Source organism: Pholcus phalangioides, unplaced genomic scaffold, assembly GCF_987345545.1.
Source record: "Pholcus phalangioides strain wild (caught in Gottingen) unplaced genomic scaffold, Ppha-v1.0 ptg000013l_1, whole genome shotgun sequence".
NCBI classification, from domain to species: Eukaryota; Metazoa; Arthropoda; class Arachnida; order Araneae; family Pholcidae; genus Pholcus; species Pholcus phalangioides.
Window position 1 is genome coordinate 34,952,076 of NW_028301606.1, and position 60,948 is coordinate 35,013,023.

The 60,948-nt window shown below is 34.0% G+C and overlaps 1 long non-coding RNA gene across 1 annotated transcript; it reads left to right on the top strand.

Annotated features, from left to right (window-relative positions):
* Positions 1 to 27,905: 27,905 nt before the first annotated feature.
* On the top strand, positions 27,906 to 38,604 carry LOC149078988 (uncharacterized). The gene is made up of 3 exons (XR_016193826.1): positions 27,906 to 27,996; positions 30,346 to 30,458; positions 38,452 to 38,604. It is a non-coding gene; the product is annotated as an uncharacterized LOC149078988 (long non-coding RNA).
* Positions 38,605 to 60,948: the final 22,344 nt, after the last annotated feature.

Sequence of the window (60,948 nt, forward strand, 5' to 3'; positions counted from 1 at the left end):
TTTTCTGCACTCAAAAACCAATACCCCTTAAAGGAGAAAATATCTCAAGCAATTCCCAAGAAAATACTTTTTAGAAAATGGCTTTTCTTTGGTGATAAAAATACCAAAGAAAAACAAAACTTGTTTCATTGAATTTCACGGAGCTATTACGTTACTGCAATAACCATAATGTCGACGTGCTTCCAGGCAATAGCATTGTTTTACAACCCTCATAGAAATTCAGTCTTTCTGCTCAGAATGTGCGACATTAAAATTCGCAATAATGTATGTTTACTAGCGTATATAGACAATATAGGAAGAAAAGAAAGCAATATGCAAAGAAAACATTTACACTTTTTTTTTATAGGATATAAAACTCTTCTGAAAAATGAAAATAAACTTAATATTTATTTTATTTTTACAAGAGTGTAAATGTGCTAAAAAAAAATGAACATTGCCTAGACGAGAAGATGAAATTTGAAACGATATTATTAACAGCGGCTTTCTGGTTATAAACATCTTCCTTTTAAATGGATGGAGACAATTTTACGAGATGTGTCTCGTGAGGTTGAAATTTGAGCTGATATAAGTATTTCCTCGTAAACTGAGAACTCGTTTTGACTTTCAGGTTTATTTCTAAATATTGTGTAACACAATTTTGGTTATACAAATTCCTGAGAAAATTATTATTTTTTTTTTTTGCAAAATTAAAAAAATAATTTACATTAAATGAGGGACCCATTTTTCTTCTGCTCCAACATATTTGGTTTTTTCCCAAAATTGATCATTTTTGTCATACCAAGGTCATTTTCTGCAGACAAGGGCTGGTACAACAGAAGCGATGACATAACCACAGAAAAACAATTGCTACCGAAGGAAGTCCCACACAGACGGGTTAACGCACTAACGTCTGGGTGCGTATAGGAAAAGCTGCCGTTCGGAATCGGCAATAAATTGGAGGTCCCGGTCTAATTCTCAAATATCTGCCATGAATCGATTTTAATATCCCCTTAGTGATTATTGAATCGGTTAGCAAAACCAAAATTCTCTTAGGATCTAAGAATATTATCTAATGCGATACCATGTTTTCCGGCCACTTCAAATAAAGTATCTCTTGGAAATGGATTATCAATACGCAGTCAATCAACCGTTTTAAGCAGGGACACGAGTATCGATTGGTAAGGGGCAATTCTAGGTTATGGTGTCGCAGAGTATTTTTCTCTAATGGGGTTGTTAATAAATGGAATAGCTTACCCCCGCGGGTATTCAATTCTAATAAAACTGACACGTTTAAAAAGAAATACGATAAACATATTCGGGTAAATCGAGAAGCTATCCATACTTAGAAGAAGACAACCATAAATATTTTTACGGAAATGGTATAATATTTTATCATGTACATATAATTTTAATTTTGTATAATTGCATTTTTAATTGTGAGTTGGTTGCTACATTCTAGGAATATATGACATCCATATTTCTCATCTTTTTTTTCAGCCACCTCGTTGGACATTTTGGCTGTTGTGGCCTTTTATTTCTATTTGTATTTAAATCATGTCTATATCAAACATACAGTTCAATAAATGCACACATAGAAAGAGAAATTGCATAACAATCGAAAATGTTGCCATGTTGACATGGAATCCTTTTCTGAATTGCTTTAATTTTCGCTTATGAATTTTGTTCTTTTAATATGTTTCGGATCTTTTGATTGATTTATTTATTTGGAACGATAGATAAACAATGGATGATTTGCATATAGCAAGTGTGGCTTTACATTGTTGAAATTTTCAATTGCCAATGCATTCAAGTCGCTATATTTATATTGCAACCGCAGATGATGGCTGTAAACTTGTTATTTATTACCACTGATTTCTATATAAAATATATTTTTATATAATTTTTGATGTTCATTGATTTACACTGATTTTCTTCCGAATTCCACAAATGATGATCCACCAAAAATGAATCAGACCAATTTCAGTCAACAGTTATTTAAATAAAGGACGTTCAAAGTTAAATACAGGACTAAACAGAAACATAAGAATAGTTAGTAAAAGTAAAGTAAGTAAACTGAGAAAGAAGTATGAGAAAAATAACAGATGTGTGTAAAAATAAATAGAAAACGAATTGGCTGAGTCTAGAACTAAGCAGGTAAAAAAAAAAGTTATATATGAAACTATAAGTAGGAAGAAATTTCCTCGAATGTTTTCAACTCAGTAAAGTCTCAGTTCGCTATCATCCGTGTATGTTTTGAAAAACAATGCAATTTTAATGATTCATTTTTGGCTTCAAGGGGGCCAATCTTCACCATTTCTTTATGTGAGCCATTTAAAATGAGTATTTTATCACGCATAGAATACTCATTAATGCAATCAATTATTTCGATCATAAATCAATATAGCCATATCAGGCATCATTTACACCGAATAATAAGTTAAACAATATAAGTTAAAATAATATTTTAGTAACATAAAAAAAAATCCGCTATTGAATCACAGAAATAAATAGTTTGTATTCAAAGATGGTTTTGAGCAGAAAATTCGAAAGAGTTATTTTGAAAAAGGTGAGCGTTTCTCAAATCATTTACGAAATTCATTTTTATTTTGTTTATATTTTTGTGTAAATATTCGACGGAAACATAGTCTCTCGAGTTCATTTCCATATTCACTGATAAAATTCCACTCAGGCAACGTGACGCCGAAAATTCGGCGGTAAAGGATATTAAAATCGAGCGTCGATGCAGATAGGCGTATATCATTACTGAAACAGATATTTTGTGTGTATTTTGCTCCGTTTCAATTCGCCGGCAAAACTCAGACCCGAGATTGAGAATATCATTACTGAAAGGCAAAGAAGCGAGAGAAACCGAACAAATACGCTTATGAGATGGATATTAGAGTCAAAAGATAAACATGCACGTATATATAAATACACACGCGCAAACAAATATATATATATATATATATATATATATATATATCCCCACGATAAATAAATAAATCGGAAGTAATAAGTAAGTTTTGATTAGTTTTGTCCATCTGAGGCGTAGATTGTGTTTTTACTGAATAGTAGGGTGGGGGGAACCCCTGCTAGCTTAATAGCGACATTGCGTGGAAAATAATATTATTATGCACAATTTTTTTTTCTTCTCTTTCATATTTGCCTCAGACAAATAATATAGTTTATCTGTTATGTTCTAAAATTCCATTCATTTTGTTCATCAAGTAGAAGTTTCTAACTATTGTGTTTAATATTGCGAGCGAATCGATATCATCATATTTAATCTAATACAATGTGTTTTGATGGTTTAAATAATTTTTCGAAATGAAATATAATTTGCACATATAATTTAATATACGATCACATAAAATGTAATTTTATTAACAGAATTACAATTACTTTTTGGTGGGATGCAGATACTGGATATGTGAAACTCAAAAGTGACCTTTTACAAACATCAAGAAGAAAAACAAATGAAGCTTGTTTGCGGTATGACACCATCTCACAAATCACTTACATAACATGAAAAAATTCATGTATTTGACATTTTCCCTTCATAACATGGAAGGGAGATGACCGCACCAGTATGACACCAAACACAAAACTTTGACAACTTAAGCTCGTAAAAGACACTCATACACCCAGAATAAATACAAATGCAAAGTCCACAACAGGCAAAATACTCAATGAAGTGGCTAATAAAGTCTATGCCCTTCTTTGCTATTTTTCCGCACCGACTTAGGTCATAAATAGCCATACGACAATTTACAACCAGTGGATTTGTGTGGGAAATGAAGGCTCCATCCATCGGAGGTCGCCCCAGGGTCGGTAAGTAAATAACTTCCTTCTGACGTTCTATACAAATACAACGCACAACAGGCAAAATGTACAACGAGGTAGCTGAGAAAAATGTGCCCATAAGAAATATGAATGCCATATATTTCAAAAACACAGCAAACTGCGCCACTCGGGTGCATGCCCCTTTGCTGGTATGGTAATCTTAGTTACATGATTATAGAAAGAAAGAACATTTTGGCTTCACACGACTTCCCTTCTTGAAGCCATGCTGATTTTTCGCCAACACATTATTCACGTTCATCCACATCACCAGCTTTTTTGATAACAAAGATATTGATGCACATTTCAGCATGAACCAATCCGTTAGAATTTCCCTAGAATGATGCCTACATAGTACATTTACGGTTGAGTAGCTGTAGATCCATAAGACAATCATTTTCTTCTTACAGTATTGAATTAGTATTTCTTTGCATAATTTATCTGGAAGTTTTTCCTCATTTGTTCCTTTTTAGCGCAGCAATTGTTGTAGGATGGGTTTGGATGGGATGTGATGGATTTTTGAGATAGATGGGTTTTTGTAACGTAATATTTAAAAAGATATGTAACTTATACATTCTAAGCAATTACCTAAATGACAGATTTATAATTTTTATAAAATTTTACTGATATCTCAATGAGCAATATTTTACAATTATTTGCCATTTTACAATCTATCAAAAAATAAATAAAAGATTTAGCTTAATTTAACCACAAAAATATCTTTGTTTTATGGGTTGTGACTTATCAATGAAAATGAAATTTGTAAACAAAAACACCTTCAGTCCATTCTAAAAGTTCTCGAGCTATATTTCATTTCTTCCCTTGAAGAATAAAATACTTCTTAGTAATCTAGATCTTTTATTTCACCACATTTCCAAAGTATTCCAAGACTTATTATAATGACTTCACAAGATGTGGCTCCTTATCAGAAGGACGGTGGATGATATCGTGTCACGCAAAGTAATCTCGGAAGGTTTGCTAGTGCATTACGAGAACAATGCCGATTCCTTAATTTCGTCGTAAAGTTTCGCTGTAACTCCTTTCAATGTGGAATTGGGTAGAAAAGAGAGGAAAAAAATGGGGGTATATATATATATATATATATATATATATACACACATGCAATGCTTTGGAGAGTTATCCTTAATGACTTGAGTAAGCTCGACTTGATGTCGGTATGTTGTATTACTTTAAAGAAAGTGCTTTTACAGACAACACACCTTTTGAAATATAAAATAGTACGTAATATCTCATTCCAATACCTCTTGTACTTGGATCATTAAATGCACACAAGAGGGTTATAATTATAATCAGAACACACAGTCTGTGTATTAATCCCGAACACACACGTAATGTGTTTACATGGTGGAAAAGATATAATTCGAAGTATGATTGAAAATAGATTGGAAAGGGATTGAGAAAAGACCTCACCAAAAATTTAACTGATTGGAAAAGGTAACTAGATAAAATGTAATTTCAACCAACTGCAGACAAACAAATGCCGAGAACTTACCTTTTTTATTATAAGTAATTTCGGACGGGTTTTGAAAACAGACTAAGTGATCTCCCAAATGTATTACCTCAGATTATATTGGCATCTAGTTGAATTGATAAATAATGGATGGAATGTATTAGTTTAGGAAAGCTTGTGATGTGTGCCTGTGTTTTTTCGATTGCAATCAAGTATATTTGTTGGTTTCTGCTTCAAAATATTTCACATAATTTTATACAAAATTTGTAAAATACTATATGGAGTTGAATAAACTGATTTGGAAAGAAAAATGCATTTCTGTTCCCACGGGGACTCGAACTACAGTGTCATGTATACCGGGTTAGGGATCCACCGATAAGCTATGAAAGCACACAAAGCGACTTGTTTTCTTAGAGCGTATATATGTTGAACGGCATCGTGTGATATACGGTGAAAATAAAACAATGAAACTTATTGCTCGTAAATGACATCGGGACCAGCAGATGACGACATATATGAAATGAAAGAGCTTACCAAATTAACGTCTCCACATATAGCCAATTTTCCGTTTGTACATGCACTATGCAATAAGTATGTTACGATAACTGTGATGAATAGGTAATTGTGCATAAACTTGTTGGTTATTATGCATAATAACCAATCGCCTCGGTAACTTTGACAAATTTCACTGCATTTATCACTTTTACCGCGGATTATGGATAATTTCCAAATTGACTAGATTAGTTCGATAAATATGGAAAAAAATGAAATTTAAATATTCCTTCAGTTTAAACACTTATCTGTTTTATTCATATGTGAAAAGTGCGAAACGTATTTTGCCATAAAAATTGAATTAAGGTAAATAAATATGGTTTTTTTGAGTGCGCTCGGGAGCGCGTAGTCCTCACGTATTTTTGCTTGTTTTGTAATCACCTGGTTCAGCCACCTGTCTCTCATGCTTTGAATTGAAAATAGTTAATGTTAAAATTTTCATGTAAATTAATGTTAATAGTATATCTGCTTTCTGTTGAGAGACCGTCTTCAAATGGGAAGCCGTCTAGCATTCGCGCCCCGAAGCTGGAAACCACTCATAACCAATTTCAGTCGACCACCATTGTGCCCCCATCACGGGCTTCGGTGCTGAATTCTTGCAATGAGAGTAAAGTAAGATGTCCCCATGATCGCACAGCGGCTCTGTTACAAGCAACATTAGCGATCGAATTTATCATCATAGACTGAAAGTACATACATAATATCTAGAAAATTAAATACAAAAGGCCACAGAAGGCAAAATGCCCAACGAGGAGGTTGAGAAAAACATGCCCACAACAAATATGGGTATCATATATTTCCAAAATACAGCAACAATCCAATTAAAAACTGCAATCATAAAAACTATATGCATACATGATAAAATATTATTCAATGCCTGATTCTGATTTAAAAAAATAGTTACGGTTGTATTACCTTAAGTAATTCATAGGTGATTTTTCAAAATACTTAACAATACGAGCTGGGCAACATGGTCACTGGTAAATTCGATAAATCCACAATATTTACAAACTTACAAAAATGCTCGGTGATAATGCATAATAACCTGGTGTATCATATTTACCGTAACAAATATATATAAAATATTCAGTTCACATGATGAATTACAGGTACTGAAATCCCATCGCTTTTAAGTGAAAGAGGAAAGAAAACAAATCGCACGAGAAAGAATCCATCTCCAACTATTCTGATAGATATAGTCTCTAGGTAAAGATATTGGTTTAGAAAAACCACGATGTCAAACGATGTATCTGAAGTTTCCGAACTTGATGTTTTATCTGATGAACAAAGGTTAGGAGTTTGAAACTTCTGAACTGGAAGATAGGGTTCCATAAAATAAAACTTTTATGAGAATCACATTGGATGTCTCTAACAATTTCAGAACTTGAAGCCCCGAGCACAATATGATCTATTCTACTGAAAAAGTTTTAGCGGGATAAGTTTCAGTAAAACAAGGAAAAAAGATTTAGAACAGATAAAGAAGGAGTCATTCCATTTTATTAACTTATTTTTTATGTCTTCATTTTATATTTTGTGTACATATATTCACTGAAATAGGAACTCCATAGAAAATTTCTTCACACACACAAACATCATGTTTGTTGCATGTAGCGATTGATTATGAAATCAAATGAAAACCAGTTTCTCCCCACAATCGCTAAGATATGTACGCTTTCGTGTACATAAGTACTGTCTATAAAATAAAAAAATATGAAACTGAACAGTAGCTTCCGTGTCCATTGAAATGGAACTTCAGAGGAATTGAATCAAACCATATAAACTTGAATGTTATATTATTTTAATATTTTGTTACATTCCATCGTAATTCATTAGACTACTTTCCCGCACGCATACCTATTACGGTCATATATCACCGTACGCCAATTTTCAACAAGTGTAGTTGGATGGGAAATAAAGGCGCCATCTATCGTCAGTTTCCCCAGGATGGGTAGGTAAACAACCTTTTTCCGGTTTACTTTCCGGGATCCGAACCCATAAACCTTAACGGTAACCTTGGTGGAAGACGAGCATCTTACCACTGCACCACTCGGACAATGATTAATTTTAGTGGGACGTACAATTTAGATTTATAAATACCCTACAATGTTGATTTTTTTTTGTTTGTAATAAAAGAAGTATAATATTTTTGAAGATTATCAAAAATAAACTGATTGTCCTAGTCTCACGCTCAAATTTACTGTGAATTTACTGATCATTACCATCATTACCCCTCATGCACTGCGACTGTGCTGTTTTTGAAAAAGGAAAGAAGAAGAGAAAAAAACTTCGTAGTGGGTATAAAAACATGAAAATATATTTTTCCCAACAGAAAGTTATATATTATATATGGCTATATTATACATTATACTGCATAAAGTAACAGAAAAGGATAAAAGTTCTACTACTGATCCTAAAATTATAGAAAATATCTGTGTGCATTTCTGTTCTACACACAAAAATACTGGAAAAAATTGTCCGAAAATCACAAAAATATGGGACTGCTGCCACCTAAAACTATAAAAACTATATGTTGTATTTTTTCAAATAAAGTTAGTTGCTGCTTTAAATCAGGAGGAAGAATAAAAATAAGCTTTGATGTCATAATATTATTTGTTTTTATGCTACATACTGGTGTAAATTATATGCGTCAAAATATCGTTTAATATGTTTTTTTGTTAGCCTCTAGATCACTTTTTGTTATAGTAACTGTAATTTTGACGAGTAAAATTACACCGGGATAAAATACAGTTTCTTACAACATGTTATTCATATTCATTCTGCACATTTGTTTAAAACCAACAACCACATACAACTACCATTTTCTCTTCCATTTTTTGAGAAATAAAAAACATAGTTTTGATTTTATTCAGTAGGTGACAACATGGGCCCTAACTGAATGTGGTTTCTCGTATTCATAATAGCAAAGTATACAGGTATGAAATATAATTGCAGCATGGGCTAATAAATGAAGCACGACCTTTAGTGTTCATAAGTGCATGGTCGCTCATTTTGGTTCGAACAACCCACGGTTCTCTTACGAGTTGAATGGTGTCACTATCCCGGATGAAACTAGGATCACTGATTTCAAAATTCTCATTCACGAGAGGCTTAGGTTTTGTGAACATTGTTCAGCGGTACTCAAAAAAATAAAACGAATAGAATGTTCGGTGTCATTATTAAAAAGGTCTCTTCGCGTTTTCTTAAAGTCATTCTTCCTCTTTTCCGAGGCTAAGTTCGGCGTGGCGTGGAGTATGCTGAAGGTTTTAAAGACCATACCTACAGAGTAGATATGGTCGTATAGTAGTATAGATTTGGTTCAGGGGTGCAGGAAAGAGCTATGTGTGCTTTGGTTGACACACAAGACTTGGGATATGAAGAAAGACTCGATTTCTTGAATATGTTTACGTTGCAGGAACGCACGTTCGGTAGGGATATGATCGAAGTGTTTATAATTTTCAATGTGATAAATATAATTGTCGATATGTTATTCATACATCGTCAAGCAACTGCTTCGACAGGGAGACACCAGTATCGTTTAGTAAGGGACAATTTCAGATTGTGTGTATCACAGGGAGTTTTCTCTATTAGGGCTGTTAAAAAAATTATTACAAAACTTTCAGTGGTTGTGAATTCTAACACATTTGGTACGTTTAAAAAGAAGTGCGATAGACATAACGGGATATATCTAGAGGCTGAACATATATAAGACAAGCATGGTCTTTTTTACGGGGTGTATTATATATTATTAATTATTATTTTTATTTGGTAATTTATGCTTCTGTATTCGGTTGCTATGCTTTGGTTACATTTGGCATCCATATTTTTTAATGGCAAAATTTTTTACAGCCACCTCGTTGGGCAATTTGCCCTTTGTGGCCCTTGTTTTTGTATTTATATAATGTCAGAAAATCGTAAATATGTCTCCTAATATTTTTGACCGGTTTGAAAATTATTTCTCCCATTTATGTTGGTTCGCAGAATTCTTCATTTAATTACAGTGGTCTGCAAGAAGAAAAAAAATTGTCGAAGACTATTGAACCAGACGGTACAAAGTCCAGGCTGTAGTGTCAATAGGCAACTTCATCCATTGCCTCTTGATTCGACACTCTACTACTACCAGCACTACTTAACTGTACATGCACCTCGTACACATTTCTCCACGAAATTTGCAACTATGAGTTAAATAGTTTTGGCAGAGAATAGATTTTCGTGATTAAGTACATGAAAGCTTGTTTTTTCGGGCTGTTAATCTGTCTATAGGATTTTGTATTCGTTCTAATGTATATTTCCTCACAATAGATTTTATATACTTAATGAGGTATTTGTACAAGCAGATTTTAAATAGTGATATCTTTAAAATTAAGGAGATCGATTGCACTGAAAAGTGAAGAAAACTCGATTTCATTATTTTAATTCGATTTTTCATTCTATTAATTTATTCTAGTGTATCGACATTTCAACCTGGCTTTTAATAGCTGGTGTTGTGAAATTACCTGTCTTGATTAAGTACACGAGCGTACATTTTTTTGAAACATTAGCTGAATTCAATCTGTAATCAATACTGTTTTTGTCTCAGATAAACTGTAAAAAGTGAACAATTCATTCTAGTCTCATCACCGATAGAATGTTTCTTAAATAATCTGCAAGCATTTTCAATCCCAGACATAATATTTCTAAGCAATTACAGAAAAAATAGATGAACAACATCTGTGAAGTCCTCGAAAGAAACACATTAGGTTCATTTCTGATAAAAACGCAGGAGTAGAAAAAGAAAATTCCCACCATGCATTATTACATCTACAGAGAAATTGAAATTTCGCATTACGGAAGCAGGAAAAAGGAAACTACATAATTATAGGTATAGCGTGATAAGTTCCCCCTTCATTTACGTTTAAATTATTTAACCATTGATACTGATGCTCTCTTTCTCTCTCTCTCTCTGTCTCAAACCCAGCATAAAGAACCATGAAAAACTTTTCATTCTATATAAAGGTAAGGCAGGAGTGTATACTCCCATGCACGAAGCAGGTTGGTTATTCATGGCAATGAATTATTCCTTAACATGACTTATCACACCGCTGTTACGTGACAAAAGGATTAATGTGGGTTTGTGTCTATAACTTGGCCAAAAAGCCAGCGAGAAGTTGTACAGCCAAAAACCACTTACCTCTTCCTTCTAACCACCACCGCTCGCCATTCGCTTTTTTTTTTGTTTTCCATTCTGTTCATGGAAGCATGGTTAATTACAGTCCGAAGAAAACCTTCCATTCGTATCCTCGTACGGAATACTTATATCTAAAATGTTATAAAGGTAAATGGTAGAGAAAAAAAAAGAACAGGAGATCCTCTCACGCACTCTTCAAAACTTAGTGACGTAAGGAAAGCTTAATAGTGGGGTTATCTACAAGTAAATGTACATTGTTCAGTATATCCCGAAGTTTATTACAAAACTTGAACACGCACCGAGACCTTTTTTTCATACTGTTCATAACATTCTTCTTCATTTCCGTGATAATTGTTAGTTATCGTGATTACCTGAAAATGGATCGGCGAGCAAATTAAATAACACGAGAATACTTTGCACGAAAACTATTTCCAATTACCGTAAATATATACTATTTGGCATCTATTACGTACTTTATTATTCGTCACCGTTTTGTCAGAAATATCTTTGATCTGATATTGTTTAACAATTTACGAAAATAGGTTCAAGTTCGAAATAAAAAAAGAATTTTATTATGAGACGCTTAAAGAGATATGCGGTCGAACTTGGTTGATTCGAAGTCCAAAAACACTTTAAAAAAGTTCGAATTATTCAAAATTCGAATTATCCAATTCTATTTATATTATCTATATATATATAATTATCAATCACTGTATTAAAATTTTATCAGTTGCGAAACTGTTTGCAAATTCTAATAGTTTGTAATTGTAGTATAATTGATCTTAGCTGCTGCATTATTCCACTGTTCTGAAATCAACATCGCTGCCTAATTTCTTGACTATGTCCACAGCCTGATTTATAGAAACAGCTCATGATCATCCGTTATGAAACTGTTTCCTAAATTTTGCTTATCATTCTTATGCAATTAAGGAAATATACTTTATTACCGTATAAGGATCTGAACTTTTCGATATTTTCCATGCAATTAATGATTAGTGTATAACAATAATGCAATTACATAGGTTGAACAACATAATCGGTATCAAGTGGTACACATTCTCGATGCATTCCAGGTGAACAGCCATTACATTTTGAAAATAAGAGTAGAGAAGAATAGAATTTTCAAAATTTTATGCCTTTAAACATTTTTGTTCAACAAGTTGATCGAGAAAAGCAAGGTCTGGCTTCTTAATGAATTTGTATAAACTGAAAAAATTTGTTCATACAAAAATAATTATCCCCCCCCCCCCAACTTCGAATTAACCAAAAGATTCAAAAAAGATTCGAATTAAACAAGGAATTTTAACATTAAATTGAGGTAGAAAACTCAAGGGGACTTTGTAAAAGTTCGATTTAGCCAACTTTTACAGTATTACATCATATCAGTAAATATGATTAAATAACATGATAATACTTTTTGCATGAAAAATATTTCCAATTACCGTAAATAACTCTCAGAATTTACTATATATACACGTCATTATATTTGTCATCGTTATATCAGAACTCTCTCTGATCTGATATTGTTTAACAATTTACAAAAATAGGTTCGAGTCTGAAAAAAATCAGATAATGTTAGTTGTAATGCGTCTAAAGATGTATTACATCATAACAGCAAAAATAATTAATCATTTGCATACACGTTCGATATTTTTTCGCTCCCTGGAGACATGGATGTTACACCACTCTCCCTCAAAATAGAAATACAAGTAGTGAAAAATAATATTAGGGATTTGAAATATGCTGTTTTTCTTAGTCAAAGGAACCAGGATAGATTCTTGGTAATGAACCCAATTATTGTGACAAAATAACTCACGCGAAAATAATGAGATGTCAATTTCAAAGTTTCATGAATCTTTCACTTTCTATACAATTCGGATAAGTCTATCGAATTTCTGCATTTTAATATATGTTCGTGCGAATTATTTGGTATTTTATCTTTCTGTGTAGGTTATAGAGATTTGTTATGAAACTTTTGAACTGAATGTAAAATAAGACACGAACAAACTCTTTCAAGATTTCATTCAAATGCTGAATAATACCATGAGATTAAAAATAAACTTTCACGAGAGAATTTTACAATAAACTTCTTTAAGACCTCTTTTTTTCCAACGTGAATCACTCCTAATCTCATTATCTCCAACATTACAAAATGTAGAAGAAAGCATCTATTATTATCAGCGTAAACAGCAAACTTTACTGTGAAATACAATAATATATTTCTTGATGACAAAAACTCACTGAAAAGCAATTTTTAATCTCATGAGATATTTTTAGTTTAATAACAAAGAGAAAATTCAAAATAATGGAAGAGTATTTCATTAAAACTATATTGGGATTAGGTGAGATGGAAATTTATGCACGAAGAGTTTCAATGATACCCGAAAAGTTCAATAATTCAGATTTTGTTGAATAAATCTTAGTGTCACTTTCTTTAAAATAGTGGTTGTTTAGGACTTTACTTAAACGCTCGACACACTATGTTTTTTATTTTCGTGAATACGAAATAATGATCAATAAATATGAAGGGTTTAGTTTCATAATAATGTCCCAATTACGGTACATGATTTTTGATTTTGGTAGGAAAGAAACAAAGTTGTCTGTCGCTATGTATATATAGTCTCGGTTGCACAGCTAATTTTTACCGATGGATATCGATTTTTACTACCAGCTATATGAGTTATAAAAAATAGGATTATGTGAATAAGAGGAGAATGAAATAGTTATTTCGAATAATTTTAGCATAAAAGTAATCAATTTTTCATTTATTATATTGTCTTCATTGTTTGCAAAATTATATTCCTATTTTTCTTACAGAAGAACATGATTGGTATCATGATAAACACTTTATCATTACCCAAAGTATGATATATTATTAGTCATATATAAAAATAGTGAAAAATAGTTGATTTTGTGAAATAGTTGTGAAATAGTTGATTTTTACAAATAGTGAAAAAAAAAACCATTTAAAAAATTACCAAATAATTTTAACGATATGTAGTTTCTAATTCACTGTCAACATTTCTTGTTAACGATTCCGTTAACAAGAGTTAGTTCCCGAACACATTTTCATCCGTCTCAATTACAAATCCGCAACTGAGTGAATTGCCTAACATCGTGCTTCTGGTTTTTCCTAATATGGTTTAGTGATACATCAATTTGGAAAAATCTGAAAAATCCAACTCTCGATAACATTGCTCTATAAAATAACGATTTCAGTAGAAATAAAAATAAATACAACACCGTGAATTTTCCTGTCAAGCTCAATAGCTCAATGATTGACCTTTTAATTGAAAAATTAAATTAAAAAAAAATAGTTTCAAGAAACAAGAAATTTTCTTCTCTTAAAGTACAATTCTTCGATAATATTAGGGCGCGGTAGCCCACGTCGATGAGATGCTCGCCTAAAGTACCAAATGATGTTTAGAGATGTCACGAGTTCGATACCCGGTTCGTCCTCATCAGAAAACTTTCCTGACACAGGGGTACAACAAAAACGGCGACATGAGCGCAGAAAAAATTGCTACCGCAAGGAGTCCCACATCGAGGGGTTAACGCACCAAACTCTCGATGAGTATAAAAACAAGCCTGCCGTTCGGAATCAGCGGTAAATTGTAAGCCCCGGTCTAATAAGCCCTCCCGTGCAGAAAACGACCGTGGTGCGACACAAATGATCCATAATATCATATGTACATTATTTTCAATAATTAAATACATGCATCAATTTCAATCTCAATTAAAAATAATTAATAGCGATGAATAAAATTAATTACATCATAAATGCAATCATCTGTTTATGAGATAAAATATCCAACATATATTTTTAATAGAAGATATATTAACGCGTATATTTTGTTTCATTTTGTTACTACATATCCCTTCAAATTCGACTAAATAAATTAAATCTGAAGTCTATTGATTGTGTTTTTATCTCAAACACCAGGCAAAAACTTTATCGATCAGGAGCATTATGTAAAAGGGAAAAGTATAATTTTTTTTTTTTTTTTCATATACATCTTCAATAAACCAAGGAAAAAAAAATTTAAGGTAGCAAAAATAATGCATAATTCATTACGCCACGCTGTTCTCTGTCTTAGTGATTGATCTTAGTATTGAAATGCATATATGTACGCATCGTTGGAGACACGACTGAAAAAAAAAATGTTTATAATGGAGAGATAAATTTCATGACTTGTACTTATAGAAGAATCGGTTGTGTAGGTGTTACATTTGGCAGGACTATGAATACATACATATTTTTTCTTCATTAATGATTGAAATTTAAATGTTTACAGTATAGTTTCTTTTCTCTTTGGATTTAATGAATAGTAAAAAGTCTGGATCCGCATACCTTTATGCTTGATGATTACCAACAATTTAGTCGGGACACACGCATACTTTCACACATATAGGAATTTACACGTACTTAATTGAAACTCAAATATTCTCGCTAATCATAATTTTTATTTACATGCTTTTAAATGAAGTTATAAAAAATATATAATAAAGTTAAACGAAACAAATAATACAGCAAATAACTAGCAGCATTGATTTTTATACCGGACTGGCCGAGCTTAGAATAGCTTTCCATCCGACGTGGTTGGTGCACCGACATACGCGTTTTATTTTGTAAAATATCACACTTTGACATTTCGAGTTTCTTTATCAGGTATGCGTTCTAATTTAATGCCTCCCACGTATGTACTGCATGCTATTATTTGGTTGTTTTTTTTCAAAAACAAAAAGAAGAAGAGTGATTTCTTCCCCGCAATGGAAGTTCAATCACTTTTTTTATGTACGTAAATAATTAAATTTAAATTAAACACGTATTTTGAGGCTCACCTTCAGTTCTAATTCGTTAGCTCGCCCATATCTTCACTTCTTAAGCGTACGTGCACCTATACTAGTAGATTAATGCAGAATTTCTAACGAATCGGTGCATGCCTAAATACGTGTTCTGAGTATACGTGTGACTCCTTAAGTATTCGTGTTGTCGGAACTGTGGTTGTTTTATGTTCACGCTGGTGCGCCCTTTATTTTTCATATTTTGAAGTGATAAATTCTTGCATGTTCATGTTATGTAATTATTGTGTTGCAGATGTCATTTATTTACTGCATTATAGATGAAAGTTGAGTAATACACTGTGATATTCCATAAATATGTGGTAGGATAGTGTGATGGGCAAATTACGGCCATCGGGACAAATGCGGTCCGCTTAGAGTGATTCTATTTCATCCAACGCAGAATCTGCGGCGCTTCACTTAGCAGAATGAAAATTCTAATAGAAATTCCAATTATGAATCAATGCACGAATATGCCCGGGCCGCTAAAATATTTTCTTTCTGTTTTATGACCCACTCCTAACAAAGTTTGCACATCACATCTCACCGTACTCGAACACCTCATTTTTCAACCTAAGTCCCCGAATTAAAGGGTGGTCCATAACGATGACATAGGGGATGCGCAGGCAGATTTGATAATTTAATTGTATCTGTATGAAGAATTATTGAATTGTTGCATGGTAATTCTAGTATGATAATTGTTGTATTGTAGTTGTAATATATGCATATGGAAAATTATGCAATCGTAATTAGGTTCACCACACCTCATCGAAGAAAATTCGAGTACTTGTGATCCTAAACTTTGGATATCACCAATTGCAGCCAAAGAATGCAAATAATTAAATATTTGCCAAACACTTCTAAAATTGTCGAAGAGTAGGGAAATGAAGTGTGTGAAATCCCAGTAACATAAAGGAATTTTGCGAAAATAACAATCAACTGACTCGGTGGTAATTTTTGAAGAAACGAGAAATGCGGTCATAGATACAGCTATACACGGGGAACAGTAAAAAGTCACCAAAAACATTTCCATGAATCTTTAAAGTCACCAATTGTTGTGAAAAATGGTAGAGTGGAATGAAGGGCTTCTGGCAATCGCAGTGAACAATGTAGTTAACAGAAAAAAAAAAAAAAAAAAAACATTGAACCTGACAAAAGTGTGAGATAAAAAATATTTACATTCATAATAAAAATCATTATATAGTTTTTAAAGTTATGGAAACTCCCTTTTTGTACAAGATATTAAAAAAATAAAAAAAACGAAATCAAAGAAGCATCGGTAATAAGAAATTATCAAATGTATATAAAAAGTCGGAACAACGGAAAATATATACATGAAATTCGGGGTATGAATGGTCCTTCAGATTGCTTGAGACATTTTACTGGTCATTTGATTCAGAACAGTTGTGAAATACTGAAGATACTGATCACTTAATTACATAGATAATGATTTAGAGGAAGTTTGATTTTTTTTATATACCATAGAGGAAATGGTAAAATAAAGTAGACGCCGCTTATTAGAAGCACGAATAATCTTATCATTCAAGTTTTTTTATCACCTTCGCTTCTGACCAATATCAAAACATGGGGTAAAATTGAATTATAGTTATCAGGACTTCGGTTAATATTTTTTTTCGTCGACCACGACACTGTATAATCAACTTTCCTAAGTGAAATATTCGCTGAGATATTCAATTTCAAATCAGAGAGAAGTTCGGAAAGAACAGCATAAAATAACGGACTCTATTTTGTGAATTTTTTTCCCAATTATTTTTCCTATTTTTGAATTTAAATATTTCACTCAGCGAAATATTCCACTTAGAAAATCGAGGATTTTTATTTATTTATATATTTATTTGACCCCATTAAATACAGGGCAACAACTTTCTAATTGGAATTTTTGAGGACAGCGTGTCCGTATGAAAAATTTTGATTTTTCTTATTTTGTGATACACTTTATTTTCGCTCCACTCTCGAAACCAGTACGGGATGATTTCTGAACACATTTTGAGGATTTATTTTTCAAACTAGAACCATACTTCTAGGACGAACGGATGATGAGCTAAAGGCCGATATAGGATATCCAGGACACCCTGTATAGTGAAGGAATGTGTAAGCTAAGAAAAAAACTTCCTTCCTTCAGCTCATGAGCTGTTTCTTCCAGCTGACATCATTCACGGTTAGACGGCAGTAGGACTATCACAAAACAGTCCATGCAATGCACCATGGCATTATAAAAACGTACAGTAATTCCCGTAATACACATTAGACAGTTCCATTCCAACTCCTCACAATTTCTGAATGAAAAAAAAAGGATCGACATAGAGGAAGGGACCTTGTTTTAGAACAATTGAAAAAGAATCAACGATTTAACATTTTGAAAATTGTTGTGTGGGAAAAGAACCCGGGGTTTTCCCGTATCCATACGTCCCGTTATATCACACGGGACATATGATCTTCGTACTTACAACTGGAATTTTATCCCATTCAGTGGCGTGCACTGTATTTAGAATTTCCCTTTTATGTTTCGTTTTCTGGAGGACTTAAGTTTTTTATTTTGATATATCCAACATTATATTGGTGCATTATACGAGAAAAATGAACATCAATCATCCACTTAAGGGAAACAATGTCATGGTTATAACACAGTGAATTATCAAGAGAAAATGATCAAACGATAAAACCTTTTATTTCATGAAATTCTTCAAGTGCTGAATGCTTCGAGGCATCATGAATAAATGCAATTCGTAAAATATTCTGTAAAAAAAAACAACATATCTTTTGTGTTAAAATTTTTTTAATTATTTCGTCATTTTTTTACGCTAAAAAAAAGTCATCATTATAGACAATAGTGAAGATAAATGCCATCAGGAAAGTGTCTTAAACAAAACAATAATGATCAATGGTGATAAGAGGTAGGAATAGCTAGAAGGTGTTAAAAAAATTCATTATCCAGGTTCACGCATGCGGTTGATGCTAATTCTTCATTCATTATGCATTCATGCGGTTCATTTAGTTTGTTTTTCTTTAGTATTATATTAATGAGGTACTCATTGAATTATTTAAAATGCGCTCAATCGAAAGAAGAGGTAAAGTCACCTTACTCATAATGAAAATGAAAATTTAATGTATATTGGTTTTCAACTGTAATGAATAATAATACCCATGTGGGATTTTTAGTTACTTTTCGCTTGATATGCGTGCGATCCTTGCCCTTTGGTTTGGTTGATTGATCATTCGGTAACCCTATTATATGATGAATTACTTATCGGTTAGAATGAATTTCTTAATGAATATTTGATGATTAATTCACGCTTGATAGTAAATATTTTAACGTTGATCAATGCATGATCTGAAATATACTCGGAATGACTAATCAATGATTAATGCACTAATATTGATTCTTCACTTCGGATGGATGAGTCTTCGTGATGAACTTTCAGATATAAAAATATGTCTCGGGAAAATACATTCGATATCCGATTTAATGAATCAGAGGAAACAGACAATTTTATTTTTTCAGCGGCACATATGATCAGGAACATAATTACATTAAAAGATACTTACTTTGGGATTGTCGTTACACCTTATTCTTAAAAAAAATTGGAAAAAAAATAATGCACATACATATCGTCAACCAGGACAACTTTAGTTTTTGAAAAATATGACGTTTTGCACTCTGCCAAGTTCCTCAAGCGACCAATAGAGGCGTCAATATTTTCATCGTACACAGACGACCTTGAATGATCCCTTTTCTCAGGTTTTCAGCGTCACCAGTGTTTACATGTCTTTAATCAGTGTTTTTGTTTTTGACTTGTAGAATAGGAGTTTTTTGTAATCTGCAAAATTGCCTTGCCCTGCTCATAGGAAAGGTAAGTAAAAATTTGTTACTTCCCAAACCTACCTGAAGAAGCCATCGGACATCGTGTATATAATTGACTTTCCTTACAATGAAAGCATTTGGTAAATTTAACCCTTTCTGACGAAAATGTAAAAATGTTCTTCGAAAACTGATGTTTGTGAATTTTAAAGCTTCTGATATTAAGGTCTTGAATATTTGTGTGTACCTCTCTTTAAAATATAGCGTAAATACTAATGTATGTAAGGTGTTTTCATAGATTACGAAATCTTTTTCTGGTGTTCTTTTTGTTAATTTCCACTGGTTTTAAAATTGTTTGCAAAATTTCCCGTTTTCAGGGTAACTTTGCCAACTTTTTTTATTTTTTAACGTACAAATTTTTACTTAATTTGACGTGTTTCTACAGATTGTGAAGCTAGAGCTAGATACCAAAACCAATGGTTTATGACGTTTTTGAAGCATTTTCTTATAGTATCCGTTTGAAATGAGCTGAAAGGAAAAATAAATGTGGCAAAGTTGTCCTAGCTGACGGTAAACTTGATAATTATGTCTGGATGCATAAAAAATTGTTTTTGATAGAAGTTAGTTTTTTCGACTAAATATTTTTATCAAATTCTGTCGAAATCGTCAGATTTTTTTTCCTCGCTATCCGAAAAACATTTCCTTTTCAGATGACCAGATATTCTTTGCTTGTCAAGAGAGACAGCAGAAATTTGCAGTAAGTTTAATTTTTTACTGAAATTGTTTCATAGAATAGGTGAACACGAATTGACAACTAATACCTTCCCACGCACATCCTAAATAGATTCAGCGTCCCCTTTACTGAAAGAGGAACAGATTTCTCCTTTTTCCTGTTTGTCTTTAAAAAAGAACTAAAGGTCAAATCCGGAGAAGTCAAATCTTCGAATTGTGATTTTGTGTGATAGAAATATAAGAATAAAATTAAAGGAGGTTATAAAGAACAAATCGTTATATGGAGGACTGTTATTCATTAAATAGCGATTTAGACCTTTATTTTCGTCAGAATTTCAGAAAAATAGCATTGAATCCAGGAAAACTTTGGATCGCAGTTTGTAATGTTGGAGTCGGATCATAGGTGTAACTTAGCATCTGTCTCTGCAAGTAATTAAATATTATGAATGCACAGCATAGTGACCATTCCATTGCCAGCAAGAACACACTCGAATCGTCACTTCGGTCAATTCTGCTACCAGATAATGCAGTAGCAGTAACAGGAGCACTCGAAGGATATTTAGCCAAGGATGAAACACCAATATGCATCCAATTTCCTCCAACTAATTTAATACTGGAGAATCAGTATATTACAAATCTAGTGTGTCACCGGAAAATAGATGAACCAGCCATTGAAATGGACATTGAAACCAATGTGAGCCGGACTTCAAACATAATAATACTGCTGTGAATGCATAGAGCGTACGTTAAATACCCGAACATGGTGATGGCGATCACAAAATCGGTGAACATTTTACGTTCGGTAATGTGGTGTGAAAATACAAATACAACGCCATAACAGGCTAAATGCCCAGCGAGATGGCTGAGAAAAAGATGCCCATAACAAACATGGATGTCATATACTTCTAACATACAGCGACCAAATTAAAAACGCAATAACAAAAACTAGAAACCTGCATTTTTAAAACGGTTTCAAACGTCCGGTCTCTAACGTGATTTCCCGAAAACAAAGCTCAACAGAAAAATAAATCCCAACATGATTTCTCAGGATGCTCTTAATATAAGCCCTACCACGAAAATAAGCCGTAGCGGAAATCGGCAGCCACACGGACACTTCCACGTTCGCTCCTGCATTTGAAGAATGCATTCAATCATAAAATAATAATATCAATGTATGACTTCAATTTATTGGTTACCATTTGATTTTTAAGTTAACTAGCCATAGTACCTGGCACTGCCCGAGTTTTCTTCAATTTGTGGGAGGATTGGAAAAATGGCAAGCCATTATAATAAACTTTTATATATAATACTGGCAGCATCAAAGAAGAGAGAAACTATTGTAAAGGCATATATGCATGTCTGAAACGCATTGTTTGAGAACAACGGTAGCTAGAGTATACGTTCCTAAAGTGACTGATGGGTCCATTGCTGTCGGACGTATTTTCGTCCATTTAGAGCATTTTCCCTGCTCTGACGAATTTTTAACGTAGCCTACGGCTCAATCCCGGTCCTGTTTGGTATATTTGTAAAATTTGGCGAAGATATCGGTCTAAAATTGATAAAATTGATCGAAAAATAAATGACAGATGACAGCACTATAATAAGAATTACACAGAAACAAGCTTTACGTTAGGTTCACAACACATGCAAACACATTCCAACATGTACCAATTCGTTAGAAGTTCCGGAGAGGAATGTGCACGAAGTCCATGTGTAATTAAGTAGTAATAAATGAAGTTGTAAGAAATTCAAGCCCAACATTCATAGATACTTGCAGATAATTAATACAGATCTTTGCAAATCGAAAAATACGCCATAGCCAAAAATAAGCCCCAATGCCCCTTTGCACCAGCAATATAAGACCAGGTCGAATTTGCTGGGAAACACGGTAAACACCTGCAAACCAATCGTTCACCGTTTAAGTAATGCTGTCATAACTCTATTTACTATACCACGTACAAGACTGGCATAGCATTTCTATTTGTATGATTGCTAAATTTTATTACCAGAAATCTTGCTTAAAATTTGATTCAATGAATTGCACCCATTCAAATATTCGAAATACGACGACCACCTATGTAATGTTGTAAAGCTACTACGCTCGTTAATCAGAAAATATAATCTTCAATTAAATTTGAATTATCGATGAGAATATCTTTCGAACGGAAGATGAAATAGCTTCAGTTCATCAATGCGTTCGAGATCTAGTTAAGAAGGATCCAAAGATCTCTGAAATTGTGAATTCTTCCCTACGACTGATGATCTTTCCCGAGGAAGCGAGAAACTTGGATAACGTATCCCGGAATTCCAGTCACGGAAGCGGCCAGGAGGAAATATCTTAGCTGTCATCACGGCAGCCGAAAACTTTGTTATGGGTTCAGAGGGGTTTAGGGAATGGAATGGGAATAGCGGAAGAGAACACAGGCACCTTCCACCAAATGAGAGAGACGTATCTTCCTCTCATTTTCTGTGTGTACAGGTGAATGGTGACCGCAAAGTGCGAAACAAAGTTTTCGTTGCGAGTTTCTACAACTTTCGCTATGATAACGAACCATATATATCTTTGGTCACTAACTACACTGATATGAGTTATCTTCAGTTTCTTATATCAGTAACAAAAAATCCAAATGGAAGTTTTGAACCCAACACATTTTACACGCATCACACTGATGCACGTTTAAAGGCAACGAGAAATACAATTACATTCAATTTTATTAGCAAAAATAAATTGATACCATTCAGATAACGTATAGATATATTTTTGGTTTGGATTTATGTACAAGGGTAGTACGGAAAGCTCGAAAGGGCACCAAATGTGATTTGATTGTAGAGCAGTGGTCCTCAACTTTTGCGAGCCCGCGGCCCGGTTTCATTCATTTTTGTTAGTTGAAAGCTCGGTCAAACACACCACCAACAGAAAATGAATGAGGAAAAAGGAAACGACTAATCACTCGCGGCCCGGTATGTATGATGTCAGGGTCCGGTATCGGGCCGCGGTCCGGTGGTTGAGAAACACTGTTCTGGAGGCATACTTTCAATTGAACAAATCATCCAAATAACGCGTAGAACTCAGAAACGTCATTCATATTGAACGGGGTGGTGCATAATTCTTGAATTTAAAAAAAAATCAAATTCTTTTATACGGACTCCCCTTTCCAAAAAACCCAATAAGAAAGTTGTTGCACTGTCTCTCCTGAGGTCAACAAAAACAATTTCATGTTTCTGAGTACTGGCGCGGTAGCCCAGGTCGGTAAGATACTCGCCTAAAGTACCAAAGGATGTTTAGAGGTGTCGCGAGTTCGATACCCAGTTCGTCCTTGTCAGAAAACTTTCCTGACACAGGGGCACAACAAAAATGGCGACATGACCGCAGAAAAAATTGCTACCGCAGGGAGCCCCCCATCGAGGGGTTAGCGCACCAACCTCTCGACGAGTATAAAAAACAAGCCTGCCGTTCGGAATCGGCAATAAATTGTAGGTCCCGGTCTAATTAGCTCTCGTGTGCAGAAAATGACCGTAGTGCGACAAAAATGATCAAATGTTTCTGAGTACAATATTCACTGAAATATTTGAATTGAAATGTTGGGAAAAAACCAACACAATGAATTTGTCCGTTAGAGACTCGGCAGCAACTTTGTATTTGGGATTTTAGGAAAGGGGAGTCCGAATAAAAATTTAATAAATATACAACCCTTTTCAATATGAATGACGTGAATCAAGGTCCACACACGTTTTATTTGGATATTTTTTCCAATCGGAAGTATGAGTTTATGACCAATGTTTTGCCAGTAAAATTCGGCCAAGGAACTTTCTTTACTATCCTGTATATTGTTGTAATAAAACGTTTCTCTCTCTGAATAGTTTTCGCCAAATAATACTATTATCAAGTAAATTTATTGTTTGTCATATAGTTTATTCTTTTACTATAACGAAAAGTTTTTCCTCTATTATATGAGAAATTTCACGAGGGTTTTTTGCCTGACCTATTTATTGGTAGTAAGTATCAACCATTTACAGACTATAAACGCATCAGAAAATTGATTTTTATCTATATTATGTGGTTATAGACAAGGTTCCAATTGGTGGTGTCAGGCATTGATGGAAATCCTCCTTGAAAAAAACATTGCTATAAAAATACATATAAAAAACATTTTTATCTATCAAAATAATGACTTTTTTAAAACAAGTACGTGGCTTTTTTTCCCATCCTTCCTAGTTGTACAATGAGCTGGATCAACAGTACGATCAAATTTCAAAAGGCCAGGAACATCGGGTCTGGCTATCTCAAGAAAATTTCATGCATAAATTAAGTGCAAAAAGTATCATATAGTTTCATATATCGAAGATGTTCATATAGTTGGGAAGAGAGTTCTGGAAGTATATATATATATATATATATATATATATATATAGAAATGATTCTTAAAAAAACAACGGGATGACAAAGTTTCGGTTTTGCTCCAAAACCTTTTTTTCTTCAACGAATTAAAAAAAATGTCATGGAGCTAAACTGTCAAGTATTGAAAATTAGGGTTCGAAATGTTGATCAAAATTTGAAAAGGGGTTGAAATAACCGCGTGTTAGTTCCAGTATTAAGGAAGGGAGATGTCTCGGCATTGCTGATGAACCCGTTGGCATAAATTAAATGGGTGCTTTGCTGTATGACAGGAATCAATCGTTTTGATGTGTTCTACCACATCAGAAAGATTAGCTCATCTATTTTTCTTTTAAAATATCTGTATATAAGCATAAAGATCCTTTTAGAAATAGGAAGGTGTAGTAGTATATTTGTACTTACAAAAAATTCCAGGTATATATACTACAGGTGTAGGTACGTACATACTGGACGTAAGTACGTAATTTTCCTTGTTTCTATTCATTTAATTTTGCGAGAGCGGAAATTTTTTAGTAGGACTTCAAAAATTAATTTTGATAACAATATGAATGTGTCTTTATATTCAAAATTTTTTTTTCCTATTTCAAGTAGAAAAATGTTTCTTATGGAACTTTCCGCTGAGCATGAAATTGCTGCAACTCATCTTTCGAAAACATCATAAAGATGTATATAGAAAATGAAGTTTTGCGGATACACAGGGAAAGAATCACCTCATCCATTATCACTGTTATCAAAAAAAGTTTTTTTGCCTCCTTTTATGGAATTTAAAACCATTGTTCCAACCGTTTATACAAAACCCAAGTTTCCCCATAATTTTTTACTTGTTTCAACCTGTCACCATCAATATCAGGGACAAAAAATGAAGAGCTTCCTTCGAGTAGAAGAAAAATAAAGAGGAAATGCGGCCTATCATTTTGATATATCGCACTCCAGGAATGATGGGAATGGAGTAACGAGGAGCGTTCAAGCACAGTTTAACTGCACTTGATAGATTGGCTGAGGAAAAACTCTTCTCTAACTACTCGTGTTGCATTCGAGGTTCTATCATTCCAGTGTAAAGTGATAGCGTACATCGGAAAATGCCACATGGTAAACGAAGTGTGTTTAAAGCTTCGAAACACACGTTTTTGAAGAATGACAGTGATCTATTAGCAACTATTTAGATATCATACAACCAAAAAATTGTCTACGTCATATATCCATAACCGTTACGTGTGAGCATTCACATTATATTATGGCGTATAGTCATTGTGTAATATTATTATTTCATTGTCAAAAATTATTTTAAGAAATCTATATAAAATGTACAATTTAAATAAAAGAATATGAAATATTTTATGATACAAAATAGACTCTCGTTAGAACATTTTTGAACAATTAATCTAATTTCCAACAACAACAATACAAAAGCAATTTTATAATAAGCAATAACAATAATACTAACAATATCAATTTTCTTATGAGTAAACAAATCTTGGCATTCTTTATTTCGGGTGTTTACATCGGTTTTATCGGTCAAATTGGTTTTGGAATTCACTACGCTAACTAAACGGCACATGCACATCGTAAACATTCCTCTAAGGAGCTTCTAAGGAATTGGTGCATATCGTAATGTCTGAGAATGTGCTGTATAAACTAACGCGAATTCTATTTCAGAATAATACTTGCTGTATGTCTAAGAAGTTTCCCCACCTGTCTTCTTAATTCCGAAGCAAACAACTCGGCATTGTTTTTTCTGTTGTATCATGAGTGAGTTATAGTGTAGGTGTGATTTTTCTCAGTGAAGTGGCTTTTTTTTCAAGGGGACATCGGCTCGCCTGCACACTTTGAAGGTGGAGAACCTCAGAAAAACCAACTTCAGCCGACTACCTCTATTCCGTCAGTTGGGTTCACATCTGGGTCCTCACGATGCTAGCCCGTCACGGTTGTGTCCGAGTGGAGTAGTGTTAAGATGTTCGTCTTCCACTATGAAAATTACCGTCAAAGGTCCACGTGTTCGAATCTGGGCATAGAATGTCAGAAAAAAGTTCTTTACCTACGGAGCCCAAAGCGATCACTAACAGATGGTGCCTTCATTCACCACCTAATTCCACTGTTTGGAAACTGCTGTAACATGATGTATGACCCGAGTTGGTGTCCGGTAAAGTAGTCGACACTATCGGATAATCACTTAGTACTTTCACTACTAGCGGCCAAAAATTTGTGGCACTTGTTTGAATTCAGTGATTCTGAAACCTTTTTCCACCCCACACCTCCAAAGTAACACGATTTACCTTCCTACGTTATACATTTATTAGAGAATTTTGTTTTTCGCTATCAATTACATTAATTGTCCACCAATAAATTGTTACAAAGATTCTAAACTTGAAAGAAAACTGTAAAATTAATTTATTCAAAAAACACACATGGTTGTATTATAGGAACGATTCTTAGTGACTAATTTTTTGAAATAAACGTTCTTTCCTTGAAATGACTACTTACATACCATCATTTACATTCAAGAGATTTCTGGTTTTTGTTTTCTCTCTCTCTCTGCCACGCAGTCACATGAAACAGGTGTTGAAAAGTGTCCTGTTACAAAAGTGGCAGCGTCTATGGAACGAGAATGCTCATAAGAGGATGCCAACAAAACACAGAAACGTGCCCATTGTAATGTTACCATTCGGTCTAGAGAGAAAGTGGTCATGATAACTGAACGCGACCCGTTGCCGACGTATCTAGAACGTTTCAATAAGTCATTCACGGCTAAATGCTTATGGTGGGATTGGATCTTTACAGCATTATACCTGAGATTTTGTCCACATACGACGAAATTTCATTTTGGTGCTATCCCCAAAAACGGTCAACTATGTTTCAAAAGGGGAGTTTTGAAGAGCCTTGTTAACTTTCTTCGGGAGCGGCGGATTATATTATTCCTAGATAGCAACATACTAAGGTATCCTGTTGACGCCAACGTGGTCGGAGATCATATTTCCTAGTATGATCAATCATTGAAGCTCTTGCCGGCTTCAAGTCACCATCGTTCCCACTGCGCAGACGCACACTGCCTGACGGTAGTGACGACACTCTTAAAGCATGTAGATAGGGCCATCCAGAAGTTGCACTCAGCATGTGTACTAAAAAAATTCGTTATACTCATCTACTTGTTGGCTCTTTTATCCAGAAGTTCGCCGCAGGAAAAAATTGCTGCGTTGGTATTGGTAAGCGATTTTAAAAGTGGTTGCTTCATTTATTTATGCATCTCTTATTTGTAAATTCTGATGCACACATTAAGGATCGAGCATTAATTTAGGCCTTAGGGGCTCAAAATACTCTCAGAAACGATCTGCTTTAAGCAAGTGTCGGAGTGTTCCCCCCTGATGAGAGCCTTAGACACTAGCTTTGATTAATCTAAATTTTAAATTTTCATGCACTGCTTTCAATTTCCATATAATACTTTGAATTTTCATATAATGCTTTCAATTTTCATATAATGCTTTCAATTTTCATATAATGCTTTCAGTTTTCATATAATGCTTTCAAATTCCAATTCCGATTCTGTTTTCCAATTCCAATTCCAATTTTGTTTTCAATTGTTCATATATTGCCATAATTTTTGCTATCAACAACGAATAATAGTTATAATTTAATATATATTTACACAATATACTTATATTATTACATATATATATATTTTTAAATTCATTGTTATAAAATATGGAAATAAACTAAAAATAAGCCTTTTAATTAATAGAACACGCATCAGCATAGTAGTGATTTGTCACAGTGGAAGTTTATTAGATCGCGTAGAACCAGAACATAACTCAGTGATTTCTCTGTCACACTAATGGTGAGATGAACATTCGAGTGACAGGAGACGGGATAAAAAATGAATGAGAGTAAAGCAAACAATATTGTATTTTGCGTATGATGGTAGAACAATAACTGAGTTGCGTTTGTCCTGAGGGCTCCTCCGAATATCGGCTCCTGTCAAAAGATGCCGCATAAAGGAAATAGAATATGACACACTCTTCACGGTGGTTACGTCAAAACATGCTGATCATTTTCTTTCTTTGCTTCACACCAATGTGATGAGCAAGATGGTAAGTGTCAACTCGAAATGCCAAGGTTGGCTAATCCCTCTCAGTATTTCGTACGAGATTTTCTTTCTCTCATCGCTTCTTTGTATCTAAATTTATTAAACAGGCTTGGAAAAAATAAGATGAAACCCTTAGGTTATTTCTCAGTAATTTTTTCTGTTGATATAAAATTATTCTTTCCTTTGTGATGAAATTCTGGAACTGAATAAATTTTAGTATACATTCATTCTAAACAAAAAAAGGTTATGAAATGTGTCAAATATAATTATTATAATAAGTATATTATAATAATTATAATTTAATTTAATAATAATAATTTATATTAAAATAATAATAATTATAATGACTATATTATAATAATTATAATGACTATATTATAATAATTATAATGACTATATTATAATAATTATAATGACTATATTATAATAATTATAATTTAATTTAAAAATTATATTAACTATAATTAAATATATTATATTTAAAATGAAAACTTAATATACAAAGAAATATTGCGTTTGGGGCAATGGAAGTCTGTTACCTTCCAGTGTCTCACATAAACAGAACTCATGAAAAAAATAATTAGGATATACTTTCGTTTAAAATATGTGCATGTTGGGAGAAATCTACCAATTACCTTCAGAGAATTACGGCGTTCATGTAACAGGTTTTCAATACACATAAAATTAAAATTTTCGTTCAGATATGGGTTTGGAATGGAATATATATCGACATTTTTGTAAGTATGATGAGTCATAATTATGTTTCCGGATAAAGTAGTTATCCACCAATTGATTCCCGAGGAGAATTTGGAACTGATTTCAGAGCAGAAACGATCGAGAGTCAACGACTGGGGGATAATTCCAGCTGATTTTTTTCTCAATCAAATAAAAAAGATGACTTCCTCAGCAAATTTTTCAGAGTCAATACAGAACTTGAAGCAAGTTTTTAGCAAAATTGTTTCAGGGAACTTATAAAACGTATCTAATTATTTTAGTGGTTTTTTTTTTAAAATCAAATCGTGAAATTAATCTCACATTAACTTGCCACTTTGCTTCAACTGAAGATGGATGCACCAGTTGTTGACGAAATGCTTGAAAATGAAACTATTCTGTTCATTGACGAAATATGAAGTAATTGTAATAAAGTATTAATTACGAATTCGTTTCTGACATTTTGTACAATCGGTCCGGTGACTAATGGATTAAAACGCCCGTTCATAAGTATTCATTTCCATATATAATTTTCACTGATATAGACAGTTTGACTGATCCTTGTTTCTTTAACTTATTTAAAACTCTAGCAGTTCGTGATGGTACTTTGTATTACTTTTTTTAATTTTTCGTGAAAATTCTCTATTTTTTTTTCAAGCAATTCACCACAGCTGACATATAACTTCTCGTGTGATAATGCTCTATTTTTCTGTCGCTATATTTTAGTTATATCTTTTATGGAAATTTTTTTCTTTTTCAGCCACGAATTTGGCTTTTTGCTACTTGTGCCCGTGGTATTATTATTTGTCCAATCCATACTCATACTCGATGATTGTAAGGAACTGTAGAGGAGAAACTTTCCACTATTCTTCAGTAAGTGAGGTTTCTACCATTACGACATTCATCAAATTATCTTTCATCCAACTTGCATTAATATGTCGTTTTATCTAGAAAATCAAGCACACACAATTATTTTTGTTCTCTGTGATAAATTTCTCACACAATAACCCTAACGGTAGATAAAGAACAATAGAGCGAAAAATATTACAGTAAGGTTTTCTTAAATTTAAAATAAAATATTATTAGTTATCTGTAAACGGACGTTTTTTTTTTCTTCTCAAAACTATACATTGAAACATACTCAAATATAAAATAATAGCAATCTAAAAATCATTGAAATTTTTTTTATCAAGTGGAAAATGTATATGATAAATTGGTTGTTTATCACTGCGTGTAAACTAAACTGTATAGTTTGAAAATCTCTATTTCATCTATCAAATTTATTGCAGATATGTATGTATGCATATTCATGGCCATGTATATGAAATATTGGAAAAAGGAACCAGTTCCTTACCGCAAAGCAATCTTTTTATATGTATTCCTTCAAATATCATGTTCCTCATCAAAAATTTATATTTTTTTGTTTCTGTTTCGAAAGAAACATGATTGTCTATCGAAAAAAAAATGATGAAAAACGGAAAGAGGAACCTAAAAATGTATATCCAGACATTAAAAATAGAATTCACGTCATGGAATACGTAAAACACGGAGTATTTCAAAAAAAAATATTATATCGGTATCTGGTTGTTCTCGATGTACACCGATGATCAAATACATAGATTTCGTCTTGAAAGTAAAAAAAAAGAGAGAATTTTTTTCGATCGCGTAGTAGTTGTAATACTTTTACTCATCCCGATCTGGAGTAAAAAAAAATATATATTCTTGACTTTTTTCTTTGCTGGAAAGACGTTTTTATTTATTCGTTCGTCTAAAATTTTAGAATTTTATTCCCGTTGTAGTTATATGCGTATGTCTCAATGATTGAAACGAACGAAAACGAAAAGGATTCTATTTGAGGTCCAAAATAATATATATAAAAAAAAAAAGAAACAGAGAGAGAAATAGAGAAATCCAATACTGAAACTTTATTGGAAACTTATCCCGTTACACCACTCCTGTTTCCAGGAGGTTTGTGGAATATTTGCAACGCGTAGTGCTTCGTTGATAGGATTGGAAAATACGAGTACTCGCACAAACGATATTACGAATACCGGGGACTGATAGCATGTCGTTTTCCTTATATCGATGTTAGAATTTCTTTCCTTTCTTCGAGCGCGTTTGAAAAATTCCAAAAAGAAAAGGCAATTCGTTTTCTTTTCCTCTTCGAACATCCCATCCTTGGTTTCTTACATTTTATTTATTTCATTTTGTTTCTCTGTCTATGTGTGTGTGGGTTTTTTTTTTGGAGACACATAGCCTCATGCTCTTACAGGAGGTGAATGGAAATCCCTCATGAATTCATTCGTATTGATCAAAGAATCGGTTATGCAAAAAAATCTTTGCTGTTTCTAGATTTGAAATACTGATGAATCTTGCATTTCATTTCATTTGTTCCGTGGGTTTGAATATATTTTTCATTTTTATACGGTCATCTTATTAAAAATCTCAGAGATTTTCCGGAATAACAATCCCAATATGCTACTTATCCAGATTAAACTAATTCATGTAGTTTATGTTTAAAACTATCAGTTAGAATTATGTTTAAAACTATCAGTTAGAATTACGTTTAAAACTATCAGTTAGAATTACGTTTAAAACTATCAGTTAGAATTACGTTTAAAACTATCAGTTAGAATTACGTTTAAAACTATCAGTTAGAATTATGTTTAAAACTACGTATTAGTCAGAAACATCTTTAAACCTATTGGTTTTATATCTTCAAACATAGTAATTGTGATCTAAAACTATTAGTTAGGATCTAAAACTATTAGTTAGGATCTAAAACTATTAGTTAGGATCTAAAACTATTAGTTAGGATCTAAAACTATTAGTTAGGATCTAAAACTATTAGTTAGGATCTAAAACTATTAGTTAGGATCTAAAACTATTAGTTAGGATCTAAAACTATTAATAATTAACTATTATAATTACCTTTAACCCTCCTAGAAGGACCGACATTTCGTTCTATCTAGAAGAACCAATACCGGTCAAAATCACCGGAGGTTAATTTTCACTATAAACTCTCGATTTTCGTTTTTTTAAAGTAGAAATGAGTAAGTAATCACCATGAAATAATAAAAAAATAAATAATAATAATCATGGAATATTAAAACTCAGAGTTTTCCAAATAAATTTGGTGTGTATATAATTAAAGTTTATTTTCAAATTTTTCGCTCCAGAGGCAGGCATATTTTTACTTTTTTTTAGAAGATTTTAGTGATTTTAAATAGTTTTTATTGATCCATTTTTCATGTCAAGTCCAGGTATGTGTCAGGGTGTATACCAAATTAATTAATTAATTTGATCAATTTAATGGTTATTTTAAGGCCCTTTAGAAATACAATAAATACAAATCAATTGGAAAAAAAATAATGGTTAGTTTTGGCTCAGGTTTGAAAAGAGGATAATACCTACCGTACATACTCGTGTATAAGCCGACTCGTATATAAGCCGAACCCCCCCCCCCCCACCCCCTCACTTCAGAACCACCAAAACCGCAATAAATTGAAAACCCGTGTAAAAGCCGACCCTAAAAAATCCATGCATTTTAGAGAAAAAAAATATTTTTCCTGAAAAATTAATAGCTCGCGGATTAATAGCTCGCTTAATAGAAAATGGTTCAAACTTTTTAATCCGTTTCTTCTGAGTCTTCAAACTCATCGTAATCCATCAGATCATCATAGGGGGTGCGGCATCTTCGTTTATCTTCATCTGGGCTGACATCGCCATTATCACTTTCAAAGATGATATCAGTTCCGTCCATCGTATTGCTGATGCAAGACTTTTTAAAGGATTGGCGGAAACAGAATTCCACGTGTCATGTACCCATTGACACGCTACGCCAATGTCAGGTTTCTTCAAGGCACCACTTTTTGTAGTTCCTTTATCATCGGAACTCATCCATTCGATCCACAAATTCCTCAAATAGTCTTTGAAAGGTTGTTGATGCTCACATCTAAAGACTGTACAATCGACGTTAGCCCACCTGATATCAAAGCCAATGATGTTTGGCTCAATGATGTCTTTGGGTACTTAAAAGATCTTTGTTGCAAAATTGATGAAAAATTGTATATATATTTATATTTGAAACACATTATAATTCCAATTGTATTCGCACATCACACTTTCTACACTTTTTCAATAGTTTCGTTACATTAGAAACATTTTCTGCATAGAGATTTTTTTATGCATTGGAAATTTATCGCTTGTTTTGTTATCGTATAGCGAAACAAGACATCACTTTTTCCTGGTAGAAGAATAGCGCTTATTGATAGAACAATTCTGATTTCTGAACAAATAAGGATTTGTTTTAGCTAATGTCAACAAGAACGAAATTAAGTTTTCTAGTTTTCTTTTTTCCCTCTACAAAGCGGCCAAGCATTTTTGAGGCTACGTCGAAGGTCGAATGTTGTGAAAAAACACACTGGAAAATGAATGCATTCATAGGAAAAATATTGCGAAAAGGTCCAAAATTTATACCCAAGTCACCAAATTTGACGGTATTAGTCTTCTTGAAAACCCCAGCAATCCCATTTTGGACCAATGAATGAGGTTTCCTTTGGTAACAACCCATGTATTCGTTTTATACTTGCCTCTTCAAATTTTGACAATTTCATTTCAATTTCAATGCTTTTCTTTTCGGCCATATTATATATATATATGTGTGTATTTATATCAATCGAATAAAAATTAAGTATTTCATAACAAATAAGAAATTATCGGATCCACTTTTCAATTAATTATTTGTGGTTCATTAATACGTACATTCGTGTATTCAATGTACACTCGATAAATTTCATCAAAATGTAACACATTAATAAAAAATGAATTGACATACCACACTAGTGTAATTAAAGAAAACAAAACAAGATTCATATCATGATTAAGTTGTTTGTATATAAGATCAAAGGTTCGTAAAAACTAATGTAATTTGATTGTGATGTTTCTTCTTACTATAAAGAAATTAGACTGATAAAGAAGATATTGTTCATTACCATAAAATCTAATTTAATCGCTTTATCTGAAATATAAGTTCAAGCTGCCTGATAACTCTACTTTTTTTTCTTTCTACATAAAGTCAAGAAATGAATGAAAAGAAAAAAAAATCACCCCATGTTGCAACACATGCTGGAAATCCATTAATTATTAACCACTGGAAATCGCTTAGAGATTTCTCTAAAATCTTGATTATAATTTGTTTCCGAGTATGTTTCCATGAAGAGAAAAAAAAGAATGTTCGGCTGAATAATTGCGGGTTATAGCAAACAATTAATTATACACTCATAATTAATTAGATCTTCCGACATAGTGGTTACAAAAGATTCCAAAACTACGCTGAAAAAATAATGCGCACGGGGGAGGGATGCGTACAGGAGGGTGTTTATTTATGCTGTAATTATGTATTTTCTCTCTTTTACTAACTATGAAGAGGAATCATGCGGAAGATATGATCCCTATAATTGGCTCTTTGCGTGAATTTAGTGGAGCTAAAGCACCTGTGAAACTTTAATCACTTCGAAAACATTTTTTTTCATTATTGTTTTTAGTTTTAATTATTATTATTTATTTATTATCTTCAAAGAGTTTTGGCTTATATTCCTAAGAATCATGAGAGCATGAATATTATATTGAAAATGCTGTAGAAGTTTTCTTGCCTGGAGCAACGGGATTTTCATTGAGTAAATTACGCATATGTTCCAACAGCATACCTGCAACGCACATGTACCATATAAGCAATGCCTCAATTCAGGAACTCTGATGTAATTAAATCGTTAATCTTTAAACCTTGCTATATGGTTCGAAATAAATGCTGTTTGCGGTCAGTGGGGTGTATACGGAGTGGCGAAGATGGAAAATTACTTTATTCTACTCCAATTCAGAGCGACTCTTTGTTTACATGCGAAACCGACAACCATTCGCCCTGAAGGTTAAAATCGAACGTTCTAAAATGTCTTCATCTCTACATTGAAAACTTATTCCTCCCGTATCTCGCGAATAAAAAGTACTACTGTACATCCTTGTCAACAGCTTGCTTTTTACAATTCTTAATTTCTGTTATATGATATTTATAGATATCGAAACATGAATGTAGCTGTTATTATTATCATGTAGTCTTAAGATATGCAAACAAGCAAAACTACGTGTCATTAAATATGATAGTTAGAGATAAAATTAAGAGGGAGTATCTAATAGATATTGAGTGTGTATCTAATAGCATTCACAGGTTTCATCTATTCTGCAATAACTTTATTAGTTCGAATTGTTTATTTGTTAATGTTATGTCAAGGTTAACAATATAATGTGTTTTTTCAACTTATCTATTTCTTTATAATGGTTTGCGACTTCTTTAATTTTCTCAATGTAGAAAAAATATGGGCAGGTTGACACATTATTGCTAGTCCGCACATAGAGGATGAGTTGTTGCTGAGATAGTAGTTTGCAGTCCCGTTCAGCTCAATTCCCCACAAAAGAATGCAACTTTTCTTTCCGAAATTATCTTCGCTTGATATCCAGTAAATTGCAATTCATCTGTGAGCGCTTGCGCACCCGCAGTGTTTTGTGGCAAGTTCCCAACTTCCAGGCGCGAATGCGAGCCGATTTCCCAGTTAAAAAGTCTTGCCACAGAGAGCAACCGGCAGGAGCAACGGTAAATCTTCAATCATGAAACTTCACTCATAGTTCAAAAAATAGGTAGCAGATGGCAGCACTATATATATCAGCATTACACCGAAACAAGCTTTACGTTAGGCTCACAACTCGGACACGCACATTCCAACATGTACCAATTCGTTAGACGTTCTGCAAAGAAATATGGGCGAGGTGCACGTGTGGTTTTGTAGTAGTAGTTGTGTTCTGTGACATGGCGAAAAATACCTACAGAATTGATTCCGAAACAAATCCCCTATATATAGATTCCTGAATTTTTTTCCTCTCGCAAATATTGAATACGAAAAAAAAGAAACTGCAAGCTGCCCGTTTCTCCCCTATGAGTCTTGAATATTGCAGGAACTAACGTACCCAGTGGCATGTCTTCGGTCTCAGGTACCTATGATGGGTGTTTTTGTAAAGCATCCACATCCTCTGTCTTTCAGATTTTGTCCTCGCGATGTCAACTAAATAAAATTCGTTGACAATAAATAAAATTCTGCGTGGAGATTTGATGATCCGATTCGTTTCTAAAAAAAATTTTTTTCGTACACATATTTTTATAAAGTCTTTCGCCACAGAGAGCAAAAGGCATACAAGGTCACAAATATTCAGTCATTACGCATGACACTTCACTTCTGAAGTATCTGGCACAACACTATATTACGCATTCGAACTGTTAAGCACAGACGAGTAGTGCTGTGGTAAGATGATCGTCTTTCACTGTGAAGGTCCCCGGTTTCGAATCTGGACAAGAACATCGGAATTAAGTTCATTACCTACCGAGCCTGCGGTGACTACCGATAGATGGCTCCTTTGTTTCCCGCCCAGAACCAATGGTTGAAAATTACCGTATGGCGATATATGAGTTTGTGTACGGTAAAGTAGTATTCACTCCCCAGATTTTTTTTTTACCTTACCTTCTTCCTTCGTCAGACCCCATACGAGACTTCCCACCCCCCCCCCATGAATTTATACCATGAAAAAAAAAGAGGATCCTCCCGTGCGCAAGACTGGAGCCCTGTCCCCAGGGCCGTCATTTCAACCTTTTCTGGGGGGGGGGGGGGCAAAGCACATGTACTCAATGTATGTGTATATATATATATACCATTTTTAGTGTATTTTCAAAAGCCAGGGGGTGGGCAACGGACCCCTACTGCCCCCCTAAATGACGGGCCTGGCACTGTCAGCTCCACCCTTGTTCGGGTCATGATCTATGCAAAGAGTGTTGTTGTAACGAGGTGCACCTAAAAAATACTAAACGGACAGCTACACTTCACGCCAAGGAATTTTTACTTTTTTTAATAGTTATAGTGTTGAATTATAAGAGAAAATTAAACGACTTATTACGAGGGGAGGGGAAATTATTAAGTAAAATGTAGCCGTGAAGAGTACATAGAGCGTTGCCAGACGTGTATTGTGCGTTAAACATTGGAACCTTCGTGCATTACATTATTTATTAATTTTTGGGAATACATGGATGATGGAAGAGATGAGAGTGATGCACATTGCAACAGCATATAAACAAGGATTGCTCCTGTGCTGTGCCACCCGTGTGGTCACACAGGGCATTTAGAAGAAAGGGTTTCGTCTGTAAAAAAAATCAAACTAAATCGGATTAATTACTCTCGGAGAAAACTCATTTTTGATGCATTTTATCTGACTAAAAACATAGTTGCGAATTTCCGGAATCGCTTCCTTGATGTGGCTCATACGCCAAAATTATGCCAAAATTGGGGCGGCTTAAGCGAGGGTGCCAGGGGTGCGGTGCAGTCGGGCGGCAGGCCAAGTTTTTCTTTAGGCACATGCATTTTTAAACTTTTGGAACACATTTATATTAAAAATTCGCAGGACAGCACGCTCTGTCACTCTTTTTTGAGCCATACCTTGACATCGAGATGTTGGTAATAGTTGAGAGAACAGACAGGGCCTGGCTGAGGACAGTGATGGCAAATAAAGGAAATGCCATCAGTGGACACATTTTGTATGTCCCATGTCTACCGGCCAAACAATATTGAGGGAAAAAATGAGTCCACTAAATAGGGGGAATCCCCTATAATACTATACTATATATAGTATACTACTATACTATATATGTATATATAGTATATATAGTATAGTAAAATACGTATATATGTGTGTGTGTGTGTGTGTGTGTGTGTATATATATATATATATATATATTAGCCAATGAAAATTATCTCATCCATTACTCGTCCAGGTTGAGAAATGGGATGGAATGTGAAAACTGGTGACTTTCGGCGACTCTAAAGCGGATTTTTGTTTCGGATTCTGCTCACCTGCTGCTATATGTACCAATTTTTCAGAAGTGGCTTCTTCCCAAAAACGGATGTATACACAGATTGTCATTTTATTTTATTTCTAGCAACCGATGTTGAGTTGAACCTCAACGATTTCAGTTAAACCTCCGAAAAAAGGTAAGGTGTTTTTTCTCTTGTTTACTTTCTTTTCTTTTTTCTCAATCTCATTATTCATCTACTACCGATTTCTCAAATTTTCAGTTCAAAACATGAAAAGAATCCATATACAACTGTATAAAAAAATATAGAGAATATATAAAGAAAATGCACGGCTCAAAAATCTTAGATTGTATCCCTACTGGTTCATTTTCTGACCACTAGTGTTATTAATATTCCACAAACTGTACCAGGATTAACAAAATTGACACTGATATTCCTAATGATAAAAACAGGGCCGCAACTATGGAAAATCAGGAAGGTAGGGTCTGATGCAACAAGGGCGCCATGTTTACTCTTTATTCATTCAAAATTACATTTGGAGGAACAAAAAGGTCAAATACTTGACCCGGAAGACAACTTCAGTTTTTGTTTCTGGTTGCTGCCCTGGATAAAAATATCTATTTCATATTTCTGATAAAATAAATAACATCATAACGGATTGTGTGTGTGATTTGAATATTCAAATATTAAAATTACAGTATTTGCTTTTATTATTCAGTTGGTGCTTATGCTCTGGTGCCGGACCACGTTTTTCAAATTAATCAAAATGTAATTCCGTTTCACGCTCGTCAGCCTATTTTTAGTTGACTTGTTTACAACCATCACTGGAGGAGAACTCGGGAAAAAAAATTCGACTGTTCGCCTCTGGGAATGGAACCCCGATTCTTCCGCAACCCAGGTGCTAACTATTAAAGGAATCGAGCCATAGAAAACATGATTTTATTTTTCATATCGCACGCACAATAGCTGAAGTCGAACTAAATATTAGTAGTCTTCTCTCAATTGCCACATAACAGGTTCCGACTTTCGACACCAAGAAACCATGGTTACAACCCCCCCCCCCCTCTCCGTGGTGTAATGGTTTGCACAGTTGCACGGATTGCAAAAGGACTGTGTCTCGATGCCTGGCGGAGACTAGTCGACTTTTCTTTCAGAGTTCACTTGTGTGCGTAATGTCCAGAAATTATCTTTTATTGATGCATGTTTCAAACTATTCACACAAAGACAAATAATTCTGAAAGCCTCCAATACACTGAATACATGCTATGAGTTTCCATATAATTATTCCCCAATTGATTTCTATTTTTCAAAATACTATTTGAAAATAAAATTTCAAGCGTATGTAGTAACCTAAAAGAAAACCCGTACCATGACATATTTATATTCCACGTGAATTCAGAGTTAAGTTATGTTTCTTTTATGCGCAACTGTGTAAGATTTGCTGAGAAAGTTCAGAATGCTCCAGTATTAAATTTAGTTTTTCTTCTGGATTCCGGACCGTCGCAGGATCGAAACTCACTGCGAAACTTGTGAATCTTCAGGTAAAAAATTAAATTACGAAAATATATATTTTTTTTCTGATATTTTCCTGTCGATTCAACCCGTTTCAGGGAGCGGAGGCCAATCAAACAAACGTGAACAAAAATGCAATAAAAAGAAAGAGATGGGAGTTACCGGAAACTGTGCATAGATCCTTCTTTTATTATTGTTATTACATACATTTTTTGTCAAATATTTTGCAACGCATATATCTCTCGTAACCATGGCATATTTATTTTCTTATCGTGCTTGCAGGTGACATTATTGATAAAATCTCTCAGGAAATCCCCCATTTCGAAGAATCAAAGACGAAAGGAGGCGAGTCACTTCCTTATGCAGTTTCCCTTCATTACTCCTGCCCGTTGTATTCCACTCACGTTGAGGCACATACCGGAGTTGTAATGTTTACAATCCTCTCCTAGAAAAGGAACGTGAAAGTTGAAAATTTTATCGAGTTTTTCCATGATTCTATTTTCCCAAGGCAAAAAGAAACATACCTTTTTCTCTTTTTCCTTCTTATTCCAGTATGAAGTTTATTTTAAGGTTCCGGTTATTTATTTATTTTTTTACCTGCTTACAAATATCGTTTTCTAGCATATATGTATATATATAATTTATTTATTTTTTTATATATCTCCTCGGTTTCTCTGCTTTCTATGTAATAAGTTCCCGGATACGTGTTTTCGTTTATTTATTTACTTTGTAACAGATTTCTGCCTGAAAGTTGATTGATTTTCTTCGGATGCGTTTAGGTCACAGAATTTTCTCTTAAAAAATAAAATAAAAAACTTGTATGTGCATCATACTTTCTTTTGAAACAGTGTATTGTGCTGTACAGTGTAGCTGTACAGAGTAGAGTCAAATATTATGTCTTTAAATTAGTCTATCGGATTATTTATGCTCATTTTTAATAGTATTTGTGTGGTTGTTACAAATGTTTACCAGTAAGAGTCCCGCTCGGTATGGGGACAATTCGATATATTGCGACCGGTGCGATGAGTTGCAATTTATTTCCAATTCTTTTCATGTTATTTATCGTCCAATATAGCGGTCCACAAAGACTACTACTAAACCAGGCATGCACCTCGTCCATATTCCTCTACGGAACTTCAAACGAATTGGCACATGCTGGAATGTGTATGTACGTATAGTGAATCTTCCGTGAAGTTTGTTTCTGTATAATGCTTGTTATGTGTAGTGCGGCCATCTGCAATTAAGGTCCACAAAGACTGTTCCATCCAATACGACGTCCGAAATAACTTCTGCCTTCACCCATTTAGAAAAAAAATCGAGTTTTTCGTTTGGAAAAGATGTGTATAACCTTTGATAATGATATTGATTATTTTTGTTATTTTGAAAAAAATAAATAAATAAAAACTATTGACACGAAATTTATTTGATTTGATTTTCAGTTTCATTAAATATTTTTTAAGTCATGTTTGAAAAATCGACACCCCTTAAATGAATACAGCATCACTATAAATTTTGAGGTGATATTTCTTTTTCCAGTTCTAATGCAGAAGTTCTGAGGATTTACATGTTGCATCACAGCTTTTGATAGTAATTCTGCAAGACATTTAAATTGATTAGCACAGAAAGCTTGTTAAATGAAAATCGATCATAGTTACAAATTGTCATGATGAAGTCAGATACTGCAAAGACATTACCAAATGCAGTTCAAAACTTTTACGGCATCTCATTTATGCTATGAGTGTATGTATGAAACAATATTAAAAACCGTATAGTAAAAGTCGGGCTTTTTCATTTTGACGATTGAGAAGTAAAGTGGGGGGGGGGGATAGGCATGGTTTTTTGGGGAAAAAATATTAAGAAATGTGAAATATATATATGCATAGGAAATGGTGGCACAATTAGTAGTGCCTACAGTGGCGATAGCGGAAGCCATTACCTCCCCAAAATGAAAATTCACTTTCAAAAATGACCAAAATCTGCGCGAATCATGCAGGCTGGACTAAATTGCGAAGACCTATCAAAATCGTCCTTATAATAAGGTAAAGCCAATTTATTAACATTTCAGCGTGACAGAAATCAACTGCAGTCATAAGGGAATTAAAACTCTTCGTTGCACATGTACATAAATAAGTATGGAAATGTGAGTCGATGAATAATCAATAAAAAAAATCCGAAACAAATAATTATTTCAAATACGCAATGATTTCTAAAGTTAAAAGTTATAAGTTCTGAATAAATTATTGTTATTATTTTACTGTTTCCACCAGTCACCTTTTTCAAGCAACAATTTTTTTACAATTCCTTCAATGAAGCTTTTTGCGCGCAACAGTTTCGATAAAGTTTCAAAAAACATTGCCCTTTTTTCATTGATCGGTATGTAACTTGATTAACCACTTTACGATCAAGGACATAATATTGCGTCCAAACACCTGTGCAATAAACTCAACCAAGCTTCCTCTGTTTTCTTTCCTCTCTCCCCTCATCATTGGGAGGCTCTGTTGTGACCCTACAAAGTTGTTCTTTTTACCCTCCTTTTATTTCTATTATGAATGATTAGAGTGATTCCCCCCCCCCACCATATAATGCATTCTTCTATTATAGGTAGATCGATTTATTTGCACAACAACAGAAATGAATATTATTATGTGAGTGTCGTTGAGCTGGCAGAGGGAAAACAGAACAATTATATGCCCTGACCGGTTCTCATTGCCATGTTTGGCAACAATGAACTCCAGGATCAAGAGGTCTTAAAATGTTACAAATTAATTTTGCCAAAAAATAGAAAGGGAAGTTTTTTTCCCAATTTCCAGCATTATTCATGATTTCATTCCAAAATATATATTGGACATGTTTTGCGACATTTATATTAATTTATAAGAGCGTTTCTATTGAGTAACTATGTTTTTAAACGTTTCCTGAAAACTGAAAGGCTATTGAGATTCCTGAGACTGTTGGGGAGTTTGTTTCACATCACCAGACCAACAAAATTTAGACTGCATCTCGTATATTCGGTTTTAATTTGGAGGTTGATAAGTATGTTATGATTCCTAGTATCGTAGTTATGTTTAAAGTTGTTGCATATAATGGTATCAAAATATCCGTCCATTTTAATTCGTTGAAACATTATTATACATATCTTCAAGACATTGCAAATGTAAAATAGAACAGGTTCGGTAGTGTGAAAAGGTAAATCTAAATGTAATTCGTATGCCTAATCTATATGTATCTGTGTTCTCTATCTTATCTGTGCTTATCTATTATACTGTTTTCATTTCAATTGGTTTTTTTCTTACTTTTTTTCTACTTTTTTTTTCCTTCACATTCTCTCCCTTTTCTAACGCACGGTTAGGTTAGGACAAGATTACTATATTACCGTCAATTCGTCAAATAGAGATCATCTGGTTTTTTCTGTCATTACCTTGTAAGCAAACGGATAAAAACGAAAGCGTAATAGAACGATCGCACAGTAATAAACATGCACGCAGTGCATGCACCTACCGTTAAAAATGTGTATTGATACTGAAGTAGAAACAATGATTGCGTTTTGGAAACCAAAGTGTTGGGAGAACAATTTTTCAAATAGATCACTTTTTTGAGAGAAAGGGAGAGAAAAGCCTTTATTTGTATGAATGAAATACATAGAATGAACATATCAGAAACAACGCGGGGTGGCAACAGTTTGACTAAATGTTTACAAATGTGGTAATAAATTTTCCAATATGGAGGGTGAGATTACTACATAAGACAAGGTTATATCTCTTCAAGGCTCTTCATGAAGGGAAAAACGCCAATCTTGAAAGAAGACGATTGAGCTTGGCTTTCTACGGGATTGAATATTTCAGTTCATTTTCAAAATGCTTGCAACCTTCTGCTGGGGATGAATTTTACATACGTTGGTTGTTTAGCCCGTAACAGACTGTTATAAAAATGACACGTCACAAAAATGCAAAACTTAATAACCCCCTAAATATCCGTCCGTTCTTAAAACGAAAAACACTTTTCAATATTTTCAAATCAATTTTCACAAGGAATCACGTGCGTAATTATTGGACGGTCGATAGTTAACACTCTGAATATCTCCATACTATTCAGCCTCCAAATATTATTAGCATTTTTATTCTTTCCACTGTTCATGACAGTGCAGTGTTCGTAAAATAAAATTCAATCTTAGCAAACGCAGTTACAATGTGCATCTCTAAATAAAAAATCCTAAAAAAATTATCATTACTTGCATTCTGTAACATGATGAAAAATCAATACATGACATATTAATTTTTTTTTTTGAAATTGAAAGCAAAAAGTTTAATGACGTAAATCCAAATATAATTTCTTTTTAAATTTTTACATTAAGAAAGAAACTGAATCAAGCGACTCAGTTTCTTGAAACATAGTCAGTTTCAGTAATTTAAACGATGTGGAAAGTAATAAGGAAAGTTCTATATGAATACACATATTGTAGTATCTAAGAACATTAGCATCTCCCTGAATTTCCAGATTCTTGAAATTTTGTCGCATATAAGCGAAAAAAAAAAAAAAACTTTATCGGAAGCAAAAAAGCGTAAATCCCATATTCTACGCGGGCATTTTTATTGCTCCCATCTGGGTTCTCCTGCTATCCACATTTCTTTCTTACATGTCCGTATGCGTATGAGAGATGCTGCACTGTACAGTGCTATCGCGAAGTCATATACTTTTTTCTCTTCGCTATGGATGAAAATTTCCTCACAAAGAAGATAAAAGAAGGAAATTTTTCGGAAATAGTGGGAGGATTCAGGAAAGAAAAAAAAGAAACTTTTTTATGACACAGAATCACGCGATTCTTTGATCAGATCCGTACCATTTTTTTTTCTTTCCTCTGTACCAGTGAATTTCTTTTGGAATTTAAATTAGGATTTCTAAAACTAGAAATTTTGGTGTTTATCAGCTCATCGCATATTTTATACTTCGATGAAAGAAAGAGAAGGAAAAAGAATAATAAAAAGAAAAAGAAACTTCTATAATTTTCCCAGAGTTTGTTTTGAGCGAGTTCTTCATTAACGTACATCACGGAAAATATTGTTCTTCTCCTTCCTTTGCATTAGGATATTAATTTATTACCTTACATGTTGTTTTATGGAAGTTGTTAGCCTGTCGTGGTTCAGCCGACGCATTCAATTTCACTGGATGGTATGTGTATTAGTCATGGCCCTCAATTTTTTATTTATTTATTTGGCCAATTACTAAATTAAAATGAACTCTCTTCAGTGACAGATCATTTCGATTCCCAATGTTGAAGTACTGGTATGTCCGACAAATGTTTTACGCTACATTTCGCTTCGCATACACGCATTTTTAATGGATTTCTGGAGAGGAAATTTATGATGAAACACACCGAAGTCATTTGTCTGGGATAATTTAATAACATTTCCTTTGCTTTGATCGATACCGTGTCCCAGGTCCCATTTACTTAATATTCGACTCGCATAATTCAGACTGATATTTCTGCAGAGAGGATTTCGAAGGAATAGAATTCTATAATACGTTGTGTTCCTAGAAGAGACTTCTCACATATTTTACATACTAAGAAATTAGTTTTTGTGACAATAGCTTTAATGTTTGAATTGCGTTGAGTAAATGTGCCCAAAAAATTTGCGTCCTGGCAGTCCAGTGATTAGGGAGCTAGATTCAGACTGTGACGATTTAGTTTTTAATCCTGGTTCGGGTATGGATGTCTGCTAACAAATTCCCGGAACACATTTTACGGATCTCTTGGGAATATGTGAGGATCATGTTATTTATAAATGTTTATATTTTCAGAGCTGATTATTAAAAAGAAATCTCAAAAAATGGTAATCGTGACAATTTTTCAATAGTTTTCATGCAATGTGAATTGAGCCACTTTACTGTGAATACTTTTTTATTTTCTTTGCTGAATTTCTTGACACATATAACTATTATTTTGAAATGTTTCGCAATTATATACATCCGTTTTTAGATTAGATACAATTTTATTCTGAAATTATATGCTTCAATAAATCAACACACACATAGAATATGTGAATTGTCCTTGAAGTGGGAAATGAACTGCCTTAAATGCGCATCAATCAATTCATCCGCTTTTATTGCAGTTTTTTTTCCCAACTTTCCTCTGTTTTTTCGAATTCGAACATCTCAGTGAATATAGAAACGTAATTTTTTTTTTCTGTTTGCATCAGAAGATACAGGCAAACAACTGATCCGATGCTTGTAGTGACGACATAAAACGTAATGAAAACTTAACGATTTAATATGCGAAAGAAACATAACGAGGAGGATGGCACGTGTATACAAATCGGTGGTATAATTCCAACTGGCATTTTTCTTTTTTTTTACAATCACCAGGAGCGTGAGGAGGGCGCGCCATCTATACAGATAAGAACGCACTACAGCACTCCCCCTCCAGTCGAAGACGAAACATTTAAGAGAAGACAATTTGAATAATAATCATACAAATAATAAAAAAAATTGCAATATATATCTATATATACCATACATAATTACGAATCATATAGCTAATTTCGAAGGGTCAATACGAAATCGCACTCTTCGGCCAGACCTGGAAATGTACTGATTTTTGAACGTGTCACATAAATTATTATTTAACATAAAACATGGCTTAAGGCGATCTATGGATACATTTTTATGATTGCCATTAATGTTCAACATAAAATACTTATCAGTTCTTGAAATAACTTCAAATGGTCCGGTGTATGGTTGTTGTAGAGGTTTGCGTACACAGTCTTGTCGGACGAATACTGATGGAGAAGTTAGCAAGTCTGTCGAGACGAAGGGCTTAGACGAATTGTGATGAGAGGTTGGTACTGGTCTCACACGGGAGAAATGGTCTCTCAGTCTCTGCAAGAAGTCATATCGAGGTAGGACGTCTCGCTCATCCGAGTGCCGAAAGAGTTCACCAGGAAGGCGTAGGGCTGTGCCGTATACCAACTCAGCGGTTGATACTTGGAGGTCTTCTTTGATGCTGGAACGTAACCCCAACAGGACTGTAGGTAGAACCTCTGTCCAGTGCTCGTTACCTTTGAGGACACACATCAGAGAGGCTTTGAGATCGCGGTGGAATCTCTCAACCTGGCCGTTACACTTTGGATTGTAGGCAGTGGTGCGGGATTTTTCGATGCCGCACAGCCGTGCAAGAGAGCGAAATAGATCACTCTCAAACTGACGACCTTGATCTGTGGTCAACTTTTCAGGAACGCCAAACCGACACACCCAGGTAGAAAAGAATGTCTCAGCTGTAGTTTCAGCAGTTTGGTTAGACATTGGTACCGCTTCGGGCCACCGTGTGTGCCGATCAACGCACGTCAAGAGATACGTGTATCCTTTAGAGGGAGGCAAGGGTCCGACAATGTCCAGATGAACGTGTGCAAAACGAGAATCAGGAACCTGGAAAGAGCCTAAAGGAGACTTGGTATGTTTGATAACCTTCGACTTCTGGCAAGCGATGCAAGTACGACACCAATCTTTGCAGTCTCTCGCAATCGATTTCCAAATAAATCGTTTGCGTACCATACCTAGAGTGGCTTTTATCCCAGGATGGGACAGATTATGCACAGAGTCGAACGCTAGACGTCGCATTGAAACGGGTACATACGGGCGTATATCGTCAGTAGATACATCGCAGTAGATATTAACACCGGAGATATCGAAGCGTTTTAGCTGAAGCCCAGTTTCACTTTGAAGCAAGGTATGCAATTCATCATCATCTGCCTGCGCCCGTGCCAATTCTGCATAATCGATTGTACAAGGAGTGTGGATTTCACAAATTCTTGAGAAAGCATCAGCTATGACGTTACTATCCCCAGGCAAATATCGTAAATCTGTCGAAAACTGACTAATATATTCAAGATGTCTAAGTTGCCGGGGAGAACATTTATCGTTACGTTGTTTGAAGGCATACGTGAGAGGACGATGATCACTGAAAATTATGAAGTTGCGTCCCTCCAAAATGTGCTTGAAATGCTTAACAGCTGAATATATTGCTAAGAGCTCTCTGTGATATGTACTGTACTTTTTTTCAGTCGAACTGAGCTTGCGTGAAAAAAATGACAATGGTTGGGTTTTGTTTCCTATTTGCTGTTGAAGGACTGCACCCAATGAAGTGTCGGAAGCATCAGCAGTCAAAAACAATTTTGCATTCGGAACAGGATGGGCGAGAAGTGCAGCGTTGGCAATTGATTGCTTGCATGACAAAAAAGCGGACTTGGCCTCCTCAGACCAAACTATTTCAGTTTTATCTTTTTTTATCTTGCTTTTTGCTAATTCATGCAAAGGAGCTTGCACCCTGGCGGCATCTTTAAGGAATCTGTGATAGAAATTTACAATTGCCAAAAAACGCTTCAATTCAGTCACTGTTGATGGCAATGGATAATCGAGCAATGTTTGTACTCGATCTGGTAAAGGTGCAATCCCATCGGGAGAAACAAGAAAACCCAGAAAATTAATTTGACGTTGACCGAATACACATTTAGATGGATTGATCACGATACCATAGTCATTTAGTCTTTGAAAAACACGTTTTAAGTCAGCTTCATGAGATTTTTCGTCAATGGAAGCGATTAACAAATCATCGAGATATGCGTAACAACAATCTAAGTCACGAAATGCTTCGTCAATAAAACGCTGAAACGTTTGAGCTGCATTTTTCAGGCCGAAGCACATATAAACATATTCGTATAGCCCAATGGGCGTAATTATGGCGGTTTTGGGAATGTCTTTAGGATTGATTGGTATTTGGTGATATGCTTTTATTAAATCGATTTTTGAAAAAATCTTTTTACCACTCAAGTTGATGGAAAAATCCTGTATATTTGGAAGCGGGTATCTATCTGGGATGGTTATTGCATTGAGTCCGCGGAAGTCCCCACAAATTCTCCATTCGTTGCTTTTTTTGGGTACAAGATGGATGGGACTCGACCAAGGGCTTTTTGAGGGCCGAATTATACCTTGTTGCAACAGTTCATTGAATTGTTTTTTAACAGCTGCAAGTTTTTCAGAAGACAATCTTCTAGCTTTTGCGAAAACCGGTGGTCCCGTAGTTTCGATGAAGTGCATGACAGAGTGTTTCTTTGCAACTGCATTTAGAACTGAGCTGGTAAGCTGAGGAAATTTGGCTAATATGCGGTGGTATGGAGAATCACCAGAGATCGGCGTTAAACCAAAAGAGCCGTTTTGGGATTCTAAACCATTCACTGATAGCGATGTTTCATTATCGATCAAACGAGAATTTTTAACATCTATAAGCAAACCAAATCTTTCCAAAAAGTCGGCTCCAATAATGGGATGTGAAACATCTGCCACAGTGAAAACGAAAGGAAAGTCCCTCCTTAGTCCAAGATTCAGAACTAGATTTTTGTTGCCAAACGTTTGGATTTCGGATCCATTTGCAGCATACAATGAGAGTTTGTGAGGTTTTGTCAAGTTAGTCAGGCGTTTCGGAAAACAACTGATTGATGCGCCAGTGTCAATTAGAAATCGGAAACCCGTATTAACGCCGATGACAAATAGGCGACTATGGAGAAGGCTTTCGTCAGCTGTCGCCGAAACAGACGAGCCCACTAGTTTTCCTGAAACTGACATGGAGGAATACATTTATGAGCTTTTTCTCCAAACTGCTCATGGTACCAGCAAAGCCTTCCGTTTTTCAAAGCATCGCCGAATTTATTTCGGCTACGAGATTGAGATCGTCTGCGATAACCGCGAGATGGTCTAGGAGATCGCGAAAGCCTTTCAAATGATTGCCGTAGCGAAGCAATTTCGTTTTTCAAATCATCAAACTCTGAAGTGTGAGACACAGCTGAAGTATTAGATGACACATTAGAAACCTCACATATTTTGTCGGCTATTTTCGCTAACCCAATTAACGGTTCACTAGAAGCTTGTAATATTTGTTGGGAGTGCAAAGGTAATCTCTGCATCCAGAGATTTCTCAAAATGTCACTTTCCATTTTACCCTCAGCTAACGTTTGCATTTCGTGCAAAAGCTGGGACGGGCGTTTGTCGCCTAGTTGAAGCTCCTGGAGTAACATTCGCAATTTGGAAGATTCTGATTGTTGAAACTGCTCCAGCACGCGAGTTTTGAGAGTCTCGTACATGTGCTGTTGGGGAGGATTGCGAACGATATTAGAAACATAGTTCAAAACTTTGCAATCAAGAGCTCCTACAACGGCGTGAAATTTAGTTTCATCGGCGGTTATGCCTGCCGTTTTGAATTGTGACTCAATTTGAAGAAACCAAATCTCTGGATTTGCTTCCCAGAACGGAGGGGCTCGAAAGGCAACACGTGAAACTTCAGCTGATGCAATAGGTTGAGCCATGACAAATGGAGACCGGCAAATCGAGAGTAGAAAGTTTATTCCTCACCTTGAATTTCCAGGAACGTCTCTATATTGGGTAGAAACGAGTAGACTTGGCTTGAAAAAAAAAAATATATAGTATATCCAAAAGACTAGGAGATTAGACAAGTTTCATCTTTGAAGAGCGTACGAACGGAAAGCACAAGGCGCGAAAACGAAATTTAAACGATGGAGAAATTAACTTCAATGTCCAAAATCAGATGCGTCCTATAGGTCACCAGTGATCCGATGCTTGTAGTGACGACATAAAACGTAATGAAAACTTAACGATTTAATATACGAAAGAAACATAACGAGGAGGATGGCACGTGTATACAAATCGGTGGTATAATTCCAACTGGCATTTTTCTTTTTTTTTACAATCACCAGGAGCGTGAGGAGGGCGTGCCATCTATACAGATAAGAACGCACTACACAACTTTCTAATTTGGTTTTTTAATTAGAGCACATGAAGATTGTATAAAAAGTTATTTTAATTGTATAATAACTACACAACCCCTTGCAACACGAATGACATATCTGAGTATTATACAGTATTCGGATACTTTTTATAATTGGAAGCATGCCTCTAGGATCAATGGTTCGCTAGTAAAATGTCAAACGCCCTGTTACCTAAGTACCTTTTATATACAAAATATATATACTTTTATTTTGCGAGTTAAATGGTGTCACTATCCCGGATGCAACTAAGGTTTTTGAACAATATTTAGAAAACTTTAAGCAGCATTAAATGCGGTAAAACTGCTTTACTCACATTTAACCCTATTCTTTCTCAAATTTCCTCCGTTTTTCTAATTCAAAAAAAATATCTTTGTGAATATTGCATTTAGAAACGTGGGACTTTTTGTTGGCATCAGAAGAGACAGGGCAACAAACAATTTGAAGTTAAGGCACAGGGTGACCATATAAAAATGGGGATTATGTATTTTGTGACACACTGTATTTTCACTCTCATATAACTGGTACAGAGTCATTTTTGAACGCCTGTTGAGCTTTTTTTAAAGAAGAATCATACCTCTACGACGAACGGTTGATGAGATAAAGGCAGTGCTAGCACTAAGTAAACACACCCTGTATATAAATTCATTACACTCATATATAAGCATATCCATCTAACATATTTGTCCAACATATTTTTTTCAGTGTTTTTTTTTTTTCTTTTTGAATTACATTTTTACCTACTGCGACTTGCAGCAGTCCTTTATTTCTCACCATTCACGATTTTTCAACAACTTCAGAGATAGAGGACGGCATTATTTGCTTTTGTTAATCTTTTTCACTTACTCAACTTCTTTACTCACCTTTTACCAGTTTTTAGCTGTATTTGGCAACTTGTGCTTCACAAGTTTTTTTTTGACATAGCTGCGATATTCCGTATGGCCGTAATTTTATGAAGGATTATTATTTTATGGATTTTCCGTAGTTGTATGAAATAAATAAAGTCAGCCGAGGCATTTACACGTTGTATGTATTGATAAGTTTCTACCGGACACCTTTCAATGAAACCTCGAAACCGGGGTACATTTGGTCCCTCTACCAGAGGATTTTCACCCCTGGCTCTCTGATCTCTTGGTGCAGTTCTGATACACTGTCTGTCGGGGGAAATTATGATGATGCCATGAAACTATAGCAATTCTCAATGGCATCATCCTCAACCCTTTTCAATCCACTGCTGGATGAAGGTTTCCTCTAAATTTTTCCATTTTACTCTGTCTGATGCTTTTGCCGTCCAGTTGTCTCCAGGCATTTTTCTGTTCTCGTCGATCCATCTTGTTTGGGGACGCCGCCTCGAACGTTTAACCCCACAAGTATACCAATCCAGAATATTTGGGGTCCATCTGTTGTCCTGTGTTCATGTAATATGTCCAGGCCCATTTCCATATTAAATGCTTAATTCCTTCCATGATATCATACAGTTTCTTATGGTGATTATTAAGTGATTTGTTTTCTGTCTCTCCTTGCGATGCCGAACATACATCAACCCATGCTCCTTTGTGTTGTCTGCAGCATTTATATCGTCTTGCTTGTGAGGGTCCATGTTTCAGCTCCATAATTAAATGCTTGTAGCGCACATTGAATAAACATTTCTCTTTTCAAGCATAATGGCATGTGATTCTTCAGAATTGCACAATTTTTGCCAAGAGGGCTCCTGATTCTTCTGTTTATTCCATTAATGATTCAGTGGCCCATGGTAATTTCTTATCTCTAGGTAATTTCTATTATCAGGCATATTCCACTTTTGATGTTAGTTCAACTTTATCTGAAATTCTCTCATATCCTTCATCAGTTTCTTTATATCTTCTGTCCCGTTATTTTCTTCACAGGTTTGATTTACTTTTGACCAGCGACTTCTTTTGCTGCTTCTTTTAGGGTAGTGGTTAAATTTCTGTTCAGTGTAGTGACAGTGTGTCCATCTTTAGTGGTATTATATAACAAATAAAGTTGGTTCTGCAGTTCTAACTGGAATTTATATCGATGTTTTTGAAGATTTGTCATATAGATGAGAGTTTTCTGAATGGCATATACGTAATAATACGTCTTCAGAGGTATTGGAAAAATGAGAGTGGTATTTTCTCACTAGCGACAGTTTTGGTTTGTAAACATATTTGTCTGAGTCCTAACATGACTGTAGATGATGGACACAATAATAGATACGTACGGTGAGCGAAAAACTCATTTCATTCTTGCATTGGTAAGAGGAAGAAAACTAAGGACAAAAACAAAAGTTTTATGTTTTCTAAAATCGTCTGACCGTGAATTCACTAAAATAGGATGAGCTTTGGCAAGATTCCCTGCGGGTGTTCGAATAACGGTTCACTTGAGAGCAGTTTTTTTATTCATTTCTTTCTCTTTTATCTGAAATCTTGAGAATTTCTATTGAAGAAGAAAAGAAAGAAGAGAGAGAAGAAATTTTCTGCTTCGTTGGATATTTGTTCCAAAGCTGTGATTTTTCTTGAGCACTTGAATTATTGTTCGTCAGTTCTCTGTGCTTTATGCTTCCGTATATATATATATATATTGTTCTTTTTATCTTTTGTATTTTTTTTTTCATCTCAAAAGAATGAAAGTTTTCAACGCTGTCAAAAAAGCATAACCCATCGAATGGAGTCGCTCATCGAAAAACTCAATCAGGAAGATGCATTTCGATCTGCAGTCAGATCTGGCAAAAGAGACGTGTTTTAAAATTCTGTTTGAATTTGATATTTGATGTTCTAAGTTTTTTTAAACAAAAGAAAAATTTTAGACGTATAGAAGTAAACATAAATGATTGGAAAAACTACAACCACTTACTACATCTTTATCTGAAAGTTATAAGATAAAATATGAAACTATGACAGGCATTTTTTTTTTTTTCAACAAGAGAGTTTTTCGAACATATTTCACTTTTCGATTTAAATTTTTTTCATTTTTTCTAAAATCAGCTGTGTTCGAGAAGAAATTGTATTTTCTAAAACTACAAGTATTCCTAAAGGAAATTATGAGAAATGTAGGTATATTTCTCATAATTTCCTTTAGGAATATTAGGAAATTATGAGAAATATACCTACATTTTTCTTGTCTCCTCAATGATGATCTTAGGATCTTTAGATTATAAACTACATACATTGACTACGGTGAAGAAAGTCGCATGTATCCTACTTTCTTAAATGAAATATTTCCAAATAACGACACATTTAGATGCGTGCCAAACGTTTCCAGGCGGAGTGTTTATAAAAAAAAATAAGGCCAAGTAGTTCATTCTTTCTGGAGTACGACAATACATTTATTTCACACTCTTTTGCTGCTTGCGCATTTCAGATTACTTTTATACTCTTCTTCTAGGAGAGTTCTGAGATGGATATAAATGCACTAGAAGAAATTATACACAACAGCCCAAGTCGGAATAACGCGGGGGACAACAAAACATTGAATATCCAATGGGATAGATAGAATGTTAACGCCACATAATTTATCGAGCATGGAACTTCTATCGTACACATTTGTCCCTCTCAAGAAATCTACAACCCACCCACCAATTTACATACCTGTCGGAGTGGATCGGTTATAGTTGCAAAGTTGTCTTCCATGATGAAAGAAAATCTTTGTTATTTCATCAGGGATCGCATATATTAAATTACTATATAATCATGAACCATCCCTGTACCGAAGATATATCTGGATTATTGCTTCATTCACTAATTTTAACACTCCTTTTACTGTAGAGAGGAAACGATGTCACTCTCCCTGTTCATACGAAGTACGAAAGCCTGGATAACCAAGCGGAGACCGAGATGTAGTTCGGAAAGAAAATTCACATTCCTCTGTGGGGATCTCACCAATCTATCACTGTCCGGGCGAGTGCTCTAACCATCTACATATCTATCGTAAGAGCTGTTAGCTGAGCTAGGCTGTCCATGCGCAGTCCCGTTCAGCATTCATACATATGCTCTAAGGAATGAAAATACCTGTCCTCTGTAGTTCAATGGCTAGAACATTCGTCCGGACAATGAGCGATTGCTGGTTCGATTCCCCACAGAGGAATGTGAATTTTCTTTCCGAACTACATCTCGATCTCCGCTTGGTTATCCAGTCCTTCGTACGCCTTTTACCGTTTAAGTTTACATTAGTATATTAGAGTTCTATTCTTACTTTGCAATGCTAAAAATACTTTAAAAAGTCGAATACCTCATAAATTATAAAAATGTTTTCAAAGTAGTATTTTTCCTCATCAATTTTCACTACTGGCTCGAAAAAGTGTCATCTTGAATCTCCTCAAATGTCACCCATTCGTACCACCGATATCCCATAATAAAAGCAATCGATGGAAACTAAAAAAATTGTTTCATTCATTTTCTTGAACAGTGAATTGTGTTGCCTTGAATATCATGAGAGATATGTGTTAAATTTATACGCCTACATTTTAGTAATAGTTGAGCTATGTGGTTATCAAATATTGCATATTCCCAGAATGCATATATTTGGGAAGAAAATATCTAAATACCATAAAAGAAACTTGCATTCGCGAAATTGTTTACAATTCTTTTACATGTTTAATGTTTTCTTTCCATCATCACCACGATTTCTTTTTCTTGAGGCATTCTTACGGAGTTGTGTAAATATATAACATATATGTTACTCCAATGTGGCATCTAAAAATTTATTTTCTTTAGATTCCCCGTACCGACCAGAAAAAAAAAGAATAAACAAATATATTTTTACATAAAAAAAATTCTTACTTTTCTCTGCTTCTCGATGTTGAAACGAATACGAAATTGTAAACAATCTCATAAAAGCTTGGATACACGACGTGATACCTCCACTAGCAATCGGCAAATACGTGAAATGTGAAATGTATCTTTCTCTGAGAAACCAACAGTATAAGAAGGAAACAAAATATAACATGGAGAGTAAATACTTTTCTTTTTCCAGCTGAAAATATCGGCGAAGATGCAAATCGGATCAAAGGGTTTACTCACGGATACGCAAAATAGTAACATACATACACGTTCAATGAACACACTAGTGGTGCAGAAGTTGCATTTTAAACACCCTCAGCTGTGAAGTATCTCAATGTATTTAATGCACTTTTTTTTATAAAGACACTCTTCTCTAGGAAGGATCATTTTTTTAGCACGAAGTGTTTTCTATTGAGTAATGCTTTCAATTCACGATATCCTGATTTTTCGATTTAAAATTTAAAAAGAGTAACGATTATGCAAATTCTTATATTATATAGATACTTTTCTTCTTGCAGTACTAGTGATATTCTGTCCAATGTATTGGAGCAGCTAGAAAAGGAATGAAGTTTACCTGCGAATCAGTGCTTGCATCTGTTGCAAGACATGCCCACGACATGTAAAAAAAATTGATCAATAGTTAATAATATAATACATAGTTAATAATATAATACATAGTTAATAATATAATACATAATTAATAATATAATATATCGACCGATAATAATAAATAAATTGATATATTTCTTTTCAACCACATGTTCGACGCGAGCATATGAAACAAAGCATTCCTGTTTCTTTAATTTTAAGATTACTCGTCAACATTAAACATTATTATGTGCAAGAATTACGTTTCCTTGAACATTGATGAATTGGTTTGAATTCTACTCACTTTCCCGTTCCGATAAATAATTTTGTATAGAAGTGAATATTGCGCTTATATAAATATTGCTTGAAACAGGAAGTTTTGAGCTGGAAAAGTCTGCTACTTGCTACATATTTAATAAAAATAAAATAGTCTAATTATAATTCTCAAAACGAAATCGTTGTTTGTTTTAAACCACTGTGCAGCATAAAAATGAACAATATGCGCTCAAAAAGTATAATTGTTTTATTTTTATGGTACATACCCATGTAAATTTAATGCACAAAAAGAAGCGTTACTGTGTTTCAAGTTTTTGTAAATACCAAAACTTTAGTGATCAGTATTTTCGAGCACAAAACTCATACCGTTATGCAGCATAAAATGATAAATTTATAGATTCGTATCGCGTATTGTGATTTTTCATGTTGCACATCGGTTAAGAGAACTAACATTTATTTCATTTCATGACCTATTACAGATAGAAATGAATTACGTTTTGGGTTTGATAATACAATTGAATAATCGACGTTTGGATATACCCAAAATTCCAAAATGAACACGGCTATACGCGTTTCAGAACTGTATGAAGTTCCTTCATCAGTAGCAGAAATAAAGAAGATATAAAATATTGAAAAACTCCTTATTACGGGAGTTACTCGGTGTTGTAGACAAGCGTCAAATTCAAAAAATTCAAAAAAAAATTGAATTTGACTCTTGTCTACAACAGCGAGTAACTCCCGCTATAAGGAGCTTTTCAATATTTTCTTTCTTTTTTGTTTCTGCTACTGATGAAGGAACTTCATGCAGTTCCGAAACGCGTATAGCCGTGTTCGTTTTGGAATTTTGGGTATATCCAAACGTCGATTATTCAATTGTATTATTACAGATAGTTTTATTTTAACCAATAGATAACATAAATCCTGGTTTAATTCTCGTATTTTGTAATAGCTAAGTATAAGTAAGAAGTACCAAAATCAAAAGGTTGTACAGTAGATTTTCTTTCTGATCTTTCTTTTTTCGCCCGTCTTCATAAATTATCTCTCACATTTTTCCCGATTCACAAAAATGTCCACTTTACTTCAGAGAGGAATTGGTAACGTCTTTTCGTGAATTTATAATTAGAATTTTTACTAATTTCAGATTTTTAAATAGTGACTACATTAATTTTGAGTTTTTTCAAGTACGTTGAAAATTTTGGTTTAAAAAAATATGCAGGTTTTCGGTTTTTTTTTTGATAATGAATCAATTTCTGTTTTAATTTGTTTTCGGTATATATCCAGTTGTAATATTTTTCGGGCATGTAAAATATTGTTATTCGGACATCTATTATTTTAAGTTTACCCGATGGGGGCATGTAAATATGCTTCTATGAATAGAACGTCACAACGAGCAAATAAAAGAAAATTAATATTCCATAAAAACCATAATGAAAATACTCTTACTGGAAAACATTAAAATTTTTTAACAAACGTTTTCATTATTCCATAATTTCAACTATTTTCATTTCCTTCAAAGTTAAAATAGCGTATACATACATAATTATTAATAAAATATTTTTCAATACTTCTCATTTGGATGACCATGACTCAGGGCAAAATGAAGAAAGAAATTCATTTTTTTAATAATTTTCACGAACGAAATCTAGTAATTACGTATTTTCTCGAGTATAAGTCCCACACAGACATCCACGCGAATCAGTAATTAGGAAGCAAGCTCCGCAATATTTGAGTATTTTTTTTAATCTTAGAAATATCTCTGTATGAATTATTTCCTCGGAACTAATAGCTTCTCTTGGACTTTATAATCTACAAAAGTAGTTCGAGGATTTTCAATTTTGATTAATTGAAAATTTCTATTAACTACAATAACTATGAGATATTATAAAAACTTATAAGTAAGCATATTTCAAAGAAGAACGAGAGAAATAAAAAACAAATAAAAAACTCATCTGCCTCCATCTAGTGCATGATTAAACATTATGGATTCCCGTTGGCTTTGATTTTAAGATACGAAAAATCTCCCCAGCTGATCTACGGATGTTCGAATTATGATAATGACAATAACGCAATAACGTCTTCTCAAGAGATTTTAATATTTTTTATCCGGAAGAACCAACTATAATAAGCAAATCGTTCCATTATCATTTAGTAATTCATGGAAATTCACGAATTGTGATTATTTTCTTGTTCGACTGTATAATTATATGTATTTATAAAGTATGATTTTCCACGTGTATTTTTATTCTTACGGCTAACCTCTAAGGCTGCTTTAAAAATTAAACATAACTGTTAGAGTTTCAGGTATAAGACATTCAAATTTGTATATTGAGTGCAGTATATCTATTTAGTCGTTTGAAAACAGCATTAATTCGAGAAATTGGTTTATTTGCGTGAAGAATATCAAAAGGGTATATATATATATATAGATATAGATATATTTATTTAAATCGAAATTTTTAAAGAAATTAGAAAATTCATAATGAAAATGTGGTCACCAATTAAAAATCTAAATTTAGTCAAACGATTAATTATAATTTTCTGCACTGTTTCGCGAGCTGCATAAATAGGAGAAATAATTTGCGAACTGACGAAAACAAATATTAGATGGAAATTTTCATGAAATCCTTCTGACATTATATTTCATACATTTATACTTTGCTGTTATAAATACGAGACGCGTTTAGTTATAACCCCCCTTCTGTCAGCTTTTGGTTAGAATTAGATCTGTTATAGTTCTTGAAATACATAATTATTGTTGGTTTTTAACCGATGTGCAGCATGATACTTAACGTCACTTCAAGGGGTGGGGGGGGGGGGGCATGAGAAAATTCTTATTTCAAACAGGGGATGGTGTCCCGAATAAATTTGGGGAAAACTGTGAGAGATAAACTACCCATTCTCACAATTAGAAGGAACAGACTGGATGTAGGCTATTTGCCAGATTTGAATCAATTGGTCGATGTTATATCTTCAAATTAATATTTATCTGCAAAGAAAAGCTTCAAACACTCGAGGAACTTGAGACATAATTACTAGTTTTTTAACCTTTAGCCAATCCGACAGTTACTATATAGAAAATGTATGTTATTAATTGTACTGCATGCAACTGCTGCTACTCGCTGTAGGCATTCCAAGAATACTTGTATTATAATACGAAGGATAATATAAAACCAAACGAGTTTCCTAAATAAATGTCGTTTGTCCCTGAAATCTCTACTACCCGAATTGTTTTATTAAAACTATTTTTTCGTATATTACCTTTTCAAAACTGCCGTTTCAGTTCGAAACACCCTAAAAGCATAAATAAAAACCAAATATGTTCCTAGTTTTCCAAAAAATGCAGAAATATCAAGTTAAAAGAAAGTAAAACACAAAAACATATTAAGTATTTTCCACTCATTAGCTTTCCTTTGTGTGTAGCGAAAATGCCGATTAATATGTATGGAAATAATACTTTAATAATCGGAGTGCCTGTTAGGCTTGTATATTTATTTATTTGGCATTATTTGCTTTGGGGGGTCTTTCCACCAACAGTGTAAGTAGCGTTCTCGGTATTTTACGATATTGCTTCTTAGTTGCGTATCATGATTGAGAAATAAATAATAAAGAATACAGAGATATACTGAATGTTTGTTTGTTTTTAATCTTTATCTGGTTCAGGTAATGCCGCATACTTATTTTCTGTAAACATATTCTTTCTCTGTGGTTTTTAGAAAAGAAAACTTGCTCCAATCATTTTATATGTTATTCAGAAGAGACTTCAAAACATAAATTTGTATACTTCAAATATGTAGCCCAGATATACAATAGATTCACTTATAAATAATAGCTTGAAGATACAAAGATTTAATAATAAAAGAAACCTAGAAATTACTGGGATTCGAAAAGAGAAAGAGTATCTCCTAAAATATAAATACTTATCGAGATGAACAGATGAGAGAAAAAATATTTCTATAGAAACATAGTTTATATTTTCTTTTAAGATAAATCCGAAACAACCTCGTAAATCCCGGAGTAAATTTTTTGTTTGAAAGATTTTCTAGAGGCTCCTCTTTCAGTGTGGAGAACAGTTTTATATATATTTTCATGCAATTTTCCCCACCCATATGAACATTTTTTTTTATCAAACAAGTGACAACGCAACACAGCTAATCAGGCTTTACGTACACAACGGCTACACTTACGACGACAACGTAAGTCAATAATCCGATACTTTGTGTACGTGTCCTGAACTGCAATTTTCAACCTTCCATATGGGGATCGAAAACACGAGCTCTTCTTCGATTTGCTGTCCGAGTGAACGGAAAAGAATACAGAATGAAATATTGCTCGACATGTGTAGCTTTTTTTCCAAGTATAAAAAAATTCAATTATGTTTACAAAAACTTGAGATGAATTGGAGCTGGAATAGGAATTATCGGTCATTCAAAAGAATTGAGTCAGAATTGTAAGCTTTGACAGCGAGTGACACAATATT